At 46.7% G+C, this 60948-nt stretch overlaps 1 protein-coding gene across 1 annotated transcript; it reads right to left on the reverse strand.

Moving 5' to 3' along the window:
• Positions 1-35373: 35373 nt before the first annotated feature.
• Positions 35374-60654, reverse strand: ADAMTS15 (ADAM metallopeptidase with thrombospondin type 1 motif 15). The gene is made up of 8 exons (XM_017653308.3): positions 59334-60654; positions 48733-48865; positions 48076-48243; positions 47561-47844; positions 42209-42386; positions 41000-41181; positions 40721-40896; positions 35374-38963 (listed from the first exon to the last, which is right to left on the reverse strand). The coding sequence occupies exons 1-8, from the start codon at positions 60288-60290 to the stop codon at positions 38189-38191; spliced, it is 2853 nt and encodes a 950-aa protein (XP_017508797.3). The 5' UTR covers positions 60291-60654; the 3' UTR covers positions 35374-38188.
• Positions 60655-60948: the final 294 nt, after the last annotated feature.

Below are 60948 nucleotides of genomic sequence, written 5' to 3' on the forward strand. Positions count from 1 at the left end.
AAATGCAGGTCTCTTTGATTGCCAAGCCTGGCTCATTCTCCATGCAGGTTGGTAAAGTTCTGCCCGCAGGGAAAAGCAAAACCTTAGAGATGGCCTGTAGGTTCCCTCCAGCCTGTTCTCCTAAAGAAAGCAAGCAATCTGTAATCAATAAAAATCACACCATCAAAGCACCCAGCTCGTGATTTCCAAAAGGACTTCTAATGTTACCTAGGCTAACCTACAGAAGTTGAGAATCACATAGCCAGAGAAAAGAGCTCACCATTTGGAGTCCAAGAACTTGAAGGCAAGGCCCCCATTAACTCTTTTTTGGCTGGTCACCTTGGGACTTTGGAAACTGCAAAGATTTAAACAAATATTAGATACCATCATTATGGATGATCTGAGAACTCTGACCTTACTACAGTCAGATATGACCTGGCCCTAGAGGGTGATCCCTTTGAGCACATCAGTAGCCTTCAAAAAAGGCAGCATATCCCAACTAAGCCTGACACAGCCTCTCCAAGCCCTCCTGGTCTGTTTATTTGTTCTAAGCATCTGTTTGGTTAGAGAAACACAGAGAACAGGGAGACCGGCCTCCCTCTGCCTGCAAACCTCCTCTACAGCTGCACAGATGGACCAGAGTGCAGGGCTCACAGGAATAGGGGTGCTAAACAAGACGCAGATGGCCAGCTGACCCGGGCAGTGGGACGCCACGTGCCGGAGGTTGAGCAATATCACAGACAGCTCCTTCAACGCCCCCTCACCTTCACTGTGCTGACCCCGCTGGCAAAGAGCTGATGGCTGGGATGGGCATCACTGCTGGGAACTAGACCAGCTCCAATCCTCCCCCGCCCCACCACCCCCATCTCAAGCTGGCCAGATTGAGCACGTTGTCATCAGGAGTGCCTGGAGCCTGGACTACAGTCAGCCAATAGGAAGCCTGCATGTGTCTGGGCGGCCTTGACACTGCCTTCTCGGCTGTGGAGTGAGCAGGCTTGGGCTGGATCGTCCAGGATGGGCTCTGGCTTTCTGTACCTGTCCTGAGCTGACCTGAAATGAGGCGCCTTGCTCTCCCTCTCTTCCCTGCCCTGGAAAGTTCTGATTCCTCACTCGGAACACCTTCCACGGACCCTCTCCACCCCCAACATGAATGCAGACACAGTCATGGAACACCGGTCCCTCTAGACAACTTATTCTCTGTGAAGCCTCTCCGACTCCCTGGGGCAGAGTTAAATATTTTTCTTTCTAATCTCTTCTTGCACCCTATATCCACCTCTATTGAGAGGCTGTATGGTGGGGTAATTAAGAGATAGACTCTGGGGGGAGACTGCCTGGATTCAAGCCCAGCCCCACTTACTAGCACAGAGTTGTTACGGGGTTTATATGAGTTATCAGGAAAGGTAATGGCAAAGTAGTCATGTGTACATAGATGCTACTACACATATTGCATCCTCAAGATGGTATATCAGTATGGTGTATATAATTCTATATGATATACTATATAGTATGTATGTGAATATATCCACATAATAGTGTGTATGCAAGCACAATGATTTACTATATATAATTATACTTATATACTCACATATAAATACATTATTTCATTATATACTAATAAATTAGTATGTTCCTAGTATATTAGTAATATTAATATTATATTATATACTAATAAATACATGTAATATACTATTGATATTTTCTAGGATGAATAGTATATCACAGCATCATCTATTTATTTGTCTGCACTCTTCACCAGACTGTGAGCTTTTTAACAGCAGGAACCATGACTTCTATTTAACCTATTCCTTAAGCCAGGGTGCGGAACACTGTGGGTACTCAGTAGCCAACTGATGAATACTTAAATACCAAGATACTGCGCGTTGCCCACCCCAACATACATGCTATCAACTAACTGAGGCTGCATGTCAAACTCATCACCCGCTTCTTTCCAATCTTTTAGTTTCCCAGCAGAATCTCAAGTGGAACGTTCCAGTAGAGGTCTGGCTTTAATTTTAAGAGATAAAGAGAACCAAAGGCTGGAGAAATGCCTTATCCCAGTTCTAAAGCCCGTTTCTCCTTATCCTCCAAAGACTCCGGCTCCTGCCTTTCTCCCGGACCCCTCCCAGGCTGTGCCTTGTGCTGCCCCACTCTCCGCCGCTGGGCAGCTCTGCTTTCCCACACAGTTAGTGACACCACGGCCTGCTCCCAGGGATACGGAGGAGAAGGGCCCTCTCAAAAGCCAGGCAGGCTGGTGCCATTCCCACAGCCATCGTCCATGGCCCTTCAACACCACCAGCACTGCTGGAAGTGGCCCAAGTGCCTCCGACAGAGAGTGACTTCCAAACTCCAGCCTCTGTGGCCTGCGAGGTGAGGAAGAGCACGCAGAGCAGGACGCACATGCCCACACCCTCAGGCATCCCACGCCACCCAGGCCACACCCAGAAGCCCACCTCACACGCTGTGCTGCCTCCACCCCAAGACCAAAACAACGCTATTAAGTACACAGCTCGCTTAGTTGTCCCATCCTGAGTCAGCCAAACTACCTATCCATCCAACATCGTGATCAAATGCTTTGTGGTAGAACCGAAAGTTGAGCAGGATCCTGAAACAAAAACACCACCTGTAAGTTGCATAAGCTCAAAGAAAGCTGTGGAACTTAAATGGGCATTCAGTGTCAGGTCCTCCCTGTGCTAGGCACTTACTAAGACTGAAAAAGACATTAACATTCCTCCCTTTCCTGGCAAGAAGAATAAGGTTTGTGACACCAGTAGCTTTGCCAGTGCTCTTGGTAGACCTTCCACGGGCTCTCTCCCAAGTCTTGGGCTCCCCGGCAGAGCTCCACCTTGGTCTGTTTTATATGTCAACTTTTATTGAAAAAAGATTGCCATAGCTAAAAATTAATGTTCACTAAGATCCCGTAGATCAGTTTTGGTCACATATCCAAATACAAGGGTTTAAACTGGATGCACTTTTTGCCCCACTCTGCCCCTCCCCTACCATCTCTACACACACACACACACACACTCACACACAGTCTCTGAAGTCATCCCTCTCAAGCCAAAGCTTGTTCTTGGCTAGGAAAGGGCTACTTTTAGATACCAGGTCTAAATGGCAAAGAAGGCCAAGGTGGCCACTGATCTTTGCTCTGGGACCTATATATTCTCCAGGAAGAATGTTTATACTCCCAGCATCAGGCTCCTAACTTAGCTGAAATGCAGCATTCTGCAACCTCCTCTGGCCCTGGGGTCAGTTCATCCTGCAGCTCCAGAGCTCCATGCTGGGAAATGAGTAGGGAGGGCAGGACAGATGCAATCTTGAGGATATCGGGAAACAGAGGATCTGTGGAGTAAACACTCTAGTGTTCTCAAGTTTATTTTCCCACAGAAACTCAGTACTAGGGAGGAGGATGCCTCTGACCCTGTGTGTGCATGACCCAGATGCCACTGTGTGCGTGGCCCAGCACTTGTACCAAGAGGTGATACAAAAGAAAGATTTCCTGTCTACAAGGATCTGGCCACCTCATTGGAGAGATAACATTTATGGCTGCCCCCCCCTCCCCGAAAGCAAGTATCACCCCAAAGCAGCATGTAATCAATGCCAAGGGAAGGAAGGAACTCAGGACACATAGAGAACTTGGGCAGTGTCCATGGAGACACGGCATTTCATTAGGGTCTTAAAGCGCCCAGACTGGGAAAAGGGTGGATGGAAAGCATTTCATGGGAAAGAATGTAGCCTAGAGACGACAAGAGTGGGAATGAGCAGGAAGTGCTTACAGGATGCTGAGTAGAACACCGACCTTTGGGGTGTGGCTGAGATGCACGCTAGCATCACTAAGAGTAGTTATTGAGAGACTACTTAGTACCAGGCACCTTGTTGATTGATTCACATAAATAATAGCTCACTATTTCTGATCACTCTTTGAGGCAGGTCATGGTGTCCCAGTCTTAAAGGGGAGGAAGGTGGACTCAGAGAGCTTAAGTCACTTTCCCAAGGCCCCATCCCCACCTCCTTCTCCCAACAATGCTGGAGGTTTTTCTGGAATTGCCACCTTCTGGGGCCCCACTTGTAGTTTCTACAACTAGAGGAATGTTTTCTCCTGTGGTCTGGGAAGCTCATGAGGGCAGATTTGATACTAAGATTCATCTTGTTTCTCACAGCATATATCACCTTTGACAAAGCTAGAGATTGCTTCATTCATTCTGTTCACTCACTCGTGTAGTAAACCAGTGACTGAAGGAAACAGATGTTAAAACTCATGAATTTCAATTAACTGCTGACCTAATCAAACTCCAAGAAAGTACCAAATGGAGGGACGCTGGCTCACTACAGCTCTGCTGAACAGCAGCTGAATTAAATAATCAGCCATGAGCTGCAGGGAGAAGGGGATGGTAATGAGTTCCTTTCCTGTGCACTCTGCAGGGCCTTTTTTTAATGTAATCTGAGTGCCAACCTGCAGGGGGGTTCTTACTCTCCCCATTTATGAAGAAGAGCCCTCTGGCTCTTTAGAATTCATCTAAAATCACAGAGCTACTGAAGGATGGAGCTCAGATGCAAACCTGGGATTCTGCCTTGTTTCAGAGCCTAGGCGGCTTGCTGCTGTAGAATGCTGTACTTTGCATAAGGCTGTGTGCCTGGGCTGCCAAGGAAGGAAAAAAAGGAACTGTCCAGAGACTGCAACCACTCCCAGTTAGCTCATTCCTCCTTAGAGAAGCCACTGGCCAGGCTCTGCCTGCTCAGGGGGACTTTACCACATATGCACTCTGAGGGCCTGGGCTTCACAGAGAGTCAGGGCACAGGAACGCCTCCTAAGAGGAGCCTTATCCAGTTCAGGCATCCCTGGAGCCAGAGGGGCTCTCCTTCATATAATGGGGGGAGTAAGACACCAGGGCTCCTTGGTCCCTGCCTTCTGTGGGCATTGCCCTCCCCGACAGCAACCCATTCAGAACATGCCAAGGGCTGGACGGGCAGCCACAGGCCCTGGGCAGCACAGTCTGAACACAAGAAAAAGCTGGCATTTAATCAGGGAAGCAGACCCCCCATTCTGCTTAGCACTTCCCCTGTGTGGTATCGGGATTCATTCCTGTAAGAAACCTCTTCCCCCATAACTCACAGTGGATATCTGCTTCCCTGATTAAACCCTGGCTGACATATATACAGAGAGAGCAGATTCTTTCAACATCTGGACAGGTGTGGGCAAATTACATGCCAAGGCATCCCGGCTTGCTGTTGTCCCTGCACGTATTGGTGACTCTAAGGAAAGCCTCAGAGAACAGCTCAGCTGGGGGAGGCTGGGAAAGGAGGGGGAGTCCAGACTTGGGCACTGTGGGTTCCTGGAACCACATCCCAGTTCTGCCAACTAAGAGCTACGTCAGGGGAGTGGATACCGTTCGTGATTCTCAGTGTTCTCCGCTGCAGTTTCTCTTGCTCTGCAATACCCAGCTTCACCAAGAACTGGACATTATTGCCCCCCTTCTCCCAACTCCACCCAACAGTTCTCCATGCTGGCCATAAACACCCAAGGGGTGGCAGCCAGGGAAGGAAAAATTACCAACGCCTGGCAAAGGCTGGGTGGGGAGGGAGGCATTAGGAAGAGCAAGGAAGGTGGAGGGCGGGGGGGTGTCAACAAGGAGAGAGGTGTCCTTACACAATCTTCCCGGCTGGGGAGCTTTCAAAGGATGGATTTTGGAGCAGATGTCCGTTTTCAAGATGTCCAGCTTGTACAGGGCGAGCCTTGTGTGTGCTGTTGTGGTTTCGGTGAGTGACTCATTGCCCACCCACCCCTGCTCCTTTAGCCCTGCTGAACCCCAAGCAGCCAGGTCTGCCCAGATGTCATCCCTCCCTCCACCCGGGTGCTGACACTCCACATCACTGTTAAGCAGGAACGAAGACCAGGCACCCTAAGAGCTGGTGATCTGAATGGACACACATTCAGCAGTCTCAGCCACCTCCTCAAGCCCTGAAGCTTGTTCAGGAGCTTACAGATCAGACTCTGAGGAGGTGCTTTTGCGTGGCAGTGGGAGTGAGTGGGTAGGCAATGGGGACAAGGTGCCCAAAAGTAGAGTCTTCAAGGAGTGGAGACAGGGAGTTCAAGCTGGGATCCCTCAGGCTCCCCAGAACACAGTCCTTCTGTCAGATGACAGCCACCACAATGTGCACCCTTCCCACACACTCACTAGGCAGACCACACTCCCCAGCAGACACCCAGAGGGCAAAAGCAGGTGCGGCCACCCCTGGCCCACAGCTTGGCAGGCCCTCTACCCAAGTTCTGGTATTTGGGTTCTGAGACTGATCTGGGGCTGATTAAAATCAGTACATGCAATCTGCCTCATGCCTACTCTGAACCCTGGGAGATCAACACTCCAGAACCACTTGGTATTTGGCAATCTCAGTCCCTGCAAGCTCTGCTTAGAACTCAGTTTTCTCACCCAAATCTTTCATCATCCTAGCCTAAACCTAACCAATCCTCCACCTCCATCCTGATACCCCCTAACCTTCCCAGGGTTGAAGACCAGTGGAGCTCCCAGACCAATAGCATCAGCATCAGCTGGGAAGTTATTAGAAATGTAAGCTATTGGCTCCCATGCCAGGCCTACTGAATCAGAAATTCTGGGGTTGAACACAGCGATCTGTATTTTCATAAGCCCTCCAGGTTTAAGAACCACTGGTCTAGACTTATGATCTCCTCTCCCTCCATCAGAGCCAAATAGGAGGGCAGGTACTGGAGGTGAGAGGGGCAGGCGAAGCCCTGGGACCCTGTTGCACTTTGGGGCAATGGCTGAAACTAGGGAGAAGGTCTGTTTGCCCTCTGATGAGCTAATAGGGAGTCTAGCTTTCCCCCAGGCAACAAAAGTCCAGGAGTCTGTCCCCCATGAGCCCAATCTGTCCCCAGAAAAGTATGACCATATGTCACTGCAAATACCACAGCTTGCTCTACAACAGAGCAGATGTTCCTGAGAGCTGAGCCATTTGAACAAGTTAATGGGTAGCCATAAATCATCAGCTGGAGCTGCAGGAGAGATGAGGCCACGTGGCCTGAGCCCCAGCATGAGAACTAGCTGTGTGCTCCATTTAAGCTGGCATGCAGGGCATTAGCCAAACAGGGGAAGGAAGGGCAGGGCTCCTCCCTGTGCCAGCTCAGAGCTCACACTGCAGCTGACTCTCACTGTTGGAGAGGTGGGAACCCAACTGGCCATCTGCCCCAGTGGGCAGTCTGAGGAAGGCACCATGCTCATTCCTTCTGCTCCCCTCTTCTTCTCTCCCCTCCCAGTGCTTACCAAGGTTCTTCCCCAGGAAGGCTTGAGATAGTAAGAGAGGTAGACAAGGAAGTGAACCCAGATACAAAATAAGCCTGTAATGTTATACAAAATAATCCTCCAGGATGCTTGGGGAGGACCAACAAACCAGCAGTTTTCAGGGGAGCCTTCTCCAACATCATTCCTTCTGTCCTCCCGATTACAACCCCCAACCCCTTGGTCCTGAGCTGAGCCTGATGCCAGATGCCTCACTGTCCTCTGTGCTGAGGCTCTTCCAGGGCAAGAAGTACCAGTGCTGAGCCCTGGCCACTGGCCACTGATTGTGCTGTAGGGTGTGAGCTGCTCCAACTCACAAGTGCTCAGGCTCTCCTTTCTTCATGTCCTTGCCCTCTCCCCATCCACACTCGTGTCCGTGGAGAACGGCCACTTGAATATGAGTTACATCTGTGAGAGCCCCTCCCTCCGCACTGAATCTGCAGCTCAGCACTGAAGGCCAATGCCATTCATCTGGGACCAGTTCTCCGGAATTGCAAGGTACAAGGTAAACTTCAGAAAGGGACTCAGTGGGGGTAGTCATGCCTCAGCCATTTGTCAGGAGGACAAAGAGGGAAGAAATCAGCCAGGATTTTTCAGGGAAGAGAATACAACTAAAATTAAAAGGATTTAAATTCTGGGCTTATTAAATGTATAAAAGGATGATTAAATTTAATTATCAGGAGAATAATTCATATAGTAGAGATTGGTACCAACAGAAGTTGTAAGACCCGTCTCTATGTGAACAGCACACAGTAAACATTCCAGAAAAAAACTGCACCACTCTGGGAGCCTTGGACAGATCAGAGATGCAGGGAGTGAACAGGAAGGGGTGCAGGAAGAAAGTTCCATGGAGAGAGCTGTAGCTGAGCTCAAACCTCACCCCTATTCACTTGGGGTTACCCTCTAACCCAAAGGCTAGTAAGAAGGGACTTCTAGGAGATTCCTCAGAAAATGTGCTCTTGTTTCTTGCCAGCAGAAGATAAAAAGAACTGGGTCACTCCTGAGAAAGATGCACATAGCCCAGGTGGGTGTGGCTGCATGTTCCATCCTGGAGAATGTCCCATATGCTCTTAAGATGAATGTGAATTCTGCTGCTGTTGGGTGGAATGTTCTGTGTCTGCTGGGTCCATCTGGTCTAACATATAGTTTAAATCCAGTGCTTCTTTGTAGATTTTCTATTTGTATGATCTACTGTTGAAAGTGGGATATTGAAGTCCCCTCCTATTATTTATTGTATTGCTATGTATTTCCCCTTCAGATTTGTAACTATTTGCTTTACATATTTAGGTGCTCCAATATTGGGTGCATAAACATTTACAACTGTTATTTATATATAATATTTATAATTGTTACACTTAATGAATTGACCCCTTAATCATTACATAATGACCATCTGTGACTCTTTTGACAGTTTTGCCTTAGTCTGTTTTATGTTATATAACCATAGCTACCCCTGCTCTCTTTTGGTTTCTATTTGCAAGGAATATCTTTTTCCATCCCTTGACTTTCATTCTGTGTGTGTCCTTAGAGCTTAAGGGAATTTCTTGTAGATAGAATATACCTGGTCTTGTGTTTATCCATTCAGCCACTCTATATCTTCTTAATGGAGAATTTAATCCACTTATTTTTATCATTTCCATTTTATTCATTGATTTCTGGCAGTTTTGTAGTTCCTTTGTTCCTATTTTCCTCTCTTTCTCCTTTTGTGGTCTTCTGATTTTCTGTGGTGATATGCTCTGATTCCTTTCTCTTTCTCTTTTGCATATTTACTACAGGTTTTTGTTTTATAGTTGCCATTGAGGCTTACCTAAAGCATCTTGTAGATGTTTTATAGTCCATTTTAAGCTCATAATAACTTAACTACAAATGCATACAAAAGCTCTACAATTTACATCCCATTTCATATTTTTGATGCCATAATTTTCATCCTTTTACATTGTGAATCCACTAACAAATTATTACAGTTGTAGTTATTTTTTTAATACACTTGTCTTCTAACCTTTATATTGGAGTTATCAGTGATCTGTTCACCACATTACAAAATCAGAGTATTCTGAGTTTAGCTGTATATTTACATTTACCAGTGAGTTTTATAGTTTCATATGTTTTCATGGTACTAATTGGTGTCCACTTATTTCAGCTTAAAGAATTTCCTTTAACATTTCTTGTAAGGCCAATCTACTGGTGATTAACTCCTTCAGCTTTCATTTGTCTGGAATACTCTTTATCTCTCCTTTAATTCTGAAAGACACCTTTGCCAGTTCTTGATTGACAGGTTTTTTCTTTCAGAATTTTGAATATATCATCTCACTCCTTTCTGGGATGTAAGGTTTCTGCTGAAAATTTTGCTGAAAATCTTGTGGAAGTTCCCTTGTGAAAGTCACTTTTCTCTTGATACTTTTAAGAATTTTGATTATTATTTCCAATTGGACATTGCAGTTTCTGAATTGAGGCTGTTCTGGACTTAATGTGTTGGTAAGATGTACCTGCTAATGTCTCCTCCTCCTAGGGCAAGGGAAGATTGTGCTCACTGAATGATTTTAAAGGGATGATGAGATACGCAAAATTATGAAGTTGTCTTTTGATCATGTCATGAGTTGTAAATGTTTATAGAATGCTTACTACCTACTGGGAATTTTCCCCACATTGTCCAATGTAATCCTACTACTGCAACCTTGAGAGTCATATGTCGTTATTCTTACTTTACAGGAAGGTGAAACTCAAAAGAGGTTAAGGATCCACAGGACAAGCGGAGGAGCTCAGGTTGAACTAACATGTCTCTGATTCCCAAGCCCTTGCCCTTAATCATCACAAATCAGACACATTCTTTCTACCTGTGGGTTCATCATAGTTTCTAAAACATGGGGATGGGAATCAAGGAATTGCTTGTTTGCACATGGCTAAATTGCCCAAGTACCTATAAATTCTGAACACCATCTCTTTGATACTCAGCCCTTACCTTCCCCCAAGCCCAAGCCTAGCCCAGTAGAAGTAGGCCCCACACAGGCAACAGCATTAAAAGTAGGCTTTTAGCTCCAGCCAGGAAAAGAGATGTGACGTATGAAGGGTGTTCCTTTGTTTCTTCACCACATACTTTGGAGTCACAACTGCACTTTAAAGAGAATGTCAGATTGATGGAGTTGGTTAAGGTCCAAGACAAATGTTAGATGTTTGTTTTTAGACCAGGCCTCCTAAGCTAAAAACCCAGTAAGCCTATGACAAGGAAAAAACTCCTTTTACAGGCCATTTGTGGGCACAGTGAGAGGATTCCTTAGACTGAGGAAGATTTTCTTTACTCTTTTAGAGACTCAGGAGTATAAGCAAATCAGGTATCAGTTTGAATAACCTGGTCAAACTTTTAAACAAACCCAAGTTCCTATGAGGCTGCAGATCCCTTGCAAAGGAAAGGACTTGTTTTGGTTTGGAGAATGGACAAAAAAGGGGTATAGCACTGAAATCCTGAGCCTAACCCTTGACTGTCTAAGAATTGTCCCCAAGTACCCTCCTGGGTAGTCCTGAAAGTCACCAACAACCATCACAAGTAAAATTCTGGTCAAACCACATTAATCCGTCAGTCAACAAACCATTAATAAGCTAGAGGCTACCAGACATCCCAGACAGGAACTTGGTGGTTAGCATCTCAGTAGAATCTTTGAAATCAGGTGCAGGATCAGAACCCAGCACTGTATTCACCATCTGTGTGACCCTTGCTAAATTGTTATCCAAGCCCCAGTTTCCTGGGCTATAAATTCAGGATAATAGCAATTCCCACACAAAGGGCAATTGTGAGGGATAAATTAGATGATATTTGTAAAGCAGCTTGCATAGTCCCTGTCTATTAAATCCTAATGTTAAGCATTAAATACATCTTCCAAAATAAAATACAAAGAATTAAATTAAAAAATATTAAAGTTGCCCTTCCCCAGGATCTCAGTCCCCTATTTAAATCATTGTGGTAACTTTTGTGAGGGCTCAAAGGGAGGGCTGCATTTCCATTTCTGGGAAGATGGAGCAGACACAGTGTTCCTCTCACTGTGTACAGCTAAAAGCCCTGGGCTTCATGTATAACACAAACATAAGATGACTCTGAGAAGTGGAGAGAAGGTTTCCTGGCTAGAGACCTTGGGACCTGAGGACACCACAGTGATGAGAGCCCTGGGCTTGCTTTTTCCCTCATACAATCCAGACCTAGAGCTGAAGATGGCAAACAGGCCAGAGGACAAACAAACTGCCCCAGAAAAGCATTCTTTCTTTGGAAAGAAGCAGGAAAGGAGAACCAAGCAAGAAGAAAACTGGTAGACAATGATCACTCTGCTCCGTACAGAAGCTACAGAAAAAAAGCCGTATTCCCCCATTTCTGCCTGCAAAGGCTGGTGGGGAGCTGCTCTTCACCACCCTCATCAGGCTGTAACAACCCACTCCCAATGGCCCTGAATGGTGCTGTCACAGAGGTCAACAAGGCATCCAGGAACTTCACCCCCAGCAGGCAGTGACAAGTCACCTTCCCTCGGGGCATAGGCAGAGATAAATGAGGACCTGGGTGCCAAGTCCATATGGAAATAAGAAGGTGCCCCCCACCCTGCAGAGCTGATGTCACAGGAGACCTAGTAGAAAGTCAGGGCTCACTGTCACCCAGCAGTAATAAAGCGCCACACCCTCGTCCTCTAGCACCAGTGGCAGCCACATAGGCAAGCAAGAAAAAGGCACACCTGCCCCTGCCACCCAAGAAGTTCCAGTGCAGGCATAGTGAGAAACATTCCCCTGCCCAGCAGTAATGAGGAGCCCCTCTCAGGTGTCATTGGAAGTCCAATGAGGTACCCAGACTTCCACTTTTAACTTGGCAGTAGCAAGGTGCCCTCCCCTGCTAGCTCAGTGTGTGTTGGGGGGGTTAGGGTTAAGCTGAAATGGAAGGTTTAAATAAGAATCAGAGTCTAATAACATAATACCTCCAAATGTCTAAGTTTCTAGTGAAAATCATTCGATATACCAAGAACCAGAACAATAATTTGAATGACAATGATAATCAGTAAACACCAACACCAACATAATAGAGACTATAGAATTATCTGACAAATATTTTAAAACAGCCATCATAAAAATGCTTCACTGAGCAACGTATAAGCATTCTTAGGACAAATGAAAAAGTAGAAAGTCTCTTATCCATAAGGGACCCATTCCAAGAATGCCAATGTATGCCCAAAACCACAAAAGCACAAAACCTTATATGTACTTTTTCCCCCTATACATACATACCTATGACAAAGTTCAATTTATAAGTTAGGCACAGTAAGAGATTAACAAAGATAGAACAATTATAACAATATACTGTAGTAAAAGTTATATGAATGCGGTCATTCTCTCTCTCACTCAAAATATCTTATTGTACTCACTCTTTCTCTTCTTGAGATGATGTGTGATGATAAAATGCCTATATGATGAGATGCAGTGAGGGGAATGACGTAGACATCGTGAGGCAGTGTTAGGCTACTATTGACCTTCTGACGATACATCTGCAGGAGGATCATGTGCTTCTGGACTACAGTTGACTGCGGGTAACTGAAAGTGTGGAAAGCAAAGCAGTGGGTAAGGGGGGAGCACTGTATGGTTAATAGGGTAAGAGCTCTAGTGAATAAAGTAGGCATTATGCAAGAACAGATGGGCAATATAAGCAGATATAGAAATTTTAAGGAAGAATCAAAAATAATGCAAAAAAGAAAAAACATTGTAATAGAAAGGAAGAATGCTTTTGGAGCACTCAGTAGTGGACTGGACATGTATGAGGAAAAAAATCTCTGAGCTTGAGAATATCTTAACAGAAACTTCCAAAAATGAACAAAAAAAGAGAGAGAGAGAGAGAGAGAAGAGAATATCAAAGAACTGTGGGAATTACTACAAAAGGTATAACATATGTGTAATGAAAATACCAGAAGGAGAAAAGAAAAAGGAACACAAGAAATATTTGAGGCTGAAAATTTCCCCCCAAGTTAGTGACATCAAACCGCAGATGCAGAAAGCTGAGAGAAGGACAACAAATCAGGATAAATGCAAAAACAAACAAACAAGAACTCTCAAGAAATAGGCATATCATATTCAAACTGTAGAAAATCAAAGATTAAAAAAAATATCGAAAGAAACCAGAGTTCAGAATATCTCACCTTTAGAGGAGCAAAGGTAAGAACTATATCTGACTTCTCCTCAGAAACCATGCAAGAAAAGAATGGAGTGAAATATTTAAAGTATAGAAAGAAAAAATACCAAACTAGAATTCTGTATCCTGTGAAACTATCCTTTAAAAGTGAAGGAGAAATAAAGACTTTCTAAGGAAAACAGAAACTGAGGAAATTTGTTGCTAGGACTGCCTTAATAAATGTTAAAAGTTCTTCAGAGAGAAAGAAAATGATATGCAACAGAAATGTGCACCTACATAATGAAAGGAGGAGCATCAGAGAAGAAATTAGTGAAGTAAAATCTTTTATTTTTCTTATTCTTAGTTGATCTAGTTCAATTATGTATGCTTATGTGTGTATGTATATATGCATTATATATGTGTGTGAATATTTATGTATGTGTGTATAAGTGAAATGAATGGTAGCAATGATACAAGGGACAAGAGGGAGGAATTCTTTTGTTACTCTAAGGTACTTGCACTATAGCATTATTTGAAAGTGAACTTGGATTAGTTGTAAGTGTACATTTTAAACTCTCAAATAACCACAAGAAGCACAGAAGAGAAGGATAACTGATATGCTAAGAAGGAAGAGAAAGTGAAACCATAAAACTCAATAAAAAACACAAAAGACAAATAAAAGGGGTGGAAGACAAAAGTAAGAACAAAGACACTGGCAAAAATAGAAAAACAAATATGGTAGATATTAACCCAACTATATCAATAGTCACTTTAAATGTCTACATACATAAATTAAAAGAGAAAACACAGTTGCATCCAAAAACAAGACCCAAATATACATTGTCTACAAGAAACCCACTTTAAATATAAATAGATGCATCAATTAAAAGTCAATGAATAAAGAAAGATATATCAAGCTAACACGAATCAAAAGAAAGTGGGAGTAGCTATATTAATTTCAGACAGACCAGACTTCAGAACAGGGAACGTGATCAGGATAAAGAAGGGCATTACAAGATGATATAGTGGTGAATTCTCCAGGAAGACATAACAATCGTTAACGTGCATGAATCTAACAGAGAAGCATCAAAATATGTGAGGCAAAAACTGATAGAACTGCAAGGATAATAAGTGAATCCACTATTATATTTGAAGACTTCAATACCACCTCTCTCAGAAATGGACAGATCCAGAAGAGAGAAATCAGTAAGAACATGTTTGAACTCAACAGCACCACCAATGAACTGGATATGACTGACAGCTATAGCCTGCTCCATCCAACAACCGAAGAATACCAATTCGTCTCAAGCTCAGGTGGAGCATCCACCAAGATAGATCACATTCTGGGCCATAAAACAAACTTTAACAAATTTAAGAAACTAGAAATCAAACACTATCTGCTCTCAGACCATAGTAAAATTAAACTGGAAATGAATAACCAAAAGATAGCTAGAAAAATCCCAAAATCATGGAGATTAAAGAATATATTTCTAAATGACACATGGATCAAAGATGAAATCTCAAGATTTTGAACTAAAGTAAAATGAAAACAAAACACCAAAATTTGTGGGATGCAGGGAAAACAGTGTTCAGAGGGAAATTCATAGGTTTGAATGCATATGTTAGAAAAGAGGAAGGATATAAAATCAGTAATTCTAGGAAATTAGAAAAAAGAAATCAAATAAATAGAAAATAAGCAGAAGAAAAGTAGAAATCAACGACATTAGGAAGGGGACATCAATAGAGAAAATCAACCAAACCAAATGCTGGTTTTATGAAGACAGCAATAAAATTCATAAGCCTCTAGCCAGGCTAACTAAAATAAAAAGAGAGAAGACACAAATGAAAGAGGGACATCTCTATAGATTCCATGGACATTAAAAGGACAATAAAAGAATATAATGGACAATTCTAAGCCCACAAATTTGATAACCTAGATGAAATGGACCGATTCCTTAAAAAATAAAATCTGCCAAAATTCATACAAGAAGAAATAGACTATCTGAATAGGCTTATACCTATTAAAGAAATCAAATCAATAATTAACAATCTTCCAAAACAGAAAGCACCTGGCCCAGTTGTGTTCACTTGTTAATTCTATCAAATGAAGAAATTCTATAAATTTTTTAGTCTCTTCTGAAAGATACAACCAAATGGGAATACTTCCTAAGTTATTCTGTGAGTCCAGCAATACCCTAACAGCAAAAACAGACAAAGACATTACAAGAAAACTACTAATATCTCTCATTAACTTAAACACAAAAATCCTTAACAAAATATTAGCAAATAGAACCCAACAATGTATAAAAATGATTATGCAACACAATCAAGTGGAATTTATCCCAGATATGCAAGCCTGAATTTGAAAATCAATTAATATAGACCATCACATCAAAAGACATATCTGATAAAGGACCAATATCCAAAATATGTTAAGAACTCTTAAACCCTAACAATAAGAAAGTAAACAACTTGATTTAAAAATGGGCAAAGGACCTAAACAAATACCTCACTAAAGAAGATACACAGATGAAAATGAATATATGAAAAGATGTTCAACACCATATTTCATTAGGGAATTGTAAATTAAAACAATGGTGACACCACTGCACACCTATTAGAATGACCAAAATCCTAAACACTGACAATACCAAATGCTGGTGAGGATGTGAAGCAACAGGAACTCTTATTCATTGCTGATAAGCATGCAAAATGTTACAGTCACTTTCTTACAAAATTAAATGTATTCTACCATACAATCCAGTGATTATAATCCTTAGTATTTACCAAGTTAAGTTGAAAACTTAAGCCCACACAAAAACCTGCACATGGATGTTTACAGGACCTTTATTCATACTTACCAAAACCTGGAAGCAACTAAGATGTCCTCCAGTAGGTAAACAAGTACATAAACTGTGGTACATCCAGACATTGGAATATTATTCAGCACTGAAAAGAAATGGGCTATCAAGCCCTGAAACCGCATGGAGGAACTGAAATGTATATTACCAAGTGAAAAAAATAACCAATCTGAAAAGTTTAGATATTGTGTGGTTCCAAACAGATGACATTCTGAATAATGTTAAAAAAATAAAGACAATAAAAAGGTTGCCAGGAGCTAGTGGGAAGAGAGGGATGAATACCTGGAACACAGAATATTTTTAGGGCAGTGAAGCTATTCTGTGTAATACTATAATGGTGTAACCTTGTCATTAGACATTTGTCAAAATCTATAGGATGTACTGCACCCTAATATAAACTATGGACTTTGGGTGATGATGATGTGTCAATGGTGTCAAGGTTCATTGATTTTAACAAATGTACCACTCTGGCATGGCATTTTAACAATGGGGGAGGCTTGGTATATGGAAAATCTCTGCACAGTCTGTTCAGTTTTGCTTTGAATGTAATATTGCACTAAAAGAAGACTATTAAGTATATTTAAAATTTTTAATGCAACTATCATACAACCTAACAGTTGCACTCCTTCACATTTATCCCAGAGAAATAATAACATTTCACACAAAAACCTATACACAAATGTTGATAGTAGTGTTTTTCACATTTATCCCAGAGAAATAATGACATTTCATGCAAAAACCTATACACAAATGTTTATAGTAGTGTTTTTTGTTTTAGCCAAAAACTTGAGTCAGCCAAGATGCCCTTCGGTGGGTGAATGGTTAAACAAATCGGGCACGGTCATATATGGAGCACTACTCAGGAATGAAAAGTAACAAACTACTGATACATGCAACAATATATACAACAAGGAAATTGAAAAGGTTACATATGATGTGATCCCATAAGCACAGAGAAATGGGGAACAGATAGGTTGCTTTGCCAGGAGCTAAGGAGCTGGGGGAAGAGAGGAAAATGGATATAAAAGGGCAGCATGAAGATACTCAGAGATGATTGAAATGTTCTCCCTCACTGTGGACGTCCTGGTTGTGACAATAGAGCAGAGTTTTGCAAGAAGTTACCATTGAGGAAACTGGGTAAAATTAATGGGCTCTCTCTGTATGACTTCTTATAACTATGTATAAATCTATAGTTATCTCAAAATAAAAATTTTAATTAAAAACTCACAAAAGGAGAGCTGGAGAGATCCAGAAATGGGACATTTGGTTCCAGTGGAATGCAAACACCATGTACAGGTACTGCCTATCACCAGCCGTCAGAACCACTTTCCTTTCCCTTGTTCTAAGAACCACAGGAAGCCAGTTCTTCCTCAGGACTATGAGGGCTGAATTGGGGGGTTCCTATATTTGCTTTCAAAGGACACAGACAAGAACAAGTTCTATGCCAGTCCAGAACAAGGGCAGACATCTATGAGCTAAAGGCAACCATGTTTCAAATTCCTAATTTGAGCTCAGCCTTGAAGGATGGACAGGGTTGGGGGCAAGGGGGTTGACACCCTGAAGGAACACAAGAAGTAGCTTCCTGTAACATGCCTACCTGTTTCCAGTGTCCCTGAGCCCCAGCTGATTCTCCAACCCTTTCGTAAATTCTCTGAGATTCCTCAGTGACCTCCATAAATTCTCACTTTTCACCCTAAATTAGCTCAAGATAATGCTTTGTCCCTTGCAAATAAAAGAAGTACTGCCCCAAATACTAAGGCTTGGGCTCTGGCAGTTTAAATACTGTAATTAAATGGTTGTCAGCTAAGAACAAATTTAATCCAGCCTTCAGTTGCCCAAAAGTCATGGGACCAGCGTCAACACAGGGAGACAGACAGATAATTGTAACAGTAATACTTCTCACCAGGTGAGATGGAGAAATTTTCTTCCTTTCTCTGTAAATATTTTATCTTGTATAATGTGGGGATAATAGCAAGGTATAAGTTTCATATGTCTATACCTTCCCTCTCCTTTATGATCAAGTGAATGTGAATCTCCTTGGGAATGTAAATTAGTTCAACCATTGTAGAAAGCAGTATGGAGGTTCCTCAAAAAACTCAAAATAAAAATACCATTTGACCCAGGAATTCCACTCCTAGGAATTTACCCTAAGAATGCAGCAACTCAGTTTGAAAAAGACATATGCACCCCTACGTTTTTTGCAGCACCCTTTACAATAGTCAACAAATGGAAGCAACCTAAGTGTCCATCAGTAGATGAATGGATAAAGATGTGGTACATATACACAATGGAATATTATTCAGCCATAAGAAGAAAACAAATTCTACCATTTTCAACAACATGGATGAGCTAGAGGGTATTATACTCAGTGAAATAAGCTAGGTGGAAAAAGACAAGTATCAAATGATTTCACTCATCTGTGGAGTATAAGAACAAAGAAAAAAAACTGAAGGAACAAAACAGCAGCAGACTCACAGAACCCAAGAATGAAGTAATAGTTACCAAAGGGAAAGGGACTGGGGAGGATGGGTGGGAAGGGAGGGACAAGGGGAGAAAAGGGGCATTACGATTAGCAGACATAATGTAGGGGGGGGCACGGGGAGGGCTGTACAACACAGAGAAGACAAGTAGTGATTCTATAGCATCTTACTACCCTGGTGGACAGCGACTGTAATGGGGATGTAGTGGGGACTTGATGATGGGGGGGGTCTAGTAACCATAATGTCACTCATGTAATTGTAGATTAATGATACCAAAATAAAATTTTTTTTAAATGTGAACCTCCTACATGAAGTCTTCCCTCATTCACCTTCAGATACCTTCTCCCTCCGCTCAATTCCCTGGAGCTTTCTAAAATGCCCCACACTGTGTATCTTGTGTTATAATTAGATGAACATGTTTGACACTCCCCATTAAACTTTAAGTTCCCTAAGGACAAAAGTTTGTCTTATCTTTATTTGTCTACCCATAGTGCCTAGTATGATACAGATAAAGTGAGAAAGTATTTGTTGAAAGAATAATCAAGGACAAATTGAGACAATTTGCTCAAGATATGAGGAAGCCCTCTGAAAAGTATAAACCATAAATTACAAAGTGTAACTGCATTGCATGTACGTAAGGTCTGATTCTCCCTCCCCAACCACTTATTGACTGTGTGGTCTGAGCCAACTTTCACCTCTTTGGATTTCTTACAAACCAGGCTTTCTGGACAAGGATCATAGTTTTCATATTGCATTCTGTTTGCTTTTGTTTTTAATTTCTACCACTCCCAACTTCAAAAGAAATAAAAATGAAGGTTGGGTACAATAAAACCCCTGTGCCCTAAGGATATAAATATGAAAGTGAGAATTGAAAGCTAGATAGAGGAAGTGGGGGGTTAACTTTATAACTATATAAGTTAACTTTACTGGAACCACAGGTGAAATAGGCACCATATTTGGGCTCTCAATTAGTGCTAAGCTTCCTGGTGGCCAAGGCAAAAAGCAACATACACTAGGGCTCTAACTCTGTCAGAAAAGAGATCATTCCAGACATAAGGAAAGACAAACACTTTGTTGCCTTTTGTAGGAATTATGGTCATTCCTTTAACAAGCTGATGAATAACATTGTGGCCAACTTCCTCAACTGCCCCATCGCCAAACCAGTAAGTCTGCAGAAAGGCCCTGCTTCTGGGAGAGGATCAGAAAGGGCCCCAGTAAAAAGCCAGCCTCCAGCCAACCCCCCAGCCCAAAGCAGCTGCATAAATTGGCCCTTCACATTATATAATGTTGTCTAATTGAGTGTAGGAAAATGCCTGCTTCAAACAACTCTTTTCCATTTGGCATGAGGTTGGGCTGTTCTTTCTGACAATAATTTGCCATTGAATTACCCACTCTATCAAGACAGATCACATCTCCTGAGTTTAAAATAAGCCACGATAATATAACCACTCATAGCTTTGGTTTCCTGTTTGCTGTGGCAGAAGAGCATGAGTCAAATTCACCTAAGAAGTCACTGCGTATTTGCAAGTTAGGAGAGTATTGCAGAGAATAAGGTGAAAATAGGAGTCTGAGAAAACAGCAGCAGCAGAAAGTCAGGACTTTGAAGCCAGGTGAGGGGGTGCCTGGGCTTTTCTTGCTCTATTCTCCCTGCTTCTGTATGTTTGGAAATATCTATATAAAAAAAAAGGTTTTAATCTAAGAACACTGCAATTTATGCTGCAAGATACTGGTTATGAAACGTGATTTGCACCCCACAAAGCACTACCCAGGGGTTACCGACTATTCACTGCTGCTGCTGGGAGCTCCAGCAGACCCCTGGTGGCTTTCAGAGGAGTTCACACGCACACCTTGTCCGAGTCCTGGCTGGGGGCACCTAGGGCTTCTAGTAATCCTAGAAACATCTCAAACAATGGGCTGTTGTTCCCATCCCAGTGGTCTCAGCTCCTTTAAATCCTTCCACAAGACCCTCAGGGGAGGCGGGGCAGCACAGGGGCTCTGGTGCATCCTGGGTATGGAGGGACAATGTGGTGTGGGCCCTGGGGACAGTGGGTCTGGGCTGGGAAGCAGAAAAGAGAAGGATTGGGAACTGGAGGAAGGAAGGAATAACTACCCTATCCGGCCAAAGCCTTCCGCCTGCAGACATGTGAGTTAGCTATGCAGCTGGATCTACAGAAAGAGGGGTGGCCCAGCAAGGAGCCGCAGTCCCCAGAATGGATGAGGGGCGTCAGCAGTGCAGGAGGCAAAAGGTGGTGACCTAGGAGTGAGGCTGGACGCAGAGGTGAGTGAACTCAGGGCAGCCTCTCCTCCCAGAGCCAATTTCAGAAAGACTGCCCAACGCACAGGCCTGCCTGGGCGCCTGGACACAATCTGATGCTGTAGAGGTTAGCCTACGGAGGCGAGTGCCGAGGGTTAGCAGCCAAGAGGGTGCCTGTGACTGGACCCTCTGAACTGGCAGCCCTGCTCCCAAGCAGCAGCCAGCTTTGCTCTTCCTCCCTTTGAAGAAAACAGCAAGGAACATGCTTTGACTTTCCTAAAACAAACACCGTTGAGTAGAGAGATAAGCCCAGCCTTGGGTTGGCTCAGGCTTCTTTGTGCAAGGGAAGTCACACTTCATATTTCCAACATGAAAGCCCAAGAAGGGCTGGGCCTTGCACTTGGCAGAAAGCCAGAGAGATGGCCAGCCCCACTCTTCTTCCTCCGGGAGAGGCCTATGTGGCCAAGGGGCTTTGGCTGTGTTCCAGCGACAGCGAGTGTCCAGAGCCAATAGGCTCCCTCAAGGCAGAGCCAGAGCTGCACAAAAGGGACCTCAGTTGCCGTGCTCCCAATCCTGGGGGGATGGAAAAGTGACTCTGTTTGGGGGCAGGCTGTTTCCCACTAAAAATCCACCAGAATAACATAAGATGTGAGGGGCAGGCAGCTGCACATAGGGCTTGAGGGCAGGGGAGAGCCCTCGGGAGGCCGGTCTCAGCTGCTGGCTTGGAGGTGCCCCTGACCACCCCCTGCTTCCTGGCTGCACATCCACAGGGTGATGAAAGAGCTGCCAGGCACAGTGTTCTAAGTGCTTTCACACCTTATCACACTCAGTCCCCTCAGCAAACCTACCAGGCAGGCACCACCAGCGCCTCCACTTACAGATAAGGACGCAAGGTGCAGGGAGGAGTGGCATTGCCCAGGTCACATGCAGTTCAGCAGGAGGAGGCTGGGTTTGAACCTGGTTCCTTGGCTCTGGGCCTGAGCTGAATCAATACGCATCAGCCCTCTCTGACCTCCCCAGCGGCCATTCCCCCAATGACTGGTGTTCCACCCACAGGCATGCCCACATGCCCCCTCCACCTTCTCTTGTTGGCCTGGCTCCTTGGGCCTCTTCCTGTGGCTCTGTGGCTGCACTCCCTCTGTGCTGCCCCTGACCCCAGCACCTCTGGCACAAAGCCTGAAGCTATATATTCTTCTCACTCACTAAACAAGCCAATTCCACATGACTTTGCTCAAAGGAAATAACGGAGAAAAGTAGAAGTTAACTGTTCCCCCTTTCTAGCCCAAATATTCTTTTCATATTTTTTTTTTAAGTTGGCCTTGGTAAGCCTGTCTCTGCTGATTAAATGGAGGAGACAGATGGCAGCAAGTTCTGGTGTGCACACAGTGAGCAAGGGGTTTGGGCAGGATGCACACCCTGGGCATGAAGACTAAGACCCTAGAACGTCACCATCACTACTAACGGCAATGACCACACTACGCCTGGCCAAGGACTGGCTAACAGGCAGCCACCAAAACACCTGGACATGGGGCAAGTGGTGGGAATCTGCAGGAACCTTCTAGAAATAACCCATTCTACATGAGGGAAGTGCCAAAAAGGAGCAAATCTCTTAGATTGTGACAATGATCGAAGAAGCTACAATTTATCTCTGTGGTGCATCTATATTTAAAAAAATTCTTGGTGGCCAAAAAGGAAGAGTGAAAAGAAATTTCTCAGCTTCCCCTGCCCACCCCCATTGTTGCGACGACACCCTGACCAGGCACCACAGGTGTTCCTATCTGCTTCTGGAGACGTCTGGAATGAGCTAGGATGTACATGGCTTGGTGACACTTCCCTAAGTAATTTTCCCTGAATCTATCCTTTCTGAGCCACCTTCCAAATTTCATTTTCCAAGGAGATTTTGCTACAAAAGAGAGGAAAATGACCCCAATCGTTGTCACATAGTGAATCGTTACTAAGTGCTTTTCAGGTATGTCCTGCTTAGACAGTCACAGGACTCCTGGGAGTTAGAGCTATTTTGTAGACAAAGCCATGTCTGCCTGTTGTTGGGTCACTTACAGCCAGACATTGATCTGAACACCTCTCTTCCTCTGCAGATGTAGCACAGCACCTGGCAGACATGTGAGACACTCGATTATTTGTTCAGTTGAACCAGATTCAATTAACAACACTCTGGGTTTAACACCTCTTTACTCCAAGTTGCAAGTGAAAACTTTTTTTTAATACCATAGTCATAAAAATAGCTAATATTCATTGGTCTTTGCAGGTACCAAGCATAGCATCTAATGTTTTTATGTTTGTTATCTAATGTGATTTCATAAAAATCTTACTATTATTTCTCCTTTATAAATGTGACTATCATATTTAAGTGATGTGAGTGTCATAAAAATAGTATTATTTTCCCCATTATAAATAAAGGTCCAGAGGTTCAGAGAAGCATTTCCAGGAGGGCAAAGCCGGCACCTGAGCCTATACTTCAATCAGGAGTCAAATAACGCAACTCAAGGGTGTGTGCTCTTTATCGCTAAGCTAATACTAAAAAACAAAACATTAAAAATGAAATTCATACATGAACAAATGGAAAAAAAATCCTCTATAATCCATTTCTACACATCCATATGCCCAATATACCACAATGCCCACCACTTTCTCAAAACTTTTCACTGTTAAATGTTTGACACATACTCTACCAAATTTTTTTTGGTATACACATACACTTATGTTACACATAGTATACTATTTGTTTTCAAGTGGTATATTTACACTGATTTTTGATGTATTTCCTTTTTTAATAATTCTAAACACCTTTCCCTATGAGCATACATAGCCTATTATGGGCTGGATTTTGCGCCTCCATCTGTCAAAGCCCTAACCCCCAGTACTTCAGAATATGACTGTATTTGGAGATAGGACCTTTAAAGAGGTGATCAAGTTGAAATGAAGTCATTGGATTCGGATCCAACATGACTGGTGTTTTTATGAGTAGAAAATGGGACGCATGTACAAAGGGAAGACCTCGTGAAGACACAGGCAGAAGGCAGCTGCAAGCCAAGGAGAAAGGCCTCAAAGAAAGCAGACCTGCTAGCACCCTGACTTGGGCTTCCAGGCTCCAGAACTGTGTGCCTGTCACCTCAGGCACCCACTCTGTGGTGCTTGTCCTGGCAGCCCTAGAAAACTGGTACATAGCTTTACCACATTTCTTTTTAGCTGCCACATAGAATTCCATTTTATAAATGTACCCTAATTGATTTAAACAGTTCCTTTTTTGACAGCAATCTAAGGGCACCTTCTTTCTTTCTTTCCTCTTTCTTTGTTTCTTCTTTCTTCTTCTTAACTGCAAACAATGCTGTAATGTATATTACTAGGTCTATCCTTGCACATTTATGCATGAGTGTTTCTATAGATTGGATTCATCAAAGCTGAGTCTCCCTGTCAAGTAAGAAGCACATTTTACACAACAGTAGCTACTGCCTGGGAGCTTTGAGTTTTGCGTGTGTATAGTTTAAAAACTTCACCACAGTCCTTTTTCTACACTAAACTGGCCTCCTGCTCACCCTTCTGTCACCTGTTTGATTTTTTTGGATTGCATTTGATTTTTTCACAGAAAGGGAGTTAAAAAGAGAAGAAAGAAAACATGAGTTAATCGCACACTTAACTCCAAAAAATGGCAGAGCCTCTCAACCTCACAGAAGTCAAGGAGCCTGTTCTGTCTCTAGCTTCAGTTTGGGACTCTTCATCCCTTTAGTTCCCTAGGTGAGTCTCAAGCTTACATACTGACCAACCTAGAAAGCCACATGACCCTAAGGGTATGGCTGTCAGTGCTAAATCCCCCCAGGAAGACTTGTGGTTGGAGAAAGGCAGCAGCGAGCCGTGTTGGGGAATTCTCCAGAGCTGATTTCAAAGAGTTCAATACATTAATGCAGAGGCTCATTTCTGGCACAGAGTATAGAAGTCTATCTTTTCTCCTCCCATTTCTTTTACTTAAAAAAAGTCAATACCATGTGACTTCAGAATGCTTTTCCCCTGTTTAGAAGCCATACTCCCCATTGCTATGGCTCAGCATAAAGCCCCAACTTTCTGCGCAGGAAGTCAAGCCCTCCTCAGTCTGGTTCTATCCACTCCTGCCCACCTCACCTTTCTGGCTCAGTGCCTCTGTTTTAAGCCAGCATCCCCATCACCCCAAAGAGAGGGCTCAGATTAATTACAGTCTCTCCATTAGGCTGTGAGATCTCCTAGTGCAGAACCTACGTCTCACATTCCATATTCCTGGATTGTAGAGAGAAAATGATGAATATTGAAAAGGGGATGAAGGAGAAAAAGAACAGGAAAGAACAGTGCCTCCCTCAAGGAAATCACCTTCCCATCCATCCATACCCTGGCCATTTCCCCTCTGTCTTCTCCAGCTGCCGTATCTGACCTGCGCTCACCTCATCCATCTAAACTCATCCTCCCCTACAAAACTTTCTGAACCATGCCACCCTCTTTATTTCCTAGGTATACACACAACCGTGATCCGCACTGTAGGCCCTTCGAGGGCAAGGGCAGTTCTTCGGCTTCTTTCTTATGCTGCACAGGCCCCAAGCACACACTGCCAAAGACAGTTATCGGACTGGAATGAAAACACTGGCCAAAAATAAAAGCCTTCTCTTCTGATGCTTGAAATACCAGTGGAGACTGGAACTTTGCTGTTGAGAATTCCTGTGAGATCAGAGGCCCAGGAACCATTTTCACTGTTTCCAACCCTACATCCTACCAAGTTATTGTCACTTACTGATGTTAGTTTTCTAATTCGCAAAAAGCTGCTTAGACCAGACAGCAACATAACATATAAATACTTACGAACACATATAACATATACAATATATAGAGACTTAGTGCTGCGTCAGATGTAGAAAGCCATCCGTTATTATTAGCAGTAGCATTATTATGATGCCACCTTCCAAAAGGTATCCAGATCTCTTTCCCCAAAGCCTAGTACAGAGAGAACGCAGTGATGAGAGTTACCCACTGGGCGGCAGTGCAGAGTTCATATTGGATTTGGGTGTCTACCTATGGGCATGACAAGTACAGGGAACAAAAAGAAATGTCACTTTCCTGGTCTCTGACATCCACAACTACTTTAAAAGTCAAGAAGGACTAAGGAGACCCCAGAGACAGTAGCAAACTAGGTCCTGAGATTTCTCAAACATTTATTCTCCTTCCAAGGGCTGCCTACAGATGGAAGAGTTGGAAGATGTGCTTTGGGTGAGAAACTTCCCAGAGGAATGGAGAAGTATGGAAATCTCCAAAGTATAAATCAAAAAGATGTATTTCCTTTTGCTTCAGAATAAGTGACAGACAAAATCTTTTGAAAATCTGCTTGGGGCTGTTTCAATTTATGGAATTGATGAGTCTCAGAGCTTGAAAGGAACCATGTAATTAATGATCGAGTCCAATGCAATGTAACACATGAGGCGATGGACACCAAATTGAAGACCAGTCATTTGCAGAAGGTCACTGGGTCCAGTGGCAGCAGAGCCTAGACAGAAGGCTGAGTTTCCTGACCCAGGAGGCATGTGTAAACAGGAGGCTTTATAGAAATAGGAGCAAAGTGATTTACAAAGACATAGACACTATGTCCTGGACTCATGGGAACTAAGAAAGACTTTCCCAATAAGCAATTAGGTATTTATATAATTATCTCAAAGGCAATCTATATGTGCCAAACTTTACCAGGAATGTGGGGAGAAAATAGCAGTGGCCTTAACCAGTGAAATCTCCAATTCAGATGGACCCAGGCAGCAAGGACATTGACCCAGGTTGCTGAGGAAGTTTTCTTACCCAGATATAGTACATAAACCTTCTCATTCAGAATATCCTTATTTTTTTCCACCTGACTCCAATCCATTTGCCAATCCCAAACAGAATGTTACCCATTAAATCCACAGGCTTTTTTATGGGTAACATATGGAACTATAATATCTCGTAACCCAGTGGTATTGTCCCTAGAGTTAATATAACTCTGTTAACATATGTTTCTGCTATTCCCATATTAAGATACGTGCATTGAAATATATTATACACAATGTATGGTTAATTGAAAGATACAGGGGGTATATTAAAAAATAAATCTGTTTATATGACCTATGCTGAAATACATTTGAATACCACACAGTTGCTTTCACACTAATTACATGGGCTCTCTCTCTTCTCCTCAAATCACTCTCTAGTCTTCTTTTCAATCTCCCATGTCTCCCTGCATGCTTTCTTGGAACCAAGCTAACCACAGAATTGTAAGATTAGAGGCTGGGGGGGCTGTGATGCCAGGAACTCGGGCTGTCAGTGAGGAGATGCAGTAAGAAATGATGAGCAACAGGAGAAAAGAGAGGTATCAGTCACCCCCATCCCTCTGAATCCTGGCAGTCCTACATTTCAGAAACGTAATCCAAAGAGGAGATCAAGAATATCCATTTTCCTCTGCTAGTGTCATCTCCATGTGTCAATGAATGGCCTAATTTTATACTTCCTTTGTAAAGCAAAGAAGTCATTGAGAGGGGAAACATTAATCTGCAGTTTCCCATGACACTGCTTTCTCTGTCATACCCTGTACTCAGTTAGTTATCAAGACTGGTGCACACTTAACCCTATATATTTCTAGAATTTATATCATCTTTTTTAATCTACCTACACTGCCTTAGTACAGGCTTTCATGGCCTTAAATCTGGATTCTAGCAGGAGCCTCTTATTTGTTCTTTCTGCCAACATCCTTTTTTTATCCTAATCCATGCTTACTATAAACTCACCAGAGTTGCAAGCTGATTAAAATCTGATCTGATTCAAAATTCTTCCATGGCCCTCTAATGCTCTCCAACAAAGCACAAACTCTTTAACAAGGCATAGAATGCCCTTCATGATGAGACCACAGCCTAAATTTCAAGCCACATGTCCCACCACTCTGCACCACACAGCATATAGTTCAGCCACACCAAGCTATTTCCACTTCTAAAGCTCCCATGCCATTGTGCATGCTGGCCTCACCATAAGGATGCCTTCCCTCCTTATCTACTAACAAATTCTATTCATTCTTCAAGACCCAGCTCCAGCATCATTTCCACTGTAAGGTGTTCCCAGATCCACTGGAAGTGATTACTGCAATTGCTCCTTCTATTCCCACAGATCTAGACATATACCTCTACTATAGCCCTTCTCAAGCTGCCTTACAGTCATTTATGCCTGTTCCCTAATAAAACAGGAGCCCCTTGAGGACCAGGGCAAATGGTTCCATTTCACATCTCATTCAATAAACATGGAGTTTAGAGTTGACTCTGCCACTTACAGTTGGGAGAACACGTACCAGGGCCTTAACATCTATGGTCCTTAGCCTCCTCATATGCAAAGGGTGAAATAACTCAGTAATTATAATAATCTTGATAAGTTGCTATGAAAAATAAACACAATAATACAACATAATACTTGTATATAGTTCATGCTATGTGATCGCTACTATTATTACTAGTGCCAAAACTTACTAAGTGCAAGGTCAATTAAGGCCTACCCTCAAGGTCCCTAAAGTACAATCAAAGAGACAGACAATCAGTGCAATGTCAGAAGAACACATAGGGTGCCAGAAGAACACGAAATGGGGCATCTACTGTCAAGGCTGAAAGTCATTCCTGGCAGAAGGACTGAAAGGGGATGGATCTGGAACCAGCAGGGTGGGATGGGCTCTGGGCATACTCCAGCTAAGATGTGCTGCTGGGCTGCACTAAGGCAAAAGCAGTAGAAGTAATGGAGGGGACCAATCTTAAAGACATTCGAGAGATGGAATCAAGTGATGTGACCAGATGAATGGTGAGATGTGGGGTTCCTGCCAGGGGGTTGCTGGGTGAACACAGGTCTGGGAGAGAGTTCGGTTTGCAGATTCAGGAGCCATTGGCGTGTTGGTTTTAAGTGAAGTAGTGGGACAACATATGACCCCCAGGGGAGGTGTGTGAGATGAACCGGCCGAAGACTGCAAGGACCACCAGCATTTAAGGGCTAAAAGGGGAAGGGAAGCTCATGAGGGGAACTGAGAGGGAAACCAGAGAGAAGAGGAGCGCAGCATAGAAGCAACCAAGAAAGCAGAGAGAATAGCATTCTTGATATTCTTTGTACCTGACGCCTGGCGGCATGCAGATATTTGTGGAATAAATGAATGAACCACTGAATTAGAGCAACCCACTTAAAACTGAGGACATATGAAAGGCCTTTCATGGAAATAGGACCACACTTGTCATTTTACCCTAACAGAGTCTCCAGGGTATTTTAGATCAAGAAGAGAGGGACCTTCCTGTCCAGCAGAAGAGTAGGGAAACCTAAGGCTGGCTGAACTCTGTTCTGCGACTGAAAGAGGGGCAGAAGAAAGCACAGATTTCCCGAGAGCCATCTGAAAAAGGGCTGAGGAAACCAAGTAATCCAACAGTTTCAGCGCAAGTGGAACACCTGACATTATGAGCCTCCAAATGTGCTGCAAAGTGAGAGCCACACAGGAAACACAGGGGAAAGTGGGACAAGCCCAAAGGCACCATGAGGAAACAGTAAGAGAAAGAAATTCAATGTGAGAACCTTGCTTGGATTCTAGAAATGACATTCTCAGAACAATTGGGGAAATTTGGGTATGAACTGGATATCAGATGCTACCATGGAATTGTTGTGTTCTTAGGTATGATAACGGTGTCATGCTTAAGTAGAAGACTGCCTTTTTTCTTAGGAAATGCATGCTGACATATTTAGCCATGAAGTGTCAGGATGCAACTGCCAAATGGTTTAACAAGACAGTCTCTAAGAAAAAGACGAAGCAAATAGAGTAGAATAATGATTATAGACTCTATGCAGAGGATGTAGGGCTGTCCATTACTCTACTCTATCAGGTTTTGTATGTCTGATATTTTTTGTAATAAAAATTTTGGGAAAAGAATAAGAAATTTAGTCTCCAGAACCTTGAATATTTGTCTCCCAAAAACAGTTCTGCAACATCCAGTGGTAAAAAACCATATTGACCCCAAGAAGCTAGATGAAAGGCAGTAGGCAGAATCCCAGAAAAGTACAAAAACTGGGGATACACATTTCTTTTTTTTTTTAATGTCAAGGAAACAACTATGAGAAGAATAACTGAACCTGTTTCAGTTTATATTTATTTATTTATTTATTTATTTATATTATATTTCAACAGATACTGGAAAATAACAACTATGAAAATTCTTTGAGAACATTGAGTCTATGCAACCTACTTCTGATTGAGGGTAATAATGAGCTCGCATTTATTGAGCACATACTACACGCCAGGCACAGTTCTAAGCATGTTAGCGCATTGCATTAACAAAACAACTGTAAGAACTAATATTTCCCCATTTATAGATAAAGCAACTGAAGCTGTGTACCCCAGTCAAAACTCTCAGCTCCTATCTGGCAACCCTATCTACATGACCCCTCTAGTTTTGTTCTTGGTAGCCATTTTTCCCCTCACCCTGCAGAGACGGTGTGGAAACAGCGCCACAGATACCAGCCTCAGGTTTCACACTAGGTCTACACTACCCCCTGCCCGCACCTTTGTAAATTATTCTTCATTTAACTCTCCTCAAATTATCCTACTTTGAGTGTGCCATCTATTTCCTTCTGGAATCGTGTAGGGTTGGGGAAGGAAGAGAGAAGGAGAAAGAAACCTGAGAAATGTAAATCCTACCCAACAGTAGGTGGGTCAAGAAACAACCCTAGTTGCCCCTGGGAAAAGAAAGGCAACTTGGCAAAATTCTGGGCACAGTTAAATCCACTTTGGAGAACAATTTGAAAATAGCCCACAAAAAAAGTTATGGCCCAGAAATTCCACCCTTAAAAGCTCTCATCATACATGCATTGGAAACATGTACAAGAATTTTCACAGAATTGTTTGCATTAGCAACACTGGAAACAACCTAAATGTCCATCACTCATATCCATGTAATGAAATAATATACCAGATTGATAAACAAATTAGAACTACACGTATCCACATGAATGACACCCACAGACATAACATGAAGCAAAAAAGGTCGGTTGCAGAAGAATGCAGGAAATATGCATGTGTTACTCTGAACATACAGTTGAAAAGCATGCAGAGCAGCTCTGCATTGTTTAGGGATGCAGATATATGAGGTGAAGGAATGTGGAATGGTTGGGGATGATAAATACCAAAGTCAAGATAATGGTGACCTCTGGCCGAGGAGGGAAGGGCATGAAGCCAGAGGAAGCCACAGGGGGGCCTTGACTCTATTGAGGATGTTTTAATTCTTACACTGGGCGATTAGCACAGAGGCTTTATTGTATTATTCTTTGTTCCTACTGTATGTCTTAAATATTTAATAATCATTTTAAGGAAAGGAAAGGGGAAAAAAACCCTGGAGATTTCCAGGGAAAATAAAGAGCTGGTCCCCACTGCCAATGTTTTACTTCACTTCTCATCATTCTTCTCTGCCCTTTGGACACTCAAAGTAGCTCAGACTATTAGAGGTTTCCGGAGCCTCTCTGAACTCTTGGTTCTTTTGGTGGCAAGGGTTTCCTAGAGCCAAATGCCAGCCCTAAAATCCTCAGAGATGACTCCACTAGGAAACTTAACCAAAAAAGCAATCAAGCGAATAGGTTTTCCATTAAGAGAGATTATAAGGGGAAGTTTGGGTGAAGAGGTCCTTTACAAACCACAAAATGTTGCCACAAGAACATGCTCTTAAATCATTCCAAGAAACCTTTCAGGGCAAAAGAAAAGAAGAGGTCATTATCTCCCTGCTTTACCAGGAAGCTGACATGGCCTCCCAGCATGCATCAGAGAGGTGAAGTGCCACATTCTGGACGTAAGCAAACTAGAGCCTGAACTCTGGCTTCACCCCTCACCAGAGTGACTTTGCACATGTTTCTTCACATTTTGAAACCCTGGGCTCAGCATCTGTAAGGCTGGATTGATCAACCCTCAGAGGGTGGTTGTGAAAACCAAATGGGCTTGTGCTTACAGTTACAACAGTGCCCACCCGGAGGGGGCCCTCACAGCTCCAGAGAAGATGGGCTCCATCCCGGGTGGGCTGATGCTCAGCCTAAGGAAGCTGCCATCTTGTAAATACTTGGTGGGTGGCCTGCACCCCAGAACCTGAGCCGGGTGCTGTGTGCTATGGCTGCCTGAACAGAGTCCCTGGGCACTGCAGAGCCAGGCCAAATGGGGTCTTAAAGAGGTCGTGTCACCCTCTGGAACACAGTTCTTAGGCCTCCCAATGGCTCTTTCCTCAAAATCCTCAACCCCACCACCACTGCCCCAGGAATGTCTGCTAGGTCACCCACGGTCAGAGAGCTGGGTGAGCTCTGCAGAGATGAGCAGTCCAGTCCCACGGGCCTGCACAGTTGGTCAAAAGTGTGAAACAGCCGTGACCTAAACCTCTACCGTCTACTTTCCAGAATTATGGGCCGGGTCGGGGCAGGGGAGAGGGGACTGTTCATAACCAATCTCATCAACCTCTGACCCACTGACCATTTGCCATAATAGTATTTCCACCATTTTCCCAAGTCCAGTTTTTCATGAGATGAGTCCCTTCTCTCTTCCTCTATCTTGCCCCTTCTGCCAAAATTGCTCTCCTTCGGAAACAAATAGTTCTGTTACTTCTTTGGAATGCCTCTGGAAGCCAGGAGCTCTTATCTCCCTCAACAACATTCTGTCCAGCTGCTTGGAATGTGATTTACATTACTGACTACAAGCCCAGAACAAAACAATGCCAGGGCTTCTGGGGGTGGATGCAAAGAGGGCGAGGAGCGCCTGGGGTGGAGAGAAGGTGGGGGCTGAGTCTCTGGCTTAGCAGGAGGTCTGCAAAGGCCACCCTCTCCCTCCACAGGGCCTCAGATCTGAGCAGGGAGCCTGTCACTGTAATTTTCTCATGGCCGCCGTGGGTTGGGGTAATGGCTGTGACGTCTGGAAAGCCTGAAAGGGGCTGTTCTGCTGTTCTGCTCTTCTGGGATTTGTTGTTAGGACAGCAGGCTTCAGGGCTGACTCACCCTACAGTTCTGGGCGCAGGCCAAGCAGTCACGGAAAGACTCTCGGGGTCACACACTCAGCTGTGGACTGTGCCAGCTCAGCCTTCTGGGGACCAGCCAGAGCTCCCTGGGCAGAGCAGCACGGCCCAGGGAGTCAAGACCTTTTTGCAATTATTGAGGTTATTTCTCTGCTGGGGCAAGAAAGCATTCCTCTCCTTAGGACAGATTACAAAGCAAATTGTTCCTGCCTCTCCTCAAAGGCCAGTGAGGTTAGGAAACTGCTCCTCCCTTCTGCACAAAGCTTGAAAGTGCAGGCAGGTTTGCCTGCTGCCGGCAGCTTTGGGGGGAGTGGTACCCCCTTACCTTCCCTGGAGCTTTCCTGAGCCTTCAGGCCAGCTGCAGGGTGGGGCCCAGTCTACTCTCCAATTTGGGGACCGACTGTGACAAAATAAGGAATGTAGATGAGTCTCTGCCCCTGGTTCCTAAAACCCTTGGAATCTCCTGAGGGATGGAGTGCTAGGAACATCTTCTGTTGTAATATTGGGCCTTTGACTAACTCTGGGTGGGCTCCGGGGTGGCTTCAGGGTGGAACTGGTTACCAGGAAGACTAAACCATGATTAGAAGCTTGGAACTTTCAGCTCTGACCCCCATCCTCCAAGCAGGGGAGAAGGGCTGGAGACTGAGTTAATAATCCATTGTGCCATGGAGAAAGACTCTATAAAAATCCCTAACCTACGAGGGTTTGGAGAGTTTCCTGTCTGGTGAACACATCCATGTACCAGAAGGATGATCCAACCAAACTCCATGGGGATGGAAACTTCTGGGCTCAAGACCCTACCAGGCCTCTCCCAAGGTACTTCATCTGGCTGTTCATCTGTCTCCTTTATCATATCCTTTATAAGATACCGACAAACATAAGTAAATGTTTTCGAGTCTTGTGAATTACCAAGCCAGAGGGGATTTTGGGGAGTCAACTTTGTAGCTAATTCCAGAAGTTGGGTAGTGTGTGACTGGTGTCCGAAGTGAGGGCAGTCTTGTGGGACAGGGACCTGGAGAGTCTGATGCTAAGTCCAGCTAGTTAATGTCAGAAATGAATTAAATTATAGGAAACCTAGTTGGTGTCTCAAAAGTTGGAAAACTGGTTGGTGTGGGAAAAAAGAAAAGCACACATTTGGTGTCAGATGCATTGACATAAAGACAGTTTTCTTTTATCCCTAAACCAACCCATGGGAACTCTTCCTTAGAAAGGTTTTACTGGCAATTGCTGCAATGGAAAACAGAAGGGATAACAAAAATAACAACCCCAAGAATGTGACATTTTGAGTAATTTTCGAAGATCTTCCAGTTGCTGACTTGTCACTTAGACATCAACGCAAAACCCCCCTGATCCCTCCCAGGCCTCCAACTGGCTTGTAGTGTCAAGCAGGCTCCTCTGGCTAGCAGCTCCTTCTACCAGAACCTTCTATCAAGTGCTGAAGTTTTGTTTAACCCCCTACTCTGAACCCCCTCACCCCATATACCCCTTTTGGCCTATGATCGGCTCTAAAGAAGTAATCAACCACCGGTCTTGCCCTACAGGAAAAGGGTGAGGAGAAGCCCATTCATCTCAGAACCCAAACTAAAATCAAATAGTAATCTACAGAAGTTTACACCATAATGATGTCTAGAAATCCAGACTGTTAAAGCTGCAAGGCACCTTAAATCCACCTCTCTCACTTTGCAGTTAGGAAATGGGATTCCAAGGGAGGATCTCAAATCTGAGACCACAGTACATTTCTGGACCCATAACTGGCGGTTCTTTAAAATGCAGTCACACCCCTCCCCTGACTGTGTATTCACTCACATTGTCCGACCAAACCAGAGCTAGGGAGAGGGAAACATTCTCCAAATAGAATGAAACTTTCCCTCGGGAAACTTGGGATTCCTTCCTAAGGCAGGTGGAGCCCCTACGTGGTGGGCCACCTGGTCTCTCTTTGTGCTTCACCCCACCTGACCACGGGCCAGTGACCGCAGCCTTCCCCGCCACCTGCGGGCCAGCAAGCCCCAGCAGCATGCTGCACGGCTTCCATTCTCCCTTGAGCAGGGCTGTGCCCGTCCTCTGCCAGACTCTCCCTGGCCACTCTTCTCCACACAGCACACGCCCAGACGCACATTCTCCTTCCCAGCGTCAGCTTGCCTCTTCGGCACTTGCTGCATCTGTCACTACCGTGTCTCTCTGCTCCTTGCTCCTTCACTCTGCCTCCACAGCTAGCCCAGGAGCCGAAGGCACAGAGACTGTGCCAGTCTTGCTGTCTGTTGTATGGCAGCCCCAGTGCCATAGCAGGTACATGGGCAGTGTCAGTAGATTTGGGGAAGATGAGATGAAGTCACAGAGGCAAGACACGGGTTTTAAATACTTACAACTTTATTAGGAGCAGGCTGTTGTCCCTGCAGCAGCCAGCCCCCATGTATACATAGTATACACAGCCCAGCCAGTGCCCAGACCCCCCCACCATTCTGCAGCACATAGCATGCAAAAGAAACAACACCAAAGGGGGCTCTACAGTGACAGTGTCTAGTGCCCTTGGGAACCAACTCCCAGGCTAATACTCCAGCCCCTCCACCTGTGCTCAGCATTCACAGCCTCCACTCCAGCACAGCAAGGCCCTCAAGGTTGAACTCCTCCAAGTCAGTGCACATGATGTGCAGAGGAGGTAGGGGACTCTAATGCCAGAGCCTTACTAGCCCACACCCCGTGGAAGAAATTGCTGGAGCCCCCAGGATGTTCCTCTTCTCCCACTGACAGGAGATACCACGGTAGCTTTTTATGGCATCACCAGAAGCCTGCACCTTGAGGGTTGTCCCTGCTCAGCCTTGGAGAGTGTGGTTGAATTAGTAAAATGGTCAAAGACAAGACAAACCTCACAAGTTGTCCTGGTCATGCCTCTTTTAAAAAGGAAAAAAAAAAAAAAACACATCTTGACAGAAAGAGTATTGAGACCAAGCTTGTGTCAGGAACAAGACTGTTTGTCCCTCCTTGAAATGCTTTATGAAGCCACTCTGCTAGGGGGCCAGTCACCCCCACTGATGGCAGCTTCCTTCCCACCCACCCTGTTTCCCCGCCCATCCTGCACAGCCCCCGGGCCACCCTCTCCTCATTGAGGACAGGCGCACCAAGCACGGGGTACAGCGCTGTCGTCAGCTAGCAGGGATCCACCTCTGTCCTGGTGCCCTGGGTACCTCTTGACCCTGCAGCCCCGCGGTGTTTTCTTATGCAGAGAGGATGGCTCTGCCTCTCTGCATTCTTCAGGGGTGACAGCAGCCTGTCTCAGAGACATGCACGCCCTCTACCCTGCTGCTGGAGCTCGATTCAAGGGCTCAGCCCCGGCCTGGATTGCGCCAGAACACCATCCCAGGAAGCTCCATTCGAGGGCTCAGCTGGGGTTACACTGCATCAGAACCCCATCCCAAAGGCATGCCTGGCTGGCTGGCTGGCTTGTGGACTCTGACCATCAAGGGAAACTGAATAAAAGGACTGGACCCCTTTCTGAGGGAAGACACCTGCTCTGATGTCACCTCACTCGAGTCCGGGACTCATTACCCACGCTCAGACGCAGGATCTCCCACTTCATGCTGGGCCAGCTATATCCTCATCGTTCCTGATTGGCCAGGGAGTCTCTAACCCCACACCTTTCCACTTGGAGCTATGGGAATTGCCCTGTCTCTACTTCCCCAGTATGCCTCCAAGATAAAAACAGGAGCTCCCACTGGTGGCCGCCAAGCCCCCTGGGTCAGGTCATTGATTCCTAAAGCTTCCTGAAACCTGTCCCGGAGGCCCCTGAAAGGATGCCCTGTCTTCTTATGTGAAGCCCCAGTGGGTGGCTAGGCTATGGGGAGCAGGAAGCCATGCACCACCCACTTATCTTTGGGTCTGGGCAACTCAGTCTGCAGAGGACAATAGCTGGGTCTGCTGGAAGCACCAGGGTCACCACAGCCCCAGGGAAGGGACAAGTGTGGGTTCCCAGAGAGCATAGCCTGAGGTAGCAAACAGTGAACCCCATTATCCAACGGCAGAAACTATGAGCTAGGATGCAACGGGACTTGCCCAAAGCCAGACCACGTAGCGCTGTCTGGGTGAAGACCCACCTGTGGCACATGGATGCTCAGCACCTCGCTCCCCCTGGCATCCGCCATACCTCCCTTAGTGGGTGCAGGACTGTGGCCTCTTTGTACATTCTCTGAGGTGACACCAAACTGAAGGCCATCAGCCTTATTTATTTTATATCAGCCTCTCTGGAGGAAGAATCCATCAAAACTGGGGCTCTTCTTCCCCATCACAAGGTGACCTCCCCCCAAAGCTCTTCCAGACTCAGTGACAGCAGAACCTTCCGGATCACTCCTCAAACTCCCTGCTTCAGCCACTAAACCCATCATCCCTGACAATTTCAGCAACTTTGTTCAATGGCTGCATCCCTCTTGAAGAAGGCAAGAAGCACCCTACTGACTCCCTGTCTCCACTGGCTCAGCCTCAGAGGATACCCATGTGGACACTGGCCTCACATCCCAGATGAGTTGAGGAGAGAAGGTGGCTCTTCCAAAGAGGACCCCAAGTAGAAGGGCGATCAGACACCCTCAGGACCCCCAACACACACAGAGGGGCCCAGGCTCCAGTTACGCCTCATCCCACTGCTCCGCAGCTTCTGCCTGTCCCACCCAGGTTTACATTTAGTCCACGTCAGTCAGAAAAGGAAAGTGGGCTGAAAGCACCATAGAAACCTGCCTTGTTCAGAGCCGGCTTAGAGCCCCTGGGGCTGCCTCAGGGCGCCAAGCCGCTAAGCCATGGCCCTTCCAGCAGTCTGTGGCCTCCCTTACGGGGGCCAAGGTCCCTGAAGTTCTGCCTGCGAGGTGTCCGTCCTCCAGGCCTCTGGGAAACTGGGCCCCAGCGCCTCCTGCCCAGCACCCGCACCTCTCAGCCTCTCCCAGAGACAGGGCCCGGAGAAGCCGGGCATGAGGTAGACTGCGCGTTACTTAGCTTCCCCCGCCCAGGCCAAGGAGGAGGAGGAACCTCTCCCCGCTGCCGTGGTCCTTGTCCCTGGATGTGGGTGACGTCTGGCACGGGTCCCCAGCCACTGCCCTCTGCCCGTGGCTCCTGCTGGCCACAAAGCTGGCAGCACCAGTGGGGTGGAGAGTGAGGAAGAAAAAGGGGCACTCCTATTCAGCATGGCCTCAAGATGCACAAGTCCAGTTCCTGGGGCTTCCGGCGCAGGTTGCACCGATCCCGGGCCAGCAGTCGCCCTCCGTGGCCCACACACTTGAGGGGGCGCCTCTTAAATCCCCGGCCACAGCTCTTGGAGCAGGGTGACCAGGCGCCAAGCTCCCAGGTTGGGCAGGGCTCCCCGCAGGCTCTCGTTTCCACCGGCCGATGGGCTGCGTCACAGGCAGGTGCCGCGCGCTGCCCTGGCGAGCCACGGCAGTCCACTGCCCGCTTCTGCAGGCCACTGCCACAGCTCGCAGAGCAAGGCCCCCAGCCGCCTGCCACCCAGCGTGCAGGGGGCCTGTCGTCCGGCTGCTCCACCTGATTGGAGAGGCTGAGGACGCTGTTGTGGAGCACCGAGGGACCCCGGGGGTCTCTGGGGTGGGAGGCCTTGTCCTCCCGAGGCTCTTTGGGCAGATAGAAGGAGTAGCGCACGCGGGGAGGTGTCATCTTCCCCACAGAGAGGACCTCCACGGTCAGGGGCTCCAGGATGGGCCGGGAGGCCTGCAGGCTCTCCACCGCAGTGCTGGTGCCGCTGTAGCGCAGCAGGCTGCCCTTCACCACCAGGTCGCGCTCCACAGCCGACACCACGAAGTGCCCGTTGAGCAGGTACTTGCCTTGACTGTTCTTCAGGGCCAGGTAGTTGTCATCTCCAATCAGCCCCTTGTAGCCACGCTGGCGGATGTCGATGCTCGAGGCGCCCGCAGGGATGGCCACCACAAAATTGTAGCCGTGCCTGGGACGGGAAAGGGGACCTTGCGTTAGGCAGACGCCTGGACATAACATAATTCCCTGCAAAATTTATACTGATTCCCCTTTCAGAAACCTCACGGAAAGTACAAAGACTGACCAACTCCTTCAACCACCGTTCAGGGGTCATGGAGATGCACAAACTGAGAAGCACTTGGATAACATGAAACTGGCCAGATCATATGCAACTAAACACGCTGGCTGTATGGCCTCACAATCTTTTCTCTTCAGTACATTTATGTTTTGGTGAATTCTAACACCAATAAGGCACAAGCTCTGGAGTCACAGCCACCGTACCACTCATGCAGCAGCCAGCCTCAGACAAGGTACTTAGCTTCTCTGTTTCCTCACCTACAAAATGGAGATCATAATCCCACGTACCTCACTGAATTTAATTAAGGTTAAATAAGCTGAAGCATATAAAGCTTGCAGCACAGTGCATGCCACACAGTCAGTACTCTGTCTACAGGCTATAGTGGGAGGAGGCAAGACTACAGCCCCAGGGTCTGAGGCCAGGGCTCGACGCGTGAGATGCACTGGCCCTGGAGTCAGGGGTGCAGACCAAGCCTCCGGCCAGATGCCAAGTCCCTGGTGGCTGTAAGCAAGTCTTTCTCTGGGTTCCAGCGTCCTCAACTGCACAACGTGGGCGTTAAACTAGATGATTTCTAGGCTCCTTACAGCTCCAGTAGTCTATGAAAGGAGCACCTGCTATTTAACCAGTGAAGCAAGTCTGGGGCATTTACCTCTACTTCCCCACTCAGCCTTCCCTGCAGAGCCCTGCGAAGGATGCCTGGCATGACACCCACCTACAGTGCCTCCGTTCCCAGAGAAGTTTCCCCCAGGGGCTCTGCAGAGAGCACTGTGTCCAAGGGAACAGTTGAGGCCCCTGGACAACCATCAGATCCCTTCCATCTCAGTACCTGGATTCCCTAATTCTCAGAGGTGACCATACCCCCTCCACCAAGACCTCAGCGGCCCTTCTTGCACCAGCATCTTCCAGAGCATGGGTTAGGACTTTCCAAGGAGTACATTCCTGCTGAAAATAAGGGGGAATGTGCTGGACCTCAGAAAACCAGAAATCTCAGGCTCTGGAGCTGAGACATTCCCTCAGCTGGTCCCAGCACACATCCTCCAGGAAGGGGGATTTCCTCACTTCTGGTCCCTCACTCTGTTTTCTCTTTGCAGTTTAATGTAATTCTTACCTCAGTCCTGTGCCCAAATCAGAGAGAGAGGTAGCTGTCACATTTGCTCCCAGGTGTGTTTTGTTATCATCATCTTTAACATTTAATAAGCATTTATTACGAACCAGGTATTATGCTAAGCATTTTACTTGGATTAATTCCCTTAATCCTCACAAGCATGACTTGAAACATTAGGGTCATACCTGCTTTACAAGTGAAGAGACCTAGAATTCTAGAGATTGTGTCACTTGCCCAAGCTCATCCAGAAAATGGGGAACCAAGACTTGAACACAAACCAGTCTTACTCTAGAACTCCAGCCCAGCCCTTAGCAGCTCTGCCATCCCTTCATCACCTCTCTTTACATGGGGTCCTCCTTAAGTATTTATTTTTGTTTGATGAGTGAATGAATGGACATCACACTCACAGAATAGTCTACATGGCCTCTGAGCAAGGGTACTAGCCAAGCTCTGAGACTCACCCCAGTCTAGCCCAACCCTCAATGCCAGGGGCAATGCCACTCAGCCCTGCTCCCCGGCTGCCCCTCCAGGACCCAGGACTCACATGGGCTTGGTGAAGAGTCCTGTCACCTTCTTACAGCTCTTATTGTCTCCCCCACACACCCCACACTTGTCGAACTTCTTCTTGGAGCCCAGGTTCCCGTCGCAGCCAGCCTTGATGCACTTGCCGTGGACACAGACCGACGTGGAGTCAGGAGTGCATGGTGTACCATCCACCACCTGCAGTGCCCACAGGAGGAGGGGAAAGGAGAGAGGGGCACCTCAGCCAGATGCTCCCACAAGACCTCGTCCCCACCTGGCACTCTGCCCCAGGCTCACTCACCTTGGGCGCCAACACGTAGAAGTAGCCAGTGCCGTTGGCTCGGCAGATGAGCTTGCACTTATCTCGAGGAGACACCCCTGAGTACTTGGGCACCCATGCCACGGCCAGGGTGAGCCGGTTGGTACTGTGATTGTAGCCGTTGAAAGCCTCACACTGCTCTTCCCGGAAGCTCTTGCCAGAGGCTGGGGAGGGAGGAAGCATATGCAGGAGGCTAGCAGGAGGCGAGATGGAGGAGAGAGCAAGGAAGCAAGAGCCCTCCCCAGCTGCTCAGCCTCCTGTGGCTCTAAACAGCTCTTCCCCACCCCAGATCCTCATCATTGAAGCCACCACACCTCCACGGACTAAAGCAGACTGGGACCAAAGGATGCAGGGCACACATGATAATGCACCCGGCAATGTGCCTCCTTCCCCAGTAATCTGGCCTTCAATTCCCTCTGAAGCAGGTATCAGAAACAGTTTCATGCTATTGAAAACAGTTTGTGCTTCAGTAGTCTTTCAAACCTATTTTCAAAATGTTATTAAATGCATAAAATAGATTACCTAGATCACAAAGAATACCAATTACATTGTTATATAACAATCAGTATATTTTGAAACATTATCTGATATGCGTGCTTGCTTTTTAACCCCTTAAGTAATAAGATTCCACAATGAGCCTAATAACCACTGTAATTTTGAAATAGCACAAATGGCATTCTGAGAAGCCTGCAGCAACCAAATGACGTATGAAAATATCCACGATCTCCGTCGGTGATAAAGTCACAGGTACTGCTACTAGTATTGTAGTTTTCTGACTAATTAAAATACTAAATTGTAGATAGAAAGGTTAGTAAAAAAGTACCAAATTCCTAATTGAAGGAAATACTGAATTTCAGATAAAAATGGTTAATAAAAACAGATGTCATTTTCTTCCCACCCAAGTTCATTGGCCCTGGATAAAGGAATCCTGCTTATGGTGATGGGCTTGTGAGTACTTGCCAAAGGGACTTCTGGTTTCTCATTCCCTTGGGCCACTGAGCCTCCCAATGTATCCAGAAGCTTCCAAAAGAAAAGACTGCTGCCAAAGGGGAACAGAGAAGTGATCCCCAAAAGAACTCTGCACTCTATACTTTCAGCCATTGTCTTAGAGACAGAATAGTGATTGTAGTAAGTTTGTGGCCATGATCTACCCAGAGTGCGGGGTGTGGCCTCCAGGCCTCCCCTCCTCACCTGAGCTGGGGCAGGGCTCCAGGCTGCAGGATCGGTACTTCACCCTCACCCCCTCGCAGTACTTGCCCCCGTTGGCAGGGGTGGGGTTGCTGCACTGCCTCCGGGCCAGCTGCACGCCTCCACCGCAGGTGCGTGAGCAGGGACCGTAGGGCTCCCATTTGGCCCAGGAGCCATCCACCTGTGAGGAAGAGCCAGTTTATACTCCTGCAGGGGGTCCCCCAGGAAACCACTTTGTATCACAAGGGAGCAAAGGACAAGCAAAGGGCCAGCATGCACAGGGCCCACCCAGCAGTTGAGCCTGTGAATTAGCAAGGCCACCTGCTCGCAGTTATAACTGAGGCCACTCAGAAGAGAGGTCTCTTTGGGCTGCAGAGCCAAGCAGCCAAGTTCTACCATCACCTGTGCCCTCCCCACATGGGTGGTCTTGAGCAAGCAGTGACACCTCCTTTAGATTCCTGGGCTTCATCTGCAAAAATGGGGCCAATAATGCCCAGGTATGACGAATATTCCTAGCTCGCCACCACGCAGGAGTTCAGAAGTTTCTCCTTATCTCGTTAGTGTATTTATAAGAAATTCTAAATCTAAGGCATGGGCAGCCCCCAGCCTTGCCAGTAAACCCTGTTGTCATATGTATCTGATATACATCATATATGTGTGTGCGTGTGTGTATCAACCATACATATCTTGCCATATATATTTTATTTGTAAGTGTTCTATAATTTGGACTTTTACCAAACCAGACTGATCTTAACCTCAGTTGGGGGCTGAATTTGAGAAAGTTTCACTGTAAGAGGTTCTAATGTTTGTCCTAAGAAGGAGATAGAGATAAGACACTATTAAGCAATCCTAAAACTATTTGGCATGGAGGTGAATTATGCAGTGTTGTTTTATTTTTTAAGAGGGTGGAGAGGGGATAGAAAATACATAGTCTTCGTTCTGCTTTTCTTACAATGACAGTCAAGTTTTCATCCCCTGAATGCACATAGTTGGGCAATAAAGGAAGCAGCCCAGTTGTACAAGCCCAGGTTGCAAATGCTGTCACAGATCACTCATGGAGCTAATCAGAAACTGGCTGCATGTAACACAAATACTATAGCTATGTATATACTCTGCATATTTATCTTCTCTATCCTTCTGTCAGATAGTTCTTGTTTCATTGTTTCAACATGTTTTTTCATCCTGTAAAAGAACATGTTCCCTCAACCCTTCTTTCTCTGCAACCTAGCCCATCTCTAACTTCCTAGGGCACCTACAGTCACTCCTCCCACCTCCTCCCTCCTCAGTGCCTCACCACGCAGACTTTACGTCCACTGCACTGTGGCAGCTGCTCCCGCAAAGCTCAGCAATGGCCACCAAAGACTGAGGACGTCTGCGCCTCAGCCTTGTCATCTCCAGTTTCTCATCAGGACTCAACACTGTGGCTTCTGAGACAATGCTGTGTTTTTCCACCTGGCATCACTTCTTCCTACCCATTCCTCCAGGAAACTCATCCTACAGGAAACACTCTGCCATGTGCCATTCATTCATTCATGCACCAAATATTTGCTGAATTCCTACCACATGCCTGGCACCATTTGCGGCAAATCCCCGCCCTTGAAGCAATTGCAGCCGGGAAGATAGACAATAAAAATAAACCTGTGCATATCGAGTGTCCAGTGGGTTAAAGGCAATGGGGAGAGGAGGATGGGGGGTACCTGGCAAGGTGTTGCTGATGCTCTGTATTATAGGGCGTCAGGGAGACCTCACCTCTAAGGTGACATCTGAGGCCTAAAGGAAGTACAGGGGCACCCAGGAAGATATTAGGGAAAAAGCATCCATGCAGAGGAAGCAAGTGTGAACACCCTGAGGAGGGGTGTGCCTGGAGTACTCAGCATCACAAGAGCAAGGAAAGCAGGAGATGAAGGCAGAGATAGGGCTCACTCATTCTAAGCAAGAACTAAAGTCCCAGAAGGTTCTTAGCAGAGACTAGCATGAGCTGACTTGTATTTTAAAGGACCCCTCTCACTGCTATGATAGGAACAGTCTGTAAGGAGTAGGGTCAGAAGTGGGGAGACCAACTAGAGAGCAAGTGTGATCCCTGTGATCACCCAGGAAGAGGTGATCAGGTGACAGCTGGGAGCAGGGTGAGAGCAGATGCAGTGGGGAGACATGATAGAATTCGGGCTCTATTCTGAAGCTAGGGTCAACAGGAATTGCTGAGGCATTGGGTGTGAAGTATGTCAGAGAAATAGGGTGTTGGCATGAGCAACTGAAGACGGAGTTGCCAAGTCAGGTTTAAGACGGATGATCAGGAGGCTCAGTCTTATGTATGTTATGTTATGTTGCTTATCAGTTATCCAAATGGGGATAACAAGATTCAGAGATACATTCAAGTCTTTCATTCAGGAGAAGGGTCTAAGGCTAGAGATACAAATTTGAGAATCTCCAACATACAAATATAAATGGTATTTAAAGGCATTGGTCTAGAAGAACCACCAAAGAGGTTCGCGTGACGAGGGCTGAGGACTGAGCCCTGGAGCACTTCAACGTTAGGAAAACAAGTGTATGAGCAAGAACCAGTAAAGGAGACTGAGAAGGGGCAGCCAGGAAGGGGGGAGGAAAACCAGAGACAGTGGAGCCCGTGTTCCCAGGAGGGAGGGTGATCAAGTGTGTCAAATGCTGCTAAAGGTCAGGCACTATGAGGGAAGAGAATCACTGACTTCAGCATGTCAGAGGCCATTTATTTGATAACCTAAATGAGGGCTCTTTTAGAGGAGTGGTGGGACTGGAAGCCTCATTGGAATGGGTTCCAGAGGAAAACAGCAAGACAGGAATTGGAGAGAGCAAGTTGATACAACTCTTCCAAGGAACTCTGCTATAAAGGTTATCAGAGAGATGGACTGTGGTATACGGAGAGGAAGTAGGATTTGTAAGTTTTGTTTAATATAGAAGAAATTACAAGTTCACATCCTGATAGATGATAGATTATCTCAACGGGGTGGGGGGGGGAATCTGATCATGCAGGAAAGAAAAAGGGCACTTTTCTTGAATAGAAGAGAAGGGGTCATTTTCTAGTGCAAAGCACGACAGCTGGCCTCAGGTAAGAGCGTGGACAGCTCACCCATTGTAAAGGAGGAAAGGTGAGTTTATGGGCACAAAAGCAGATCAGACAGTGGATGTAGTGGTGGGAACAGGTGGACATTCCCTTCTTATCACTTCTTTTTTCTTCATGAAATAGGAAGAAAAGTCACTGGGGAAACTGAAATGAGGGAGAAAGAGCTAGCAATGGAAGGGAGATGAAGGGGTAAACTAATAGTTTAGGAGGTTGGGAGCAAGACTGAATGAAGGCAAATAAGATATGGTATGGCTCCTGAGCAGCAGCATGGGTCCACCTAAGTTTCCAGGTCATTACTTTAAACTGACCATGAGCACAGGTTCATGTCTTTCTCCACCCATATTCACCAATACTGGCACAATCGATTAGGTTACAGAGTTGGGTTCCACCAGGTGAAGGCTTATCCAGGTGAGTATGACAAAGAGAGACAGGACATGGGAGCCAAGAGTGTGTGTGGAGGAGTGATTTTAACAATGGATCATGGAATCTCAGCTCAATAAAGAGGTTGGTGAGGGCATGAGAAGAGTGGGTGATGATGGAAAGATGGTCGTATCCAGATTGCAGGTCCAGATGAGACTGAAGAATTGTTGGAGTCCAAAAAATACACGGAGTGAGCTGGGAAAATTGGGAGCTGGGCCTGGGTGCTCAGAGTGGGATTCTTGCAACTGAGATCACCAGGGGGCTGCAGTGGTTAGTAAGATAAGTTCTGATAATCATGGCTGATAAGGCAGTGTCCTCGTGAAGGGTCAGGATGGTGAAGGGATTGTCCAGAAAATAGGTTGCGGATATCACGGATTTTGCTGCAGATGAACTGTGGATTCCAGAAGCATGTGGGAAAAAATGTGCTTCTCAGATCACATTTCCAATAACCTCTTGGGTAATTTCTTTATTCTCCAGACTCATCTTCCCAAGAGAAGGAGCTGGCCGTGAGTGGCCTGTCATCAAGACCTTCTAGTCTCAACTTATAACCTGGTTGTCAAGGCAACTGCAATCTAGCCCCAAACTACCCTCCCAAAGACATTTCTGATAGAGCCCTCATTCACCCACCCCTCCAACTTGCCCCACCTCCCTGACTTTTTTCCATCTATGCCCACTCATACCCTACCCATCCTTCAAGGCTCTCTTCAAACCTGGCCTCTTCACCAAAGGTTTTTTGGAACCCTCTGATCCTCTATTCTCCCATGACACATGTTCATACCTCTATCTTAACACATAAAACAGACCTCTCTGTAACTCGTGTTAGGTTTTATTTATAGCTTCTCTACTAGACTGTGAACTCACTGAGACATGGCCATGTTTTATTAATTTTTTGGACCACCACAAGACCTTACACAGTTTCCTGAATACAGCAGGTCTTTGCCTAATAAATGGTTGAAGGTTCAATAAAATATATATTTCCAGAACACAGAAACACCCATCTCAGGGAAACTGATAAAGTACTTGGAGAATGCTTTTTATTATGTTTCCTCTGTGTACAGAAAACCCCAAGCCAAGCTCCCCTGCAGCCAGGGCAGGGGTGGGGATGAGACAGTCATCACCAGGATCAAGGGGAAATGGACTTGTATTCCTACCTGAAGAAGTACAAACCCCTTTAGACCTCAACCCAAGACCTGAAGAATGTAAAGTTTTCATTGTATTCAGAGACTATATGGGGTTTGAATTTGTTCCTGTTTTGTTGCTATTCCTATTTATTAAGGAAAAAAACTTTTGTTCAATCATGTTTCAGCTTCAAAACAACAATAATCACAACAAACACTGAACCTTGCCTGGGGTTTTGTCTCTCAGTTCTGAACCTTGTCCATGTCTGGCCCACAACACACTCAGAAACAGCTGATGAGGAAAGACCAGAAGGAGCCAACACATAAGGAATGCAGATCATCAAGCCTTGGCCTTTGGGTTCAGAGCTCCTCCCAGGTAGGATGAGCTCAGAGCTCAGGGCTGGAACCCCTTGCTCCGGTGGAAGAGCTGATCTCACATGCCCAAGGCCTCAGCAAGTTCCCTGACCTACCATATCTTTTCTCTCCAGTCAGGAAGGGAAAATCAAGACACAGCGTAGCAGTGTTATACAGTTAGGGCCACACAGCAAACCTATGATGGGGCTGGTTCCCAGTGTGGCCCCACCCCTGGAGTCTACCCTCTTCCTCCCAGCATCCCCCGCATGCAGCTCCAGCTCACTCACCCTCCCAGCATCCCCCGGGCGCAGCTCCAGTACATTCACCCTCCCAGCATCCCCCGCACACAGCTACAATCACACTTACCCTGTACTTATTGAGGCTGTGTTTCTCAACACAGGTCCCCTTGAGACAGAACTTGCCCTCGCCACAGCTGGTACCATCTGCCCAGGGGAAGTGGCGAGTCTGGCACACCATCTGCCCCTTTGCCTTGCCAGTGCACCATAGTTTGGTGCAGTACTGCATGTAGGGACAGGGCTTCGAGCCCACACCAAAGGCCAGCTCACACTGCTGGCTCAGGGTGTAGCTGGCACCAGGCAGGTCCTCAGGCAGGGAGATGGGTTTGCTGGGCTGGTCCAGGAGGCAGTCACCTGCAGAGAGCCAAGGGCATTCATTAGGGATGAGCTGGAAAAGGGGAGGTTGGCTGGCCCAGTACCTGAGTGGTAGGGAGAGGACGAAGCAAGGGGCAATGGAATGCAGCCACTTCAGAGCCCAACTCATGGGGTTGTGCACACCTTAGGTAACAGAGCACAGGTCCAGTGAGGTGGTGAGTACCGCCTCCGGTGACAGCCCCGAAGCTCTCCTCTCTCACCCTGGCTTACCATGCCCACCGTCTAGGAAGTCAGTGATGATAGCAGCACTGCAGGCTGACCAGGGGTTGGCACGGTCAATCTGGATGAGTGTTGGGGACATCATGTGGTTGGCTCGGAGTTTCCCAAACACCTCCTCACACACTTTCACATTATCATGGGGCATGTTGAACACGTGGCCTGTGGGAGGAGGCAAGAGGACTCAGAGGGCAGAAAAATGTGTGTTGGGCAGTTCTAAGTGGATTAGGGGAGCAGCTGGGGAAGCTAGAGAGCCCGTGTGGAGGGTTTTCAGGCTGGTCATTTCTACCTATCAATAGATTGATTTGCAAATGTCGAGATCATGTTCTTGTATTCTCTGTCCCATCCATCAGGCTGCAGGCTCAGTAAGGACAGCAGTTTATTTAACATAGTCTCCCCTTAGTGCCTAATTGGTGAGTCACTCTCCGGGCTGAGGTACTCTGACAGTATCACTGGCCAACTGGGCTGGGCCAATCAGAAAAAAAACAAAACAAAGCTATGGCTAAGGCAGACGCTGACCCTAAGAAAGGACACCTAAGGCTTCAGGACAGGAAGGAGCAAAGACAGACGTCTACTCTCCTGCCAGAGCACCCAGGGCAAACCTAGAGAGACCCAGGGGGTAGCTTTCTGCCCAAGCCCCTCCAGCCTTACCCAGCTCGTGGGCGGTAGTGAAGGCTGACGGAAGTCCATCATCCTCAATCACAGAACAGCTTCTCTTGGGGTCGCACATGGTGCCCACATCAGCCATGCCCAGCGTATCACAAGTGGTGGCCCCACACAGGTCCTGCCAGGTAGGGGAGAAGCAGAAGCCAGTCAGAAATTAGAGAGTGTTACGGAAGGGACCTGACGGGAAGAAGAGGCATCCAATGGGACGCTCAGCTTATCCATGCTGAAATCCTGACCAGGCCCAGCATGTTCCAGCCAGGGCCTTTTCCCTAGGGCTATTCGTGGAATCAACCCAGGCCAAGGGAGGAAGCCTCTGGAAGAAAGCTCTGTGGCTCACTGAGAAGAGTTTACCCAAATCCTAACCCTGTGAGGCCCTGTGGGAGGAAATTAGAGGAGGTACAAAATTAAACTACAAAGTCCATTGCTTTACTTATATAAAGACAGCCTTCCAGACCAGTGAATGGCGCCTCCCGCAGCTGGGTGGGGTTCTGGTCATGGCTAACTGAGGCAGGATAGGAGGGGGTGGGGGGCAAGCACACTCCCCTTCCAGAGTCAGCTCTGGAAGCCTCATTCATCCTGAGTGACTGTCTTTGGACAACCAGGAATTAAGCTCAGATTCCCAGCCAAAGGGTCATGGGCCAAACACCTGCTCATGCCAGAGACGTGGCTTCCTTGGGTGGTGAGAGGCTGAGTGAGATGAATACAAGACCCTATCTAGACATGGCTACAGAAGCTCAGGGGCTCCAGAGGCTCACTAGCTGCTGGGAAGAAAAGATCAATTAAATGGATTGTGACCTAAGCAGGAAGACCCCTCTTTCTGTACTGAAATTTAACTTGTAGCAGAAGCTAGGGCTTCAAGCAGCAACCCTGACAGGAAGCACTTCCAGGAAGTACAAGGGCAAAATGGGACTCCTAGCAGGCAGGGGTATCTTAAAGAACTACTGAGCATCATGGCCCAGTGATGACCTAGAGACCTGAAGGGGTCGGAAATAGGGTAAGACTCTCGGACACATTCTGTTCCTCTTGAGAAGAAACTATTAAATTAGTGATGCTCGTATTCTCTTCATTATGTCCTTGCCTACAAAGCATACAGCAATTTACACTTTACAAGAAACTGTTACAAGTATCATCTTATTTAATCCCCACAATAGTCTGAGGAGGCAGGTATATTATTAGACCTATTTGTCAAAGGTGAAAACTGAGACCTATGATCATAGCTAATTATGGTGATGAATTATTAAATGCTGACACCCTATGTGCTCTTGACATGCATGACCCTGTTTAATCCTCGCAACATTCACTGGAATCATGACTATCATTACTACCACTTTCCACAAACAGGGAAGCTGATGCTCAGAGAGCTTCAGGTCACAGAGCAGAAACACATACTCAGGATCTATATAATTGGATACTCGGGGCTCTTTCCTCCATGTCACAGCTGATCGGCCAGCAACTCCTGAATTAACACTCAGGAAAAAGAGCTGTGTGTGTTCTCCTGTGGGGGCCAAAATGTTCATATAAACACACATGCACAGAGCTGCTCTCAATTTTGTTTTCTTTAGAGCCATGGGCATGTGCATAAGGTGTATGTGTGTTCTGCATGCACATGCTGACAGGGGGAAAAGGTGGCAGGCTAGGAGGCATACAAGGAAAAGTGGTCATAGTACAGAAAATCAGCAAAATTTAATCCAAAGCATTCAGAAGTTTACCACCTGAGCAGTCAAACTTGGCTTCCCACAGTCAGATGATAGTCACACCTCCTAATGAGTTAACAGTTATGCTGGCTGAGAACCTCGAGGATCATCAGACTGCTCCCAGAGTGGGCCGGGCTCAGCGATGAGCGAGATGCATGCCCAGCCCCAATCTGCTGTCCCGGGCTTGCATACGGTGTGTCAGCCATTTCTGAGAACCCCACAGGGTGAACCTCAAATTCCCTTCTCTTCCAAGTACCCTTCCCTCTCCAAAGTCTCACTTTCCCTGAAAGTTCTTCCCCCAGAGTTTTGTCCCTACCACACAACTGCTGTCCAACCTTGGAGGGGAAGTGCACCTGATGAGCACTTTAGGGGATCTTACTGCTGAGGAGCAGAACTGAGTCACGTGGATCAGCCCATGCATGGAGGGAAAGGGGGAAGACAAAGAAGGAAAGGACAAAGCTCCATGCAGGGGCATAGAGCAGGGAGCACTGGGGCCCACATAACCCTGGATGCTAGCATACAGGATCCCCATCAAGATGGTAGTCTATGAAAATCCTAGCCTGGCAATCGCAGCCTGCAGCAAAGTCCTGTAGGACAAGCACATGATGCTGCCCTGGGACCACCATGTATACTCTCTTCTGGCCTTGTATAAGAGAGAAAGCAGAAGAGTAAGAACCAAGAAACCTAGATTCTGGTCCTGGTCCCATCACTAAATAGATGAGTGACTTTGGGCAAATCACTTCTCTCCTCCAGGCATCAGTTCCCTCCAGTGGGGAAGGGCCCTTCTCACTCAGAACCCGGATGTGTTAGTACCTTGAGCCTCTGCCCCTTCCCTGATCCCAGGGTTCTCAGCCCCTCTGGCCTCTAGGTGATAAAAGGAACAAGCAGAATGATAACCTTTTAGAAGGGATAGAACCCTAAGGATGATCTTGTCTACTGAACCACATTTCACAGCTGATGAGACTAACTCACAGGAAAATGCAGGTCACTCATGGAGAAGTTCGGAGTCTACTCCTGCCCTGCTCAGCAGAAATGGCCAGACCAGATTGGAAGCTCAGACCACGGTCTGGGGAGCCCGCCTCTGCAGCCAGCGGGACCTTAAAGCCAAAAGCTTCCTTCTTCTCAGGGTGGGTGGATTCCCTCTGGAGCAAAGACATGCAGCTGCAGGCCTTCTTAGCCAGGAGCAACCTGTGCTTCCCATCAGAGAATCCCAGGTTCTCTGGATCAAACAAGAGGAACAAGCAAAGAGCAAGCAAATTTCCTGAGGCTCTGGGTGAGGCTGAGATGACAGCAGCCATCCTGCAGGAACCAGGGTCTCGGCTATGGGAAGATGCAGCTGCGTGAGGTCAGAGGGCTGTGTGTCCCTCTTCCCCAGTCAGGGACTCCCGTGAAGACTCGCTGGGCCTGGGCACTTTGCACGCCTCCAGGCAGTTGTACAGGGCCCAGTTGTGCCTCATGTGTGGCACTGAATGTCCCCGCCCTTCTGGAATGAACTCAGATGCACTCCAATCGCTTTAACCTCTTCAGCTCAGGCACTTGCCCCCAGAAATAAAAACTGTTCTGGTTCCTTCCACCTGGAAGGGTTAGGCCCTTCGCAGCTCAGCCCCTACCTGTCTCACTGTTTCTGGTAATTTGCCTTTTCTCTTTGGAGCTATAGCTGCTTTTCCAGATGACCCAAGAATCATCGTGGCCAAGAACCTAATCCCCATCCCTCACCCCCAGATTATTCATTTCTAACTGCCCCTTGTTATACAATGTAATTTAGGATTAGAGCCATAATTTGAAAATAAATAAATAAGGATAACGCTTGAGGTGGCCTGACCTGTGTGTACCACATGTGCTTCCTACCCGCCCAGCTCCCCACCAGCTGTCTTCCCTGCCGCCCTCCTTGCCACCTGCTGTCATTTCCCCTGCCACGGACTGAGATGCTCATATTCTCCAGCAGTATGGACATAGAAGGACTCACGAAAACCAAGCACATAAATTTTTTTCTAATGTGGCATAAGGTTCGTGTTCTCATGTAGCCAACTTCCTGCTCACCCGGAACTCCTTGGCTCATGAGCCAGTGCTCATCCTTCACAGCCACAACGTAGCATCCGAGTACAACATGCACAGAGCTTCAGAGCCAGCCTCTCACTCTGCAAATGAGGACAATGAAGCGTGGGGAACCAGCGTCACTCGCCCAAGGCCACAGAGCTATTCACCAGAGAATGGGATACTGAATCCATGCCTTTCGACACCAAGGCCAAGAGTGCCGCTTGGTCAGAATCTACCACATTACTGAGAATGTCATGATCGCTGAGGAAATCACCTGTGTCAGTATTAATACTGCCCCTTTAACTTGTTTCCTTTCTGAAGCTCTGTCATGCATCACTGTATTTCCTCACCCAACCCCAAATCCACTTCTGTTTGTAATCCCCAAGGATAGGAAGGCCTTGCTTTGCTAGAGAAAAAAAAAAATCTAGCAATTCAGTGCACGGGCAATGTGATGAAGGAAGCCTAGTAAAGAAGAAAACAACACACCCAGATAACTTCTATCAGCAGATTCACTGGAATATAAATCCTCAAGATGTGCAAAATGGTATAGCAACAGACTTGAGGTAGCCAAAACCACAAGAATTACCTCAGTGAGGAAGAAAATGAACCCAACACTTGCAGGGAGACCAAACTTTCTCTAGAAATCATCAGTTCAAGATAAGATGCATAGCAAATATAATGATAATAGCTAACACTTACTGTGTTGCTGCTCTGCACCAGGCACTGTTCTAAGGCTTTAGAACTGTATTAGCTCACTGAAGCCTCACAGCAGCTTTATGAGGGAGATTCCATCATTACGGTCTATCTTGCAAATGAGACCCTGAGAAGCTATGTAACCATGCCAGGGTGAAACAGTGAGGCCAAGGTTAGACAGGAAGAGAGGAGCAGAGTGAAGGCTGACATCCAGATGGCGCAGCCGCAGGGCTGAGCTCTCCCCACCAGCTCATGCCTCCACTGCACACGCACAGCCTCCAGTGCACATGTGCCCCAAGAATGAAGGGGTTGAGGAATCTCAAGAGGGCAAGATTGTCCACCCCATGTCCCTGTGCCCATAGGTGCAGGCTGCTCACTGAGTGGGGAGAGGCCAGGGAACAGGGAAGGCAGAATTCAATGCTGACAGTGCTTGCAGAGCAGCATCTGTGCCACCTCCCTGGCTGAGCAAGCTCCTGGCTCCTTGCCACACACGTGCATTGACACATGGCCCCTGTCTCCTCTGTGCACCCCATCTCGTGGCTCCTCACAGAGGCCCTTCCTTTCTCTAGGGCAAAACCTGATGGCAAAGACTCAAGATGAAATGCCAGAAGAACCTACAACTCCCTCTCCCAACCCTACAGCCTGACAGCTGAAAGCGCTGCATGAATGATCCCCAGTGAGGGAGTGAACCACCTAAGTACTCACAGCTACGTGTAGTCCTTTCTCTTATGTCAGCGCCTTTCTTCCATGAACACACCCTGAACAACAACAGTGTGCAGGGGCCCATCGGAGGGGCTACAACGATGTAAAGAGGTCCTGCACTGGATGAGTTTACAGATCGGTGGGAATGGCAAATGCTGGAGTCCACAGTTGCCACACAAGAAAAGACAAGTGTTAAGTATTGCAAGGGCAACAGGACAGAATGCTTAAGTCGGGCCACCCTAAGTATAAGTGCTGGCAAGGGAACTGCAGCTAATTACTCAACAGCGACAAATCAGTACTGAGTGGCTACTGAGGCAGTGATGACAGCAATCGCCATGGGTGCCTATTCTGGAACACTCAGAAGCTCATCCTTGAAATAGCCCCATATGTTAGGTGCCAGCATCATTATCATGATCTTCGTTTTATGGATGAGGAAAGTGAAATTCAAATCACTGCTTCATGCAATGTCTGATGCAAAAAACGCAAGTTCCAGGATTCAGACTCAACTCTGCCCATCTCTACACCTGCGTTCTTTCCATTGTGTCATCAACCAAGGCCAGGTGTCAAGGCAAGGTGAGGGTAAACGCCGAGAGGGATACAAACAAGTACAGGAGGGGGACAAGACCCAAGGAGGGCGACCACCTCCCTTGCCTCCTTGACTAAAATATAGTGCTTTAAAGAAAGAAAGAAAAAGATTCCAGTGCACATTCCTCCTCCCAAAATTCCTCCCCCATTCACCAGCATTTATATTGGCTTACTTATTTGATGTAAGTAAGAAGAGGATGGAGAGAAGTAATCACCCCACAAGTCAGGAAGCAATCATATTCCACTCCCTCCATGCTTTGCCCTCCTCCCTCCCAGAAGGAGTAGTGCTGAGTTTCCATTTGGTGTTAAGAGACAAACTCTTAAATACCAAATCTACAGACACCCCTCTCTGCTAATATCTTCCAAAGTCTGACTTCAAAAAACATCCTGACAAAATTATGATTCTTTTTATTATATTGGAGATAAGCATAAAATACATAGTCACTTTATGATTAACTTTTTTAATCTGAACACTAAATTTCACTCCCCTTATGGTAAGTGGTTGATTATGGGAAGAACGGGACTCTATTCCAAATGGTGTTCCAGAATGCCATTCCACTCTGCATAAGCTAAAAAACGCATCCGTCCCGCCACAAAACACAGGACTCCTCAAGGTCAAAACAAGAAGACAAGCGCCAAATATGGGCTTGTGAGCCATGGAAAAGGGACAAAAACAGAACAGAAAGATGATGAAGAACCCACCTCAATGATTCCAAAGGAGGAGAGAGAGAATGTGGAAGAAAATGGTGCAGCGGGGAAGGAAATGAGGGAACAGCACATGGTAATATGAGCACAACACAAAGTAAAGTACAGGAGGGAATATTCAGGCCAAAACCCCCAAACTACAAATCCTAAAAAACCAAGTCAGTTCAAAGGAGAAAATGGCACAAACAGCCAAACAGAGGGTCCGATGGAGAAGAGGACCTCCAACAACACAGGAAGCAAGCTCCCCCTGCCCCCACTCCCCCTGCCCCGACACTCACCCCCCTTACCCCACCCCCCACCATCTCCCAGCGACAGGGCCTTTCTGGCCACCTGTCATTCATCTGTTGTCCCTCAGAGGACCTCTGGGTTCCAGTGTTAGGGTGAATGACCCCCCACTGGGCTTCCAGCACAGGAGGGAAAGGAAGCCTCCCCCACAGCACTTAACACATCATATCGTCCTCATGAATTGTTTCCTTTCAGGCTGCCTGATATGCAGTGAACTCCTGGGAGCCACAGGCCTTATCTTATTAATATCTATATCTCTACAGAGCAAGATAGTGCCTGGAAATAATAGATGCTCAATGACTATTAAAAGAATGTATGAATAAATGACAGAAAGCCCGACTACCGCAAAGGTACCTGAAAAGCACAGGCATCAGACCTAACGAGAGTGTAGACTCAGGGTACTGCACTCCCACTGAGTCTCAGAATTAAATACCTGCTCTTGCTGCCCAAGGCAGGATGAAGCCATAGAAACTTTCTCCTCCAAAAATAAATGTCCGCCCAGAAAAACTGGCTCGAATCTCCCACAGATTTTGGTTCCAGTCCTGTGCTGATCTCACCCTGCTGTTATGAGGCTGGAAGCTGATCGCTTTGCAAAAATCAGATGTGCACTCTTTCTCCGAGAACAAGAACTTATTCTGAATCTTTAAGTAAACTCCTCAAACTGTCAAAATTCTTGCTGTATGATCAATTTTTCTCCTTTGCACACAGTAAAGGCTCCTCCCTGAGTCTTGTCTTCCCAGTGTTTTGATTTCAACACCCTACACCCCTCCCTCTTCCTTCCAGAAGACAGCAGCATCTCCCCACAGCCTGGCCTGGACTTGTTTTTATGCTCAACTACAGCAACTCTGACTGTGGGTGGAAGGGGGAGCTCCAGTGCCTGCCCGACATACCACTGAGATGATCTCCTTTTGGGTGCCCATCACCTGGAGCTGCACTCACCTCCTTCTCACAGGAGGAAACAGCCTGACCAAGCCTGACCCCTTCCTAACTGTTTCCTCCCTATGAAAACCACAACTAGAGTATCATCAGTGAGAAAGAGTCACTAGCCATTTTTCAGATTTCTCCGCAACAACCAAGAAATACTGATTAAAGGTGTCCATCAATTCAAGATCCATTATAGACAAAAGGTGATCTACAAAATAAAAATATTTCTAAAACCTTCATATCTGTGTATGTGTGTGTATGTGTAGTTTAACACATATATATATGTGTATCTATATAGTTAACCCTTGAACAATGGAGGAGTTAAGTATGCTGACCCCCATGCGGTCAAAAATCCACATTTAATGTGGAAGAGCTGTTGACCAGAAGCCTTACCGATACTATAAACAGTCAATTAATACATATTTTGTATGTTATATGTATTATATACTGTCTTAACATAAGCTAGAGAAAAGAATCTGTTTTTTCAAATTGTAACAAATCTCCAAAAATTTTTTCCAATATATTTATTTTAAAATATCTGCATATATATGGTTACACACAGTTCAAACCCATTGTTCAGGGGTCAACTGTATATTCAAATTTTAGTTTATAAAAGCAATGATTATGCCAACATTCAATAAACAGGGATTAGGCAGAGTAGATCATACATCTGATTTAAAGGATTACCTCTGACCCTTACAAAGTAAGTTAAAAGTCCCTAAAAAGAGTTTAGCAGGAGACTCTTCCAGTTTCCCGGAGACCACAGCTGCCATGGTCTAGAAAGCGCAGCCGTGCGCTCATGTTCTCATCACAAACTGTACCTTCTCCAGGGGAGCTCAGGAATGAGCAGTTCCTAAAACTATGAGAAAGCAGCCAGCCCTGAAGCCTGCACTGGCAAGGAGGTGAGGGAGAGATGTTTACTCTAAAGCATTAAGCACATACCTGGATGATGGACCTGCCAAGACAGCTTCCCCACTTTCTGTCTCTGCCCTCTAGATGCCTAAGAGAAAGCAGCTTCTAAAAGTCACATCTTGCACATCATTGCTTCTGACCCAAGTGGTCATGCATCTTGTACCCATTATATATGGTCAACATAGCCCCCTGAGAGTCTAGCAGGCACCACTGACAAACAGAAGCTCTCACACTGTTTGCTTCTTCTTCAAATGGCAGAACCTTCTGATGGCTTGACCCATATTCCCAGCAGGAGTCCTCTTCCTAGGGCTAGTTCTGAAAGCCAGCCTAGCCACTAAGCAGCAGAGATTGAGACCTGTTACTATTTGAGGCAGTAAGTGAACTTCTCAGGAGCATCCCAGGTAGCAGATAGGACAACAGCTGCTCTTCCCATTAAGATATCCTGTTCTTGGCCTTTGCTTTTTTCCCCAGCAGTTTGATAGCTGATTTAAAGGATCTGTGTGCAGAGGTGGAAGCCACCTCCTTTGCAGTTTCCTTATGACTCAGGCAGTGCTTGTAGGGGCTGGGCAGTGGCAGCTCTACAGTTCAATTGCAACAATGAGCACAAGGAAACAGACTCAGGCCAAAGACCTCCCTAGAGAAACCAGGTGGTGGGAGGGAAAGCTGGGAAAGGAGGAAGTTCAATTTCAGGAAAGAACAAGCTGTGCCAAATGGGTTAGTGTGGAAGACTCCAGCTCCAGCCTCATGTGTACCAGTTCAGCTTTGAGTGGACTTTTGGAAACGGTGGAGGGTTAGAACCCCATAGGTAATCAAGGATTCCATGCCATCCTCAGACTGCTGCGCTTATAGTAATAATGAAACAAGAACATGGACCAGATTCAAGCCCCCAAAATCAGAGGAAGCAAGTCACCTGGACACCCCTTTTTATCCCAGTCCTTTGGTATCTGAAAATTTCAAGAATCCACTTTGCTCCAACATCTATGAATCTAAATTTTCATAGATCCGTAACTAATGGCAGAGCTGTTTTCCTGATCTGCTTTTTTGATCTGACCACCTTTGCAATCCCAATACTCAATTTCTTTTCAACCCTGCAGCTGGGGTCCCCAGATGTTATTTGCTAAGCTCACACAGCTTCCATTCTGCCAGAGACAGAAGCTGGGCCCCCTGTAGTCAAGGGCAGATATAGGAAGGTTCGGGGGTCACACGCAACCTTGCCTGCTCTGCTCGACAGGACACACCAGGGCAACATTTCACCTGTGGCCAACAAGGATATGGGAAAATTGAAAGAGACTTTCCCCACTCAGCTCCAAGTGAAACTCCACTTGAAATTCCAAGTTCCAAACAGGTGCCCTAACTAGGCTGCCTGCTCTGAATGGACTGGAAGCCCCTCAGATAGAAGCACAGAAGGGCATAGGAGAAAGGATCAGTAAAGGAAGGAATGCTCGTGTTACTTTAGTCTGTCTTTTCACTGCAACCTGAAAAACATCCCAAATGATGCTCTCCATCCCAATGCAGGTTTTCCAGGCCTAGACACAAAGTAACAGGACATGTTACCCAGGAGAAATGTAGCCAGGCTCTGCACTGGGACGTTTGGATCACCCTCCAGTTCTACAAGCAGAAAAAGGCAGCCTCAGAGGAGGTGTCTGAAAGGACTTAGCCACCCCCACAGAATTGGGACGGACCTTTCCTGTCCTCTCGAACACCATCCTCAGAGCGCCTCCTATCCGCCTTGGAGACAAACTGCAGCTCCGGGGAGGCAACTTCCCGGACTCCCCCCACCTCGGTGCCTGGTCTAGGAGGCGCTGATTGGCCTGCAGTGGCCAATCAGCGCTTCTGCTCCTCCGACCGCCCACGTGCTTCCGGGCTCAGGTGAGCAGGAGCTCGTCGGACCGTGGGAGCGGGTTCTCCCTGGAAGATCCAAAATAAGAGTCGGAAAAGGTACCAAAATTTAAACTCGGGAGCAGTGCGCGGTACAAAAGGCATTTGGGTAAGGGCGGTAGGTAATAAAATGGAGCAATCTAGGTTCAAAGAGGTGACAGATCAACTCACCTGCCTGGTGAAGAGGATGGCTGTGTCCCAGTACTCAGGGTGCTTGTCGCTCACCTTGTTCAGCTTCTTCTGCCAGGCACAGAAGTTGCGGAGCGTCAAGGCCGCGTTGCCCGTGACCTTGGGCCCCGTGTCGCGGTCTCTGAGAAGCAGCACCTTGACCACGACGATACTGATGGGGTTGAGGATGCTGGGATGGCGGTAGAGTCGTGCTGCTGTGGCCAGCAGCGTCAGCAAATAATGCTCCAAGTCTGAGCCGTGGAACTTGACCATTGACTCGTCCGCCACCACCAGCGTCTCCACGTACCGTGGAATAGACACGAAGCGCTTCGCGCGCCCTGACCTGCGACGGCTGCGTCTCTCCCCTGAGCTGGTCCGTCGCGGTTTGTAAGGGTCCAAAGCCCTCAGGATGGCGGGGTTCCAGCCTGAGGCCACCCCGCAGCGAGAGGTGGGATCTCCTGCAGGCCCTCCCGGGGCGCCGCGACGCTGGAGGAGGTGTGCGCCCTGGCTGTTGCGCGGGGCCGCGGGCGCGCTGGCGTTAGGCAGCGGTCTAATGACATACTCGGCGCCTCGGTAGCCGAACGCTCCGCGTAGCCCCCCGCACAGGCTCACCGCGACAAACGAGTCCGGCTCAGCGTTCACATCCCCAGAGTAGAAGCAACGCCTCAAGTCTGGAGAGCTCCCGGTGAGCCCCTGGAGGGGGACGCCCAGATGCTCAGTGGCGAAGGCGGGTGCCAAGAACTGAGCATCCGGCGTCAGGTGTAGGTAAAAGTCCTCCTGAAATGCTGTGATCTGAAAAATGAGTCCTTGATCCCCCGAGTCCTCCGGACTCCTCCGGTAGTAGTGGAGGCCGTTGATGTCCGGGTCCAGTCGGAGGGGTACCACCACCTCCCGCTCTGGCTCTGAGCCACCCGCGGGTCTCCCGGCGAGAGCCAGAGTTAAGATGCCCAGCAGAAGCATGGCGCAGGGCAGCGCACTGCCGCGCTCTCAGAAGGGCTCGGCAGGGCTTCCCGGCCGCCGCACGGTCGTCTTGCAGCCGGCACACGGAACCACCAACGCTCCCCGGCAGCCCACAGCTCCCAGAGAGGAGAGCAAAAGGAGGGGGTGGCCTCCCGGAGCAGTGAGCGTGCACCGCACAGCCCGCGCCTCCTACCTGTGCCTTCCAAGCAGAGCGCGCTCTGGGAGCTTAAGTACAATCGCTGTCAAGTGCAAGGGCAAAGACTTGCTGCGGAGAACTAGAGGGAGGTGCCGCCGCTTCTCCGAACCCCAGCCACTCGCAGCGCCGCAAACCAGGCTCTGGGCGAGCCTATTAAAGGCCCCCTCCTCTTTGGCCTGCCCAGCCAGCGCCCCTCCCTCCCTCCCCTCCCAGCCTCCCAGAGCTTGCAGCCCCAGCCTCCAGGGGCCACCGAAGCACTCGGTCCCGCCTCCAGAGCAGAGAGCCACTTGGCGGGGAGGGAGTGGCGTTGAGCTGAGGCAGGAGGCGTGGGCTGGCCAGAGAAACGCTCTTGGAGTCTCGGTTAACGTTTTGCCCTTGGGTTATGCCCCAGTGCCTAGAAACATCAGTTACTTCTGTCCCTGTGGACATTTGCCCGCCCTGGCTTTTAGCAATATCTCAGTG

This window comes from Manis javanica, chromosome 6 (genome assembly GCF_040802235.1).
Source record: "Manis javanica isolate MJ-LG chromosome 6, MJ_LKY, whole genome shotgun sequence".
Classification (NCBI taxonomy): domain Eukaryota; kingdom Metazoa; phylum Chordata; class Mammalia; order Pholidota; family Manidae; genus Manis; species Manis javanica.

Excerpts from the sequence above, each read along its gene's own strand:
- ADAMTS15 (XM_017653308.3), bottom strand. The coding sequence starts at position 60,290 with ATGCTTCTGCTGGGCATCTTAACTCTGGCTCTCGCCGGGAGACCCGCG. Across the intron at positions 48,244-48,732 it reads CACTACCGCCCACGAGCTGG|GCCACGTGTTCAACATGCCC; the intron begins GTAAGGCTGGAG and ends CTCCTCCCACAG. Across the intron at positions 41,182-42,208 it reads GGAGCCCTGCCCCAGCTCAG|CCTCTGGCAAGAGCTTCCGG; the intron begins GTGAGGAGGGGA and ends CTCCCTCCCCAG.